We start from the raw sequence: 72089 nt of genomic DNA on the forward strand, positions 1-72089 counted from the left end.
TTGAGCCAAGGGTGTCCAAATTGCCTTGGGATGAAAAAAGAGCAAGTGAACATCCTAACTTCTGCATGCATTCCTACAAACCTGGTAAGATCTTAAAAACCTCAGTGTCATCTGAATATAGTATAGTGTGAAACACTACTAGGCTGCATGTATAGGTTATTTTCTTAAAGCTTCTGTTCACTCAACAGATATTGGTTAAGACCCTACTCTTTCCTAGGCACTCAAATTCAGTAGTTTATGAACAAAAATTTCTATCCTTATTTAACACTTAACTTCCTAGCATACAATGCTGTCCTCTTAGTTTACTTTAAAATTTACTTTAAAGACCATTGCACATGTATTTGCTTTTTTTCTTTAAGATTTTTTTGATGTGGACCATTTTTTAAATGTTTATTTAATTTGTTACAATATTTCTTCTTTTTTTATTTCTTGGTGTTTTGGTCACGAGGCATACAGGTTGTTAGCTACCTGACCAGGGATAAAACCCCCACTCCTTGTATTGGAAGTCAAAGTCTTAACCACTGGACCAACAGGGAAGTCCCTGCTATGTTTCTAATAATGGCTTAACAACTGGTATAAATAAAATTGCCGCCTCTTATTTATTCAGTTCCCTTCACATATATTTTAAGACCATTCTCATCTTTTGCCCTCAGAGGAAAGGTTGCAAAGATGGTCTTTGACGCTGTGAGTAAAAGTATCTGCAGGCAATGGAGTCACTAGACCCAAATGCTGAGTGCAGTTGTAATATTATAGATGCTGAAAATTATCCCCTAAGAGACTGAGCCCGCTTAGCCTCCTACCAAAAATGGGTAGATTGGACTAAAACCCACAACTTGTCAGCACTATATATCAACAGATTCCATCACAAAGATTGCTTTATTCAAAAATGGGTTAAAATGTTACCTAATTTGATATTTAATTTGAATGTATTTAACTGTGAATGAAATTAAGCATCTTTACCTATGTTTCATTGTATTTAGCAAGAAGAGTCTTTGTTAAAAATGGATTATTCTACTGTTTTTTTTTCTAAGATTAATAAATGAAATCTATTTAAACTTAAAATTATGCTTTTGTCTGGCATGTGAGTTGAAAATACACTTTACAAGTTGCACATATATAATCTGTTACTGACTGTTTGTTTGGAGGCTATAAAGGCACATAAGACAAATTGTTCAGTGATTTGCATATAGCTAGATATGAAAAAATGTTCTCTTTATTTTTGCCTCTTACTTATCGCTTTCTGGGATCATTTTATAAATTCCTAGTACTTAACCATAAATTTGAAATATTTTTAAAAAGTTCTGAATATGGCATATGTTCATTTTTTAATTTTTTCCTTCATTTTAGACATAGTGAATCCCTGAGTTCAAATTTAGCTTTGAACAATATAGTATAATTTAAAGACTAAAATTAAAAAAAAAAATAGGAGCTGAATTTAAGATTGCCAACATCTGGGGACTTTCCTGGTGATCAGTGGTTAAGATTTTGCCTTCCAAGGTAGGGGATGTGGGTTCGATTCCCGGTCAGGAGCTAAGATTACACAAGCCTTGCAGCCAGGAAAAACAAAACAAAAAACAGTAGCGATATTGTCATAAATTCAATGAAAACTTTAAAATACTGAAAGAAACCACATTAAAATTGAAAAATATTAAAATTGTAAACAACTAGAAAGGTTTAAGAAGTAAAAATTAAACTTTGGCAAGGCAACAGATTAAAATCAATTTAATGGTAGACTTGATCAACTGGCTGTGTACTCATTGCTAACATTTTATGCTTTTTTCTTTTCTCTCCTCTGGTCTACTATCATATGTGTCTACGTGTGTAATGCAGTGTGTGTATGTGCATATATTTTTATGTGTGCTTTGTTGTAGTTCAGTCGCTAAGTTATATCCAACTCTTTACGAATGCAGGTACTGCAGCACACCAAGCATCCCTGTCCTTCTCTATCTCCCAGAGTTTACTCAAACTCATGTTCTTTGAGTCCGTGATGCCATCCAAGTATCTCATCCTCTGTTTTCCTCTTCTCCTCCTGCTTTCAATCTTTCCCAGCATCAGGGTCTTTTCAATGGCTCAGTTCTTCTCATAAGGTGGCCAAAGTATTGGAGCTTCAATTTCAGCATCAGTCCTTCCAATGAATATCCAGGACTGATTTCCTTTAGGATTGACTTGTTTTATCTCTTTGCTGTCCAAGAGATTCTCAAGAATATTCAGGTTTTATTATGAAAGACATTCTGAAATGTTTAGATAATCATTATTCAAAGCAATGTTGAGTAGAAGAGTATTTTATCACCAGACATTTTGTTGAAGATGCGACAGAATACTGAGTAAATGAGGTAAACTTTTTCTATACTTCTGCAATAGGGAACAATAATATCAATATGTCCTTGATAGAAACTGAAGAAAACCTTCAGCTGAAAGAGTATTCACTCTTGTGAAATAACTCAAATTAATATTCATGACATCTGAAGAATTAATTTCTTTTTTATTATTTTCAATTTCTTATTATTTTCAGATGTATATAAGAAATAGGTTGATTGAGTATTATGAATTCCATTTAATTCAGATAAAACATTGCACTACAGATAAATGATTATGTATTGGAAGGTGGCAGTCCCATGATCAGTTCAGTTCAGTCACTCAGTCGTGTCCGACTCTCCGCGACCCCATGAATCACAGCATGCCAGGCCTCCCTGTCCATCACCAACTCCCGGAGTTCACTCAAACTCATGTCCACAGAGTCGGTGATGCCATCCAGCCATCTCATTCTTGGTCGTCCCCTTCTCCTCCCGCCCCCAAACTTTCCCAGCATCAGGTTCTTTTCAAATAAATCAGCTCTTCGCATCAGGTGACCAAATTATGGGAGTTTCAGCTTCAGCATCATTCCGTCCAAGGAATATTCAGGACTGATTTCCTTTAGGATAGACTGATTGGATCTCCTCGCAGTCCAAGGGACTCTCAAGAGTCTTCTCCAACACCACAGTTCAAAAGCATCAATTCTTCAGCTATCAGCTTTCTTCACAGTCCAACTCTCACATCCATACATGACCACTGGAAAAACCATAGCCTTGACTAGACGGACCTTTGTTGGCAAAGTAATGTCTCTGCTTTTTAATATGCTATCTAGGTTGGTCATAACTTTCCTTCCAAGAAGTAAGCATCTTTTAATTTCATGGCTGCTATCAGCATCCGCAGTGATTTTGGAGCCCAAAAAAATAGTCTGACACTGTTTCCACTGTTTCCCCATTTATTTCCCATGAAGTGATGGGACCAGATGCCATGATCTTTGTTTTCTGAATGTTGAGCTTCAAGCCAACCTTTTCACTCTCCTCTTTCATTTTCATCAAGAGGCTTTTGAGTTCCTCTTCACTTTCTGCCATAAGGGTAGTGTCATCTGCATATCTGAGGTTATTGATATTTCCCCCGGCAATCTTGATTCCAGCTTGTGCTTCTTCCAGCCCAGTGTTCCTCATGATGTACTCTGCACATAAGTTAAATAAGCAAGGTAACAGTATACAGCCTTGACGTACTCCTTTTCTTATTTAGAACCAGTCTGTTGTTCCATGTACAGTTCTAACTGTTGCTTCCTGACCTGCATATAGGTTTCTCAAGAGGCAGGTCAGATGGTCTGGTATTCCCATCTCTTTCAGGATGCTCCACAGTTTATTGTGATCCACACAGTCAAAGTCTTTGGCATAGTCAATGAAGCAGAAATAGATGTTTTTCTGGAACTCTCTTGCTTTCTCCATGATCCAGCGGATGTTGGCAATTTGATCTCTGGTGCCTCTGCCTTTTCTAAAATGAGCTTGAACATCTGGAAGTTCACAGTTCACGTATTGCTTAGAGAATTTTGAGCATGATTTTACTATCGTGTGAGATGAGTGCAATTGTGCGGTAGTTTGAGCATTCTTTGGCATTGCCTTTCTTTGGGATTGGAATGAAGACTGACTTTTCCAGTCCTGTGGCCACTGCTGAGTTTTCCAAATTTGCTGGCATATTGAGTGCAGCACTTTCATAGCATCATCTTTCAAGATTTGAAATAGCTTAACTGGAATTCCATCACCTCCACTAGCTTTGTTCGTAGTGATGCTTTCTAAGGCCCACTTGACTTCACATTCCAAGATGTCTGGCTCTAGGTCAGTGATCACATTATCGTGACTATCTTGGTCGTGAAGATCTTTTTTGTACTGTTCTTCTGTGTATTCTTGCCACCTCTTCTTAATATCTTCTGCTTCTGTTAGGTCCATACCATTTCTTTCCTTTATCGAGCCCATCTTTGCATGAAATGTTCCCTTGGAATCTCTAATTTTCTTGAAGAGATCTCTTGTTTTTTCTATTCTGTTGTTTTCCTCTATTTCTTTGCATTGATCACTGAGGAAGGCTTTCTTATCTCTCCTTGCTTTTCTTTGGATCTCTGCATTCAGATGCTTATATCTTTCCTTTTCTCCTTTGCTTTTCGCTTCTCTTCTTTTCACAGCTATATGTAAGGCCTCCTCAGACAGCCATTTTGCTTTTTTGCATTTCTTTTCCATGGGGATGGTCTTGGATACTGTGTACCTATTAGGGCTCTATAGTGCTAGTGGTAAAGAACCCACCTGCCAAAGCAGCAACAGACACTGATCAGTCCCTGGGTCAGGAAGATCCACTGGAGAAGGAAATGGCAATCCATTCCAGGATTCTTGCCTGGAGAATTCTGTGGACAGAGGGCCCTGGTGACTACAGTCCATGGGATCACAAAGAGTGGGACGTGACTAAAGTGACTTATCACGCATGTAGCATTCATGCCATTTCTTTCTTTTTTTCTCCTTTGAAGATACTTTCTCAGCAAAGCTTTGCCATCACCACATGAAACAATGCAGCAAAATAACAGTGTAATGATTTCATACTGTTAGGATTGACTCAAAATCCTAAGAAGCAGAGAATGGTATTTGCAATCTTCTTCATTTTCTATGTAGAAACGTTGATGGGTAATTTCCTTATTATTATGACTGTAAAATTCAGCCAGACACTTCGGAGTCCCATGTACTTCTTCCTATTTTGTCTTTGGTTGATATCTGCTTTTCAACTTCAGTAGCCCCGAGATTAATCATGGATGCCCTGTCTGCGAAGAAAAGTATATCTTACAATGAGTGCCTGACTCAGGTCTTTGTGCTACATTTATTTGGATGCATGGAGATCTTTGTCCTGGTCCTCATGGCCATGGATCAGTATGTGACCATCTGTAAGCCCTTGAATTACGCAACCATCATGAGCCAGCAAGCCTGCATCATCCTGATTGTTCTTGCATGGATAGGGTCTTTTACACATTCTATGGCTCAGATTATTCTGACCTTAAGATTGCCCTTCTGCAAATCCAATTTGATTGATCACTATTGCTGTGATATGCAGCCACTGTTGAAACTTGCCTGCATGTATATTTATGTGATGAACTTACTGGTGGCGATTAATAGTGGGGCACTTTATACAAGAAGTTTTATAATTCTGATGATCTTTTACATTGTTATCTTGCATTAGCTGTGGAACCACAGAGCAGGAGGAAGGAAAAAGGCCCTCTCCACTTGCACTTCCCATGTCATTGTAGCTGTCTTATCATTTGGTCTGTGTATGTTTATATACACTCGGCCCCCAACCACATTCCCCATGGACAAATGGTGGAAGTATTCTGCACAATTGAAATACCCTTCCTCAATCCACTCATCTACACACTGAGGGATGCAGAAGTGAAAAATGCCATGAGAAAGTTATGGCATGTCAGAATTAACTCAGAAAGCAAAAGATGAATTGTGGGTCTAGACTGATTGTTTATTGAGTCATGGTTTTAGCGAATCTGTATAAATTATCATATATGACAATGTTTGACTCTTTTGGGAATAGCATAAATAAAATCATAGTATGCTCTGCTTTATTTTTTTTTTTAATTCACAGGCAAAATCAATACCAAGGCTTCTCATTCTTACATGGACCAAAATTCCAATTCTAATCATGATCCCCTGTCAAAGTTTATTTTTCAGTCAGTTCAGTTCAGTTAAGTCACTCAGTTGTGTCTTAGCAACCCCATGGACTGCAGGACACCAGGCTTCCCTGTACATCACCAACAAAGTAAAAATAACATGGTTTTTTTAAAAAAATTCTCATGTATTTGTACTTTTTGGGACATTTCAAAATTTGGTGTCTAAAGTGGTGACTCAGAAGTTTCATGTGGTACATTAGGAGGCCCATGTGTATAAAAGAGAAGTGTCATAATTTTGTTACATGCTCATCTAGTCTAAATATCTCTCATGCCAGTATAAAAACAGGCACAGACACATACACTTACTATACAGGGTTTTGTGGTTATTTGTACTTCAGATGATTGAATGGATGAACAAATGTAAGAGATATAAATGAGAAGAAAATAAGCTTACATGAAGGTGAAAACATAAAGTTTAGATAATAGAATAAGATGTTATACAGGGAAGAAAAACTTAGAAGTTTTAATGTGGTTCAGAAGTTCAGTTTGGTTCAGAAGTACTTGCAGCCAAATTAAATAGGGGAAATGGTGTAATTTTAAGTGATTTTGAAAGATGCTATTAATCTAAACTGTATAATTTTGAATAGTCATCTGCCCTCAAAAGTGATTCACCTAAAGGAGCAACTCTCAATTCTAAGTACACTTTCATTTCTCTCAGGAAGAAGTAGAATTCCTGATATGTTTCCAGTGCTTTTTTTCTATCTCAGTTATGTCTCAAATATATTATAAAGTTGAATATGTCTTTCAAAAACGTACTAATAACAAATTCAGAACAAATAGCAATTCTTTGACATTTCCAGAGTAAATCTATCCTCGAGATTATTCTGCTGAGAAATATAAGAAGGAATGTTTCAAAACAGTTTCATATGTCTTCCTTATCTCTAATCTATAATAAATGCCTCTAATCCAGTTTATTTAAACATCTGTAATGTGAACTAAAACACAGGAAACATTAGGAATTGATGAAGTGGTCACGAACTGGTTTTATTCTAACTTTGAAATGGGGAGTAGAATATCATGATTAAGACCATTAGCTTTGGATTCAGTCTTGATGAATCCAAATCCTTATTCTATCACCTCATAAACCTGTAAGTTCAAGAAAGATAGATGGAATTCTAGGCTTCAGTGTTTGTCTATAAAATGGAAACTAAAATAATCTCTATGCTATTGGCTTGTGATAAGGGTTCAAGATTGCATACATAACAAAATCTAGTATGTGCTATTGTTATCATAAATGAATTTAAATATATTTACTAAAATTTATTTTTTTAATTATTGGCCACCAATATGTTTGCCAGCAATATTTTATTTTATTCAGCGAATACAAGTTACAGTTCTAATGGGAGGAAAATCAAACTGAAGATATCCATCAAGTATTGGTTTTGTGTGTGTATGTTGTTTTGACATTTTTAAATATATTGGTACGTTGTCAGTTTACAATGTTCTGTTGATTTCAGGTATATAGAAAAGTGAATCTGTTATACATGTACATATATCCACTCTTTTTCTTTAGATTCTTTTCCCCTATAGGCCATAACAGAGTATTGAGTAATTCTCTGTGCTATTCAACAGGTCTTTTTAGTTATCTAGTTTATATATGGTACTGTGTACATGTCAATCCCAAGCTCCCAAATTATCCCTGCCCCTTCCTTATTCCCTAGTAAACATAAATTTATTTTCTACATCCATGACTCTACTTCTGGTTTATAAATAAGTTCATTTATAACCTCTAGCCTCCAATAAAAAAATAAAATTTTAAAAATAAAATAAAAAATTAAAATCCCACATATAAGTGATATCATATGATATTTGTCTATGTTTGACTTACTTTAGTGAGTATGACAATCTATAGGTCAAGCCATGTTGATTCAAATAGCATTATTTTGTTCTTTTCATAACTGAGTAGGGCTTCCCTGGTGGCTCAGACAGTAAAGAATCTGTCTGTAATGTGGGAGACCTGGATTCGATCCCTGGGTTGGGAAGATCCCCTGGAGGAAGGCATGACAACCCACTCCAGAATTCTTGCCTGGAGAATGCCCTGGACAGTGGAGCCTGGTGGATTACAGTCAATGGGGTTAAAAAGAGTCAGACAGGACTGAGCAACTAAGCACAGCACAGCAGGGTTGAGTGACATTCCATTGTTTATTTGTACCACAACTTCTTTATGCATTCCTGTATCGATGGACATTTAGATTGCTTCCATGTCCTAACTATTATCAATAGTGCTGTAATGGATACTGTGGTGCATGTATCTTTTCAAATTGCTTTTTCCTAGATGTATGTACAAGTGTGGGATTCATGGGTCATAGGGTAGTTCTATTTTTAGCTTACATCATGAGAAACACTGGGCTGGAGGAAGCATAAGCTGAAATCAAGATTGCTGGGAAAAATATTAATAACCTCAGATATGCAGATGACACAACACTTATGGCAGGAAGTGAAGAAGAACTAAAGAGCCTCTTGATGAAATTGAAAGAGGAGAGTGAAAAAGTTGGCTTAAAGCTCAACATTTAGAAAACTAAGACCATGGCATCCGATCCCATCACTTCAAAACAAATAGATGAGGACACAGTGGAAACAGTGGCTGACTTTATTTTTGGGGTCTCCAAAATCACTGAAGATGGTGATTGCAGCCATGACATTAAAAGATGCTTACTCCTTGGAAGGAAAGTTATGACCAACCTAGATAGCATATTAAAAAGCAGAGACATTACTTTATCAACAAAGGTTCATCTAGTCAAGGCTATAGTTTTTCCAATAGTCATGTATGGATGTGAGAGTAGGACTATAAAGAAAGTCGAGCACCGAAGAATAGATGCTTTTGAACTGTTGTGTTGGAGAAGACTCTTGAGAGTCCCTTGGACTGCGAGGAGATCCAATCAGTCTATCCTAAAGGAAATCAGTCCTGAATATTCCTTGGACGGAATGATGCTGAAGCTGAAACTCCCATAATTTGGTCACCTGATGCGAAGAGCTGATTTATTTGAAAAGAACCTGATGCTGGGAAAGATTGAGGGCAGGAAGAGAAGGGGACAACAGAGGATGAGATAGTTGGATGGCATCACCAACTCAATAGACATGGATTTGGGTGGACTCTGGGAATTGGTGATGGACAGGGAGGCCTGCAGTGCTGTGGTTCATGGGGTCGCAAAGAGTCGGACACGACTGAGCAACTGAACTGAACTGAAGGAACTTCCATACTGTTCCCCATAGCTGCTAAATTTACCTTCCTGTCAACAGTGTTGGAGGGTTCCATTTTCTTCACACCCTCTTCAGCATTTAAACAGAGATCACACACACAAAAAAAGAATAGAAAGTACAGAGACAAACCCATGCACCTGGTCCCCTAACTCACCACAAAGTAAGCTGGAATATATGATGGAGAAAAAACAGCCTCTTCAATAAGTGGTGCTGGGAAAACTGGACAGTTATATATAAAACAATGAAATTTGAACACTTCCTAACACCGTACACAAAAATAAACTCAAAATGGAAAAAACTTAAATGTAAGGCCAGACACTATAAAATTCTCGGAGGAAAACATAAACAGAAAACTCTTTGATATAAATCACAGCAAGAGTTTATTGGATCCACCTCCTAAAGTAATGAAAATAAAAACAGAAATAAATGAATGAAACCTCATTAAATTTTAGTTTTTGCACCACAATGAAACCCATAAACAAAATGAAAAGGCAACCATTAGAATGAGAGAAAATAATTGCAAATTAATATATATATGTATATATTTGGGGTATAAATATTATATTTTTCATATAATTGTTAGAATTATTTATAGTTAATGAACATATATGTATATTATATAACTAACTAAATGTATGAATATTATTTATATGTGTGCAAATGTAAAAATATATATACAACATGTTTATGTCTCACGTGAAGAGTTGACTCATTGGAAAAGACCCTGATGCTGGGAGGGATTGGGGGAAGGAGGAGAAGGGGACGACAGAGGATGTGATGGCTGAATGGCATCAACGACTCAATGTACATGAATTTGAGTAAACTCCAGGAGTTGGTGATGGACAGGGAGGCCTGGCGTGCTGTGATTCATGGGTTCGCAAAGAGTCGGACACGACTGAGTGACTGAACTGAACTGCACTGAATTGATTCATGTATATGGACAAGGAAATGGATAGATAGACCATCAAGTCCCTAAATCAGTAAGTATTAATTAGTATAGTTATGCTGCCTTTCAATCATCATTGTCTTGGCCATCTCTCACAGCACTTAAGTGCATGATCTGAGATGTCAGTTAGATTCCGGTTACATGTTCTTCAATATTTCTGTTTTGGAATGCACTCCTTTCCTTTGTTTACCCACCCCTAAAATGAAGATAATATAAGTGCTTGCCTTTTTGTAATGCAACATCCGCTGGATTATGGAGAAAGCAAGAGAGTTCCAGAAAAACATCTATTTCTGCTTCATTGACTATGCCAAGGTCTTTGACTGTGTGGATCACAATAAACTGTGGAACATTCTGAAAGAGATGGGAATCCCAGACCACCTGACCTGCCTCTTGATAAACCTGTATGCAGGTCAGGAAGCAACAGTTAGAACTGGACATGGAACAACAGACTGGTTCCAAATAGAAAAAGGAGTACGTCAAGGTTGTATATTGTCACCCTGCTTATTTAACTTCTATGCAGAGTACATCATGAGGAACGCTGGGCTGGAAGAAGCACAAGCTGGAATCAAGATTGCTGGGAGAAATATCAATAACCTCAGATATGCAGATGACACCACCCTTATGGCAGAAAGTGAAGAGGAACTCAAAGGCCTATTGATGAAAGTGAAAGAGGAGAGTGAAAAGGTTGGCTTGAAGCTTAACATTCAGAAAACGAAAATCATGGCATCTGGTCCCATCACTTCTTGGGAAATAGATGGGGAAACAGTGGAAACAGTGTCAGACTTTATTTTTTGGGCTCCAAAATCACTGCGGATGCTGATTGCAGCCATGAAATTAAAAGACGCTTACTCCTTGGAAGGAAAGTTATGACCAGCCTATATAGCACATTAAAAAGCAGAGACATTACTTTGCCAATCAAGGTCCATCTAGTCAAGACTATGGTTTTTCCCATGGTCATGTATGGATGTGAGAGTTGGACTGTGAAGAAAGCTGATCGTGGAAGAATTGATGCTTTTGAACTGTGGTGCTGGAGAAGACTCTTGAGTATCCCTTGGACTGCAAGGAGATCCAACCAGTCCATTCTAGAGGAGATCAATCCTGGGTGTTCATTGGAAGGACTTACGCTAAAGCTGAAACTCCAATACTTTGGCCACCTCATGCGACGAGTTGACTCACTGGAAAAGACTCTGATGCTGCGAGCGATTGAGGGTAGGAGGAGACGGGGACGACAGAGAATGAGGTGGCTGGATGGCATCACCGACTCTGTGGACATGAGTTTGAGTGAACTCCGGGAGTTGGTAATTGACAGGGAGGCCTGGCGTGCTGTGGTTCATGGGGTCGCTAAGAGTCGGACACGACTGAGCGACTGAACTGAACTGAACTGAAAGATTATTGCTGAATATCACTGTTTTGTTTGTTTGCTTATTTTTTGTACATTTATTTTTAATTAGTTAATTTTTGCTGCATTGCAACTTTTTTGCTGTGTGTGAGCTTTCTCAGGTTGTGGCATGCTGGGATTAATCTTTGTGGCAGTGTGTGGGCTTCTCACTGTGAGGGCTTCTCCTGTTGAGGAGCACAGGCTCTAGGCACTCAGGCTTCACTGGTTGTGGTGTGTGGGCTCCATAGTGTGGCAAGCAGCCTTAGTTGCCCTTCAGCATGTGGAATCCTCCTGGACTGGGGTCAAATAGTGTCCCCTGCATTGACAGTCACATTCTTAACCACTGGAATACCAGAGGAGCTCCATCACTATATTTTTTAATTTCTTTAATGCATTTTACTAGGATGAAATCTTATGAATACATATACAATAATCAAGCTTGTGAAACTAAGCTCCAATTTGGTTTTAATAAAACATTAAATATTTAAGAGTAGTCCTAGACTGTTTTTGATCTATAACAGTAGGGCCACAGAAGAGTAATTTGATGATAAAAGGAGCTCTACGGTTGAATGAAGAAAGCCTCCCACCCATGCCACTCCCACTAGCAGTCCACACAGGCACTGATTCATGATAGCCGTATAGTGCAAGGGCTTGCAGATGCCACACAGGGTCATAGGCCATCACAGTAGTAGGATGACATTGGCACCTGCAAATATATGTTCCCCAAAAATCTGCACCATGCATTCATTGAAAGGGCTGATTTTGTTTTAATAGAGTGAGTATATGATCAGATTGGAGAAAATGACACAGGAGTAGCAGGCATCAACAAAAGATAGCTGGGCCAGGAAATAGTACATCAGTCAGTCAGTCAGTTCAGTTGCTCAGTCGTGACCAACTCTTTACGACCGCATGAATCACAGCACGCCAGGCCTCCCTGTCCATCACCAACTCCCGGAGTTCACTCAAACTCATGTCCATCGAGTCGGTGATGTCATCAAGCCACCTCATTCTCTGTCGTCCCCTTCTCCTGTCCCCAATCCCTCCCAGCATCAGAGTCTTTTCCAGTGAGTCAACTCGTCACAAAGTTGGCCAAAGTATTGGAGTTTCAGCTTTAGTTCTTCCAATGAACACCCAGGACTGATCTCCTTTAGAATGGACTGGTTGGATCTCCTCGCAGTCCAAGGGACTCTCAAGAGTCTTCCCCAGCACCACAGTTCAAAAGCATCAATTCTTCAGCGATCAGCCTTCTTCACAGTCCAACTCTCACATCCATACATGACCACGGGAAAAACCATAGCCTTGACTAGACGGACTTTGGTTGGCAAAGTAATGTCTCTGTTTTTTAATGTGCTATCTAGGTTGGTCATAACTTTCCTTCCAAGGAGCAAGCATCTTTTAATTTCATGGCTGCAATCAGCATCTGCACTGATTTTGGAGCTCCAAAAAATAAAGTATGACGCTGTTTCCACTGTTTCACCATCTATTTCCCATGAAGTGATGCGACCAGATGCCATGATCTTTATTTTCTGAATGTTCAGCTTCAAGCCAACTTGTTCACTCTCCTCTTTCACTTTCATCAAAAGGCTTTTGAGTTCCTCTTCACTTTCTGCCATAAGGGTGGTGTCATCTGCATATCTGAGGTTATTGATATATCTCCCGGCAATCTTGATTCCAGCTTGTGCTTCTTCCAGCCCAGCGTTCCTCATGATGTACTCTGCATAGAAGTTAAATAAGCAGGGTGACAATATACAACCTTGACGTATTCCTTTTCCTATTTGGAACCAGTCTGTTGTTCCATGTCCAGTTCTAACTGTTGCTTCCTGACCTGCATATAGGTTTCTCAACAGGCAGGTCAGATAGTCTGTTATTCCCATCTCTTTCAGAATTTTCCACAGTTTATTGTGTTCCACACAGTCAAAGGCTTTGGCATAGTCAGTGAAGCAGAAATAGATGCTTTTCTGGAACTCTCTTGCTTTCTCCATGATCCAGCGGATGTTGGCAATTTGATCTCTGCTGCCTCTGCCTTTTCTAAAACCTGCTTGAACATCTGGGAGTTCACAGTTCACGTATTGCTGAAGCCTGGCTTGGAGAATTTTGAGCATGACTTTACTAGCGTGTGAGATGAGTGCAATTGTGTGGTAGTTTGAGCGTTCTTTGGCATTGCCTTTCTTTAGAATTGGAATGAAGACTGATCTTTTCCAGTTCTGTGGCCACTGCTGAGTTTTCCAAATTTGCTGGCATATTGAGTGCAGCACTTTCACAGCATCATCTTTCAAGATTTGAAATAGCTCAATTGGAATTCCATCACCTCCACTAGCTTTGTTCGTGGCGATGCTCTCTAAGGCCCACTTGACTTCACATTCCAAGATATCTGGCTCCAGATGAGTGATCTGGCTATCGTGATTATCTTGGTCATGAAGATCTTTTTTGTACAGTTCTTCTGTGTATTCTTGCCACCTCTTCTTAATATCTTCTGCTTCTGTTAGGTCCATACCATTTCTCTCCTTTATCAAGCCCATCTTGCATGAAATGTTCCCTTGGAATCTCTAATTTTCTTGAAGAGATCTCTTGTTTTTCCTATTCTGTTGTTTTCCTCTATTTCTTTGCATTGATCGCTGAGGAAGGCTTTCTTACCTCTCCTTGCTATTCTTTGGAACTTTGCATTCTAATGCTTATATCTTTCCTTTTCTCCTTTGCTTTTTGCTTCTCTTCTTTTCACAGCTATTTGTAAGGCCTCCTCAGACAGCCATTTTGCTTTTTTGCATTTCTTTTCTATGGGGATGGTCTTGGTCCCTGTCTCCTGTACATTGTCACGAACCTCCATCCAGAGTTCATCAGGCACTCTATCTATCAGATCTAGTCCCTTACATCTATTTCTTACTTCCACTGTATAATCATAAGGGATTTGATTTAGGTCATATCTGAATGGTCTAGTGGTTTTCCCTACTTTCTTCAATTTAAGTCTGAATTTGGCAATAAGGAGTTCACGATCTGAGCCACAGTCAGCTCCTGGTCTTGTTTTTGCTAGCTGTATATAGTTTCTCCATCTTTGGCTGCAAAGAATATAATCAATCTGATTTCGGTGTTGACCATCTGGTGATGTCTATGTGTAGAGTCTTCTCTTGTTAAGCTTAACCTAATAAATAGCTGGTGGTGATAGTGACCATAGTGAGCACATTTCCTACCACAGAGACAACGTAGATGACTAAGAACACACCAAAAAATATTTTCTGTGTCTTTGGATTTTGTGAGAGCCCCAATAGAACAGATTCTGTCGTGTTGTTTCTATTATGCCTGTATCTCAGGTCATAATTAGTTACACCAATGCATGGCCCTGGCTTCTACTTGGATGGATAGGAAGAAGTACTTTAGGATTCTCTTGTGCTCAAGGCCATGTGTGTACTAACTTAGCTATGACCCCAGCAATTTTTCCATTATATGAGCCTCAGGGACAAAGAGGTCAGTATTTCACTGGTATTTAACAGCTATTGTTATGCCTTTGTGAGGATGGAAAGATATAATTGCCTATATGGAAATTTTTTCAGAATTCACATACAAGGCCTAGAATGACAGTAATCAAGCCACAAACTTACTGAATTCTAGAATCTCTGTGAGAAAGAAATGGCAACCAACTGCAGTACTCTTGCCTTGGAAATCCCACAGACAGAGGATTCTGGTGGGCTACAGGCCACAGGGTCACAAAGACTTTGACTTGACTGAGTGAGCAAACCAACAGCAACATTATAACAAAACTAAATTACAGAAATCATATGGCCATATCCAGTGGGGACTTGTGAAATAATTCAAACTCAATGCTGTATTTTATACACAGATGAATTTTATTTTATACAGATGAATCTTGCAATACAAAGCATTTACTAACCTACACAGAAAATCATATTTCTGAGTTATGTGATCCTAGTCTTGTTGATCTTTGGGAGACTTAGTTTGGTCTGGAAGCTCATGGTAGAAAATCACTCTCAAAAAGAGATTTATTCTACCTAAATTCAAGACATAGTATAAAATTACCAAAGAACAAGTTATGTGCTATTTAAACATATTAGAATGTTCATAAAAAATCTAAATGTATGAATTTTCCAACAAAGATATCAAAGAAATTCGGTGTGGAAATAATAGATCTTTCAACAAATGCTGGATCAATATGATATCCACATGCAAAAAAATGAACCTCAACAATACTTCACACTATACACTAATATTAATGCAAAATAAGTCAGGGAACTAGATGTAAAATCTAAAACCATAAAAATTCTAGATGAAGTATTTTTATAGTGAGGTTGTTGTTCAGTTGGTAAGTCTTGGTGGACTCTTTGACACCCCATGGACTGCAGCATGCTAGGCTCCCATGTCCTTAGTGGGACAAACTCCAGAGGTTTCCTCAGTTTCACCGCTATTGGGTCAGTGATGCTACCTAGCTATCTCGTTCTCTGCTGTCCCCGTCTCTTTTTGCCTTCAATCTTTCCCAGGATCAGGGTTTTTTCCAATGAGTTGTGTTCTCGCATTAGGTGGCCAACGTATTAGAGCTTCCCTGTCAGCCTTTCCAATGAATATTCAGGGTTGATTTCCTTTAGGATTGACTGGTTTGATCTCCTTGCTTTTCAAGGGACTTTAAAGAGTCTTCTCCAGCACCACAATTTGAAGGCAATGATTCTTTGACCTTCAGCTTGCTTTATGATCCAACTCCCATATCTGAACATGACTACTTTAAAACCAAAGCTTTGACTATATGGACTTTTTTTGGCAAAGTGATACTTCTGCTTTTTAATACATTGACTAGATTTGTCATAGCTTTCTTTCCAAGGAGTGAGTGTCTTTTATTTTCATGGCTATAGTCACCATCCACAATGATTTTGGAGCCCAAGAAAATAAAATCTGTCGCTGTTTCCATTGTTTACCCATCTATTTGCCATGAAGTGATGGGACCATATTTCACAAGTCCCCACTGGATATGGCCATATGATTTCTGTAATTTAGTTTTGTTATAATGTTGCTGTTGGTTTGCTCACTCAGTCAAGTCAAAGTCTTTGTGACCCTGTGGCCTGTAACCCACCAGAATCCTCTGTCTGTGGGATTTCCAAGGCAAGAGTACTGCAGTTGGTTGCCATTTCTTTCTCACAGAGATTCTAATTGTAGTTTTTTGAACAGTGAGTTTTAAGCCAGCTTTTCCACTCTCTTCTTTCACCTTCAAGAGTCTCTGTAACTCCTCTTCACTTTCTGCCATTAGAGTTGTATCATTTGCATATCTGAGCTTGTTGATATTTTCTCCCAGCAATTTTGATTCCAGTTTGTGATTTGTCCAGCCCAGATTTCTCATGATGTACTTGCATGTAAGTTGTACCAACATGCTGGCAGTATACAGATTTGACATATTCCTTTGCCAATTTTAAACCAGTCTGTTCTTCCATGTCCAATTCTAACTGTGGCTCCTTGACCTGTGTACAGATTTCTCAGAAGGCAGATAAGGTAGTCTGGAGGAGGGACTGGCTAATTACTCCAGTATTTTTGCTGTGAGAGCCCCATGAACAGTAGAAAAAGGCAAAGAGATCTAGAGGTTGATCAATATTTATTAGATATTCTATGAGAAGCACAAACCATAAAACTACCAAAACAAATGAAAGACTTTAAGAAATTAAAGAAAATTCACAGACTAGGGGAAAACTGTGTTTGTGTATAATGGATCAATCTTGCATAACATTTTGTATACAAATATCTCATACTTTGTATATGTATAATAAATATGACAAAACACATATGTCTGGAATACATAAAAATCATTAACAACTAAGTTAAAAATACTGACTCAGTGAACATGAATTTGAACTATGGGAGACAGTGAAGGACAGGGAAACTGGTGTGCTGCAGTCCAGGAGTCGCAAAGAGTCGAACATGACTTGGTGACTGAAAAAACAGATACTCAGAACTCGTATTTTTAAATCATGCAAATAACCTGAAAAGAAATTTCCCAATGAAAACATATACCCACAAAAATAGTTTCTAAAAATGCTCAAAATCATTAGTCATCAAGAAATGCAAGCAAAAATTTTAGTAACTTATCACTTCATAACTCTTAGCATAACTAAATAGAAAAATAATACATAGTGATCATTATGGAAAGAAAAGGTTTGATGGAGGCTTCCCTTCTTGTGCTTTAGGTATCTCTCCAGAACTTCAATGTGTTCTATGCTATCATACATGTTCCAGATATTAATCATCTGGATCCTATTAGAGTTTCTGTTTACTTCCATTACTCTTTGATGAACGGGGAACAAAAGGTTTTGATTTCAGGCACTTTGAAATGGTTTCCACTAATTTTATGCCCTCACTGCTCTAACTTTTAAGCAATCAGTCTTAGATTTCCAGAAAAGTTTAATATTGATAAGAAAACAGAAGCTTTCTCTTTGAGATGAGTCCACAGGTTAGCTATACATCACAGGTACACATGCTAAAAATATGCCACCCTTGCTATCACATGCCATTAAATTTTCTTTGAAATCCAGATTCATATACAGATTGTGGACTCACATGATTTGGTTGTTAGTGCAGGGAATACAATTTCCCACTCTAGAATGGATGTTTCTCAAGTATGTCTCTCCAGAATACCTGCTTCTAAGACAAAGCCATTCCATCAAAAGAAGTAATTAATTCCCGGGAGAGTAAAAGAAGCTACAAGACAAGGTCCTTGAATGTTTGTGGAAACCAGTTTAAATATCCATGCATTTTATGGACATTTTCATGTATTTTTTAATTGTTGTTGTTGTTTACCTCTCTAGAGCAAAGTTCGTCAAGGGTAAATAAGCCATTTGAAAGTGTTTTCACCATGCACTCAGCCTCTGCCTATGGAACCAGAACCATGTATAGAAGGTCATTTCTACATCGTGTTATGAGTGAATGCATTCTAAATTCAAGTCCAGGGTTTTCTGTAGAAAGCTTTAGAGATTTATGCTAGGAGGAAATAGTTAAACTCATAAAAAGACTTACTTATCTACTGTTGATTTGATACAAATTATCTGAACATTCTCTTTTAAGTGTTCCATATTTTTCATATCGAAAGTTACTTATCCCAAGAAGGAGTGAATTGGAAGACAGGATTATTTCTGAACACCCTGAAATATTACTAAGATGATCTAAAACCAGAAGGTAAGCCTTTCAGTAGTGCTGATGCTTATTAAAGATGGTTATACTACTGTTCTTAATTGTTGTTACTTTCCATATAAAGCAAACTTGATGTTCCAACATTTTAAAATAGAGTAATGGATCATTTCATCTTCAGGTTTTGTTCACAATATGGTTGGTAAATATCATTAACCTAACTTGACAGATGGAAAATTTTGAAGCTCATAGAGATAAAAAATTTAGAAGATACAGCTCTTTAATACCAGATACAGTCCTTTTGCCATGAGATACTTAAGATTGATCATGTGAATGAAAAGAATATCTAAATACTCTTCACACAGAAAAAAAAAAATAATGTGAATATTAAATTATATAAATCATCATCTGTTTAGACCAACAGGAATATGAAGAACTCCTCTTGGGATCAACCACAGTGTATAATATGGGTCTCTGTGACTTCTTTAAAAGTAAAATTAGAGGTGACCGTTCTTCAGTTTATTGCATGGTTAAATGTCTCTTTGCGTTGTTGCTCAAAATGTCTATTATTCCTACAATGAGGTGCACAGACAGTCAAAAATAGGAAGGTCCTTTGTGTGTCCTCCATGGTATGATGAATATGTTCCTATATGTTTCTTCTATCAATTTTCATAACTGCTTCTAAGGTGGACATCAATCTTCTCACTTGATTGTAGAGAAAACAAGATGCAAGGTGCCAGAAATATACTCCAGATCAAGAAGATGCAAGTGGAGAAGGACCTGATAATATGGCCTTTCTAATTCTCCAAACAACATGATTCACTGCTGTGCCACCATTTTCAACATTGTGTGGGAGAGTCTGCAGGACTATTCATTGCAGGGGAATTGAAGAAGGAGAAATTAAGGTGAGGAAAATAAGATGAAATGAAACATCAGTGAAAGCCGTGCCACACAGATATTAAAGAGTTCAATATATTATCCTGTGTGAGTATGGTGTGTGGGAATATATGTGTATTTCTGTGCTGATGAATTTGCCTCATAGATATGTTTCAGAAGTTATATTGAAGTAATTATAGTAATCACGATCTTATCAAAAGGAGTTTAGTAGTTAAATATTGTTTGTTGTAGTATAACAATCTAGACAATGGGTTAAGCATACAGAGAAAAAATCTAATAGTATTCGGATATTAAATATCTGCCTTACCTTGCACAAGATCTTTAACTTTTCTAGTTTTCTATTCCTTAATGTGTAAAATAAGTATAAAATGACAGTAGTGATCAGATCACAACTTTGAAATGAGAATTGCAACCAATTTCTGCAAAGAAAAATTAGAGCACTGAGAACACTGAGGAAGTGTTCAGGAAGTTTTAGCCAATATTAGTATTACTATTATTTACATCTAATGTGATTTCCTGAGATCGTTTTTCATCTGCAAGAGGAATGAAATAATAATACACGCACATGTTGCTACCATGCCATGCATATAACCATCAATCATTAAAAGCATAATCATTACCTATTATAAAGTCATTGAATTTAGGTGATATGCTTTATCAAATATATTGTGGTAGCTCCGGTATTCTGCCATTACTTTCCATTCAATATCTATTAAACTTTAGGTCAACAATTATAAATATCTGGTATCAGGGTTTCTTTTCTCTGGCTTCTATCTCCGTACAGAACCTCAACCAGCTTCATCAAGATCACACAAAGATCTTTACTAGAGTTAAAGCCAATATTCTCACTTTTTCAAACCTCTCTTTATCTTTACACTCATATTCTAAATTACATTTACAGGTTGGCCATTTCCTAAAAATAAAAGAGAAATTGCCCAGCTTTGAATACATAGCCTCTGCATGCATTTTCTACCTCTCTCTTCGGCTTAGCTGCCACTGTGTGTGAGATTTACTGCTTCACCTTAGGCTGTGAGTCATCTCACATGCACAGATAACGTCTAGCTTCTATCTGCATATTTTTCATGTCTGTACTTTAAAACGTCAACTTCCCCAGAAGAGAATTTGAATGATTATTGTCTTTTCTTGAATGATTACTGTCTTTTTTCCTATCTCAGATAAATCATAAGAATCAAAATCCATAGAATTTAGGCATTCATTATTACATTGGCAATATTAATTAATTCAAGGTTGAACTAATAAATTGTGACTCTTTGTCAGATAACATAATTAATCATAACCTGAGACACATGGATAACCGAAACAATGTGACAGAGTTTGTTCTACTGGGACTCTCACAGAATCCAAAGATGCAGAATATCATATTTGCTGTGTTTTTGGTCATCTACATTGTCTCTATGGTAGGAAACATTCTCACTATGGTCATCATCAAAGCCAGTCCACTGTTAAGGTCCCCCATGTACTATTTCCTGGCCCATCTCTCTTTTGTTGATGCCTGCTATTCCTGTGTCACTACTCCTAAACTGATCATAGATTCCCTCTATGAAAAGAAAACCAGTCCTTTCAATGAATGCATGATGCAGATCTTTGGGGAACATGTCTTTGCAGGTGCTGATGTCATCCTGCTCACTGTGATGGCCTATGACTGCTACGTGGCCATCTGTAAGCCCTTGCACTATACAACCATCATGAATTGGCAACTGTGTGGGCTGCTAGTGGGAGTGGCATGGATGGGAGGCTTTATTCATTCAACCATACAGCTCCTCTTCATCATCAGATTACCTTTCTGTGGCCCTAACATCATAGATCACTTTATGTGTGACTTAATATCTTTGCTAGATCTGGCCTGTACTGACACTCACCTTCTAGGACTTTTTGTTCCTGCCAACAGTGGTTTCCTCTGTCTGTTAAATTTGCTCCTCTTGATTGGCTCCTATGTGATCATTCTGCGTGCCCTGAGGACTCATAACTTGGAGGCCATATGCAAGGCCCTCTCTACCTGTGTCGCCCACATCGCAGCAGTCATCCTGTTCCTTGGGCCCTGCTTATTTGTGTACCTGAGACCAGCGGTTACTTTGCCCATTGATAAATTAGTAGCTGTATTCTACAGTATGATAACTCCCATGTTAAATCCCTTAATCTATACCTTGCGAAATGACCAGATGAAAAATGCCATTAGGAAACTATGTAGCAGAAAAGTGATTTCAGGTGATCAATAAGATGTCTGTGAAGCCCAAAGTTCAGTCAACTGATGCAAAAATATCATTGTTGGTGACCTCCAGCAAGAATACCTATGAGATACAGGAGAAAAAAAAAAAAACACCTTATAGTCATATATTCTGAAAGGGGAAAAGAAGAAATGGATGCAACAAAAGAGACAAAAAACCTAGCCTAGGACTGTTCTTTGAATATTTGAAACGTTCTACCAAATTAGAGCTGAGTTTTACTAGCTTCATCCATTTTATATGTATTCACAAGCTTTAATACCAATAAAATTAACTAAAGAAATTTAAAAATACAGTGAGAAGCATCCCTGGTGGTCCCGTGGTTAAGAATCCAATTGCCAATACAGGGGACATGGGTCCAGAAATATCCCCCAGGCCAATGGACATAAAAATCCATATGCCACCTCTACTGAGCCTTTGCTCTGGAGCCCACAAGCCACAACTACTGAAGCCCAAGCACCTGGAGCTCTTGCTCTGAAACAAGAGAGGCCAGTGAGAAGCCCGAGCACCACAATGAAGAATAGCCCCTACTCATTCGAATCAGAGAAAGCTGACACGAGACAACGAAGACCCAGTGCAGCTAAATTAGTTAATTAATTAACATAAAAAATAAAATATAGTGATAGCAGCAATCCTTATAACAGTACAAAGAGGTAGGCACTGCTATTATCCCCATTTTTCAGGTGAGAAAACAAACAGACAGAAGTACTTTTTAAAATATTTAAGAACAAGTAACCAGAATCTAACAGAAATCTCAGACGATGTTCTTAATTGCTGTGATAATATGGCCAGGCAATGATGACAGAAAAGTACATAATTATATCAGTTATCATTTATCAATATAGAGACTTTGCTGGAAAATCTATCTTTCTGTTCATATACATACCTATATACATACATACATGTGCGCACTGCTGTGCTGTCATGTCCAAATCTCTGTGACCCCATGGACTGAATAGCCCACCAGGCTCCTCTGTCCATGGGGTTCTCTAGGCAGGAATACTGTAGTGGGTTGGCCTTACCTCCTCCAGGATATATATATACACATGCATATATATATATTAATATTATTTATATATTACAGTCATATGAATTAGTATATATACTATTTTATATACATATATCAGTTGTATATCATCATATGCAAAGAATTATAATAATTTTTATTAATGACTCTGCTCATTTTAATACACTAGAGTTGATGGTGATTGGTATATGTTGACTGTAACCCTGGGATATTTAGATTTTTTAGGAAATAAAGGTAATATGTCATTTAACCTATAAGCGATAGGATATCACATCAATTCGAAACTTACTTTTAGCATCAGAATCATTGTGATTGTTCATGTCACCAACTTAGATTTATAAATCATCAGAAAGAGTGATGATTCAAATAAAAGAATATTTTAATATCAAGAAGTTCAATTTATTCAATAAATGGTCATACTCCATAAAGTAATTACATACTTGATAACAATAATTCTGTAGTAGCACAATGATGATTCAGTATTTGCATAAACACTGAATGAATAAATGCATGTTTGAATGAAAACAAAAGTCCACTAAAACACACAAAAAAAGTAACAATGTAGACTTGGAAATTTTTACTACTTTGCCTTTTTCAGAATCAGAGAACTCTGTTTCTGTTCTTGGAAACCACAATTTATTTTAATCCTGTTTAAACTAGGACATAACTGAAGTGACAGAGCATGTAACCTAGGAATAATTTTTCTTAAAAATTTGAAAATAAAGCTACCATTATAAGAACAAAGCCTCTATCTTTATATTCCATCTGCTCTTGGAAAGATTACATCATTTTAAAGATATTGGTGGTTTTCTGTTAATAAGTTTGCTTTCTGGTAACATTTTCTTGTGAGGAGTGTTTTTAAAAGTAGCTCTGCCAAAAAGAAAGAAAGAAAGATTTTCAGTCTAAATATATTCAAATCATCTTATTTATTCTTCATTCATTAAAAACGAATATTTTTCTATTCAGGAAATATACCCAGCACATTAAGAGTTGCTGTGATTCAGTTGTGAATAATGAGAAAGAGAAATGAAGCTTTCACAGTACTTTAATCCACTGAGAAATACCAAAAAGGGGAAGAAAATTATAAAGCAGTTGCATGGGGCATGTCAACCTACCCCTTTGAAACTGAAAATATTGTCTTCATTAGTCTGCTCATGTGCAGGAATCCCTCAGAAGAAATGGTTTAGCTATTATAGTCAACAAAAGGGTCCAAAATGCAGTACTTGGAATGCAATCTCAAAAACAACAGAATGATCTCTGTTCCTATCCAAGGCAAACCATTCAATTTTAAGTAATCCAAGTCTATGCCCCACCCAGTAATGCTGAAGAAGCTGAAGCTGAAAGGTTCTATGAAGACCTACAAGACCTTCTAGAGCTAACACCCAGAAAAGATGTCCTTTTCATTATAGGGGACTGGAATGCAAAAGAAGGAAATCAAGAAACACCTGGAGTAACAGGAAAATTTGGCCTCAGAGTACAGAATGAAGCAGGGCAAAGGCTAATAGAATTTTGCCAAGAGAATGCACTGGTCATTGCAAACACCCTCTTCCAACAACACAAGAGAAGACTCTACACATGGACATCACCAGATAGTCAACACCGAAATCAGATTGATTATATTCTTTGCAGCCAAAGATGGAGAAGCTCTATACAGTTAGCAAAAACAAGACCGGGAGCTGACTGTAGTTCAGATCAAGAAGTCCTTATAGCCAAATTCAGACTTAAATTGAAGAAAGTAGGGAAAACCACTAGACCATTCAGGTATGACCTAAATAAAATCCCTTATGACTATACAGTGGAAGTGAGAAATAGATTTAAGGGACTAGATCTGATAGAGTGCCTGATGATCTATGGATGGAGGTTCATGACATTTTACAGGAGACAGGGATCAAGACAGTCCCCATGGAAAAGAAATGCAAAAAAGCAAAATGGCTGTCTGGGAAGGCCTTACAAATAGCTGTGAAAAGAAGAGAAGCAAAAAGCAAAGGAGAAAAGGAAAGATATAAGCATCTGAATGCAGAGTTCCAAAGAATAGCAAGGAGAGATAAGAAAGCCTTCGTCATTGACCAATGTAAAGAAATAAAGGAAAATAATAGAATGGGAAAGACTAGAAATCTCTTCAAGAAAATTAGAGATACAAAGGGAACACTTCATGGAAAGATGGGCTTGATAAAGGACAGAAATGGTATGGACCTAACAGAAGCAGAGATACTAAAAGAGGTGGCAAGAGTACACAGAAGAACTGTACAAAAGTTATCATGACCCAGATAATCACAATGGTGTGATCACTCACCTAGAGCCAGATATCCTGGAATGCGAAGTCAAGTGTAGGAAGCATCACTACAAAGTTAGTTCAGGTATTGAAATTCCAATTAAGCTATTTCAAATCCTAAAAGATAATGCTGTGAAAGTGCTGCACTCAATACGCCAGCAAATTTGGAAAACTTAGCAGTGGCCACAGGACTGGAAAAAGTCAGTTTTCATTCCAGTCCCAAAAAAAGGCAACGCCAAAGAATGCTCAAACTACTGCACAATTGCACTCATCTCAAACGCTAGTAAAGTAATGCTTAAAATTCTCCAAGCCAAGCTTCAGCAATACTTGGACCATGAACTTCCAGATGTTCAAGCTGGTTTCAGAAAAGGCAGAGGAACCAGAGATCAAATTGCCAACATTCACTGGATCATCAAAAAAGCAAGAGAGCTCCAGAAAAATATCTATTTCTGCTTTATTGACTGTGCCAAAGCCTTTGACTGTGTAGATCACAATAAACTGTGGGAAATTCTGAAAGAGATTGAAATACCAGACCACTTGACCTGCCTCTTGAGAAATCTGTATACAGGTCAGGAAGCAACAGTTAGAACTGGACATGGAACAACAAACTGTTTCCAAATAGGAAAAGGAGTACATCACCCTGCTTATTTAACTTGTATGCAGAGTACATCATGAGAAATGCTGGGCTGGAGGAAGCACAAGCTGGAATCAAGATTACCAGGAGAAATATCAATAACCTCTGATATGCAGATGACACCACCCTTATGGCAGAAAGTGAAGAAGACCAAAAAGGGCCTCTTGATGAAAGTGAGAAGAGAGTGAAAAAGTTGGCTTAAAACTCAACATTCAGAAAAGTAAGATCATGGAATCCGGTCCCATCACTTCATGGCAAATAAATGGGGAAACAGTGGAAACAGTGGCTGACTTTATTTTTCTGGGCTCCAAAATCACTGCAGATGGTGACTGCAGCCATTAAAAGACGCTTGCTCCTTGGAGGAAATTTATGACCAACCTAGACAGCATATTAAAAAGCAGAGACATTATTTCCCAACAAAAGTCCATCTAGTCAAAGCTATCGTTTTCCAGTAGTCATGTATGGATGTGAGAATTGCTCTGTAAAGAATGCTGCGTGCTGAAGATTTGATGCTTTTTAACTGTGGTGTTGGATAAGACTCTTGAGAGCCCCTTGGACTTCAGGGAGATCCAACCAGTCCATCCTAAAGGAGATCAGTCCTGATTATTCGTAGGAAGGACAGATGTTGAAGCTGAAACTCCAATATGGCCACCTGATGCAAAGAACTGACTCATTTGAAAAGACCATGATGCCAGGAAAGATTGAAGACAGTAGGAGAGCAGGCAACAGCGGATGAGATGGTTGTATGGCATCATCAACTCGATGGACTTGAGTAGAGCAAACTGGGAGTTGGCAATGGACAGGGAAGCCTGGCTTGCATGGGTTCCATAGGGTCTGTGGGTCCATGGGGTCACAATGAGTCAGACACAACCGGGCAACTGAACTGAACTGATGATGTGTGTAGGTTACACAAGGAATACAATATGTTTAAAATTAGAAACACAGTCAATTATATTCACTAACTTAACAGAATGAAAGAGAAAATTACCATTTCAATAAATGCATACAAATGAAGGCATTACTATTTAGATTTATGAATTTAAAAAGTTACCAAATAAAGAATGAAAATTAACTTACTCAACCTGATAAAAGAGCATCTGTATAAACCTATTGCCATACTTAATGGTGCTTTTCCTCTAAGATTGGAAACAAGACTTTCCCATGAAATTCTGCTCTGGATTGTACTTTAGACTCCAGCCATTGCAACAAAGAAAAAATAAATAAAAGAGTTACAGGTGAGAAAATAAAGAGGCAACATTTTACATGCATATTTATGCCAGATATCGTTATATAGGTATAAACTGTTAAGGACTCGACAAAAAAATCAAATATGCTTAAGCTGCTAATTTAACATGTTTATAGGATACAATGTCAACACAAATATCAAATGAATTTCTATAAAAACAATTAACACTGAAATTAGAAACAATGCATTATGTAAAATACTATTAAACACAAAATTTGATGGATATATTTTAAAAATATATTTAAGATTTGTATATGAAAAACAGAAAATAATGTTGAAAAAATAAAAGTAAAGGTAGAATTATACTCTGTTGATAGATTAAGAGACTGAATATATTCACCTTATCAATTTTTTAATGTTGAAAAAATAAAAGTAAAGGTAGAATTATACTCTGTTGATAGATTAAGAGACTGAATATATTCACCTTATCAATTTTTCTACTTTTATGTAATTCTGGTAAATATATCACAGGATATTTAAGAAATGACAATCATATTTTAAAATGTATTAATATATAGAAATATACAATTTTACATGAACCTGTTATATAAAATCACTCAGGAAAAAGGCAAAACAAAACACAGAGGACTTATTCTACCCTAACTCAAGACTTACTATAAGATTCCCATAAACCATGCTGTGTAGTATTGAAATATAATAGAATATTCATAAATAAAAGTAAATGTAGGATTTTTTTAAAAAAATATCAAGGCCATTAAAGGCAGGAAGAACAGATTTTTCACAAATTCTGATTCTATTTGATATAACAAAACAACAAAAAAATGAACCTCAACCACTGCTTAACACTGTACATTGAAACTAACACAAAATGAGTCATAGATCTAGACATTAAAATCAAGCCTGCACATGTACACCCGGGGCGGATTCATGTCAATGTATGGCAAAACCAACCAATATATTAATGTAAGGTAATTTGCCTCCGATAAAATAAATTAAAAGAAAAAAAATAAAAATAAATAAATAAAATAAAATAAAATCAAGCCTGGACAAATTCTAAAAAGCATTTGAGCTTGAACTAGATCAAAAATTTAGACATGACACCATAGCACAAGCCATAAGAAAAACTAAAAACTTGAAATTTGTCAATAATTTAAATCTTCTGCTAGTCATAGATCATCTCTTTTAAATGAAACGGATATCCACAGGCTATGAGAGAAAGAATGTATGCACACATACATATAAATAACTGAAAGTGACCACTCAGTCGTGCCCAATTCCGTGACCCATGAACTATACAGTCCATGGAATTCTCCAGGCCAGAATACTGGAGTGGGTAGCTGTTCCCTTCTCCAGGGGATCTTCTCAACAAAGGGATTGGAATCCAGGTGTCCCAGATTGCAGGCTGATTCTTTACAACTGAGCCACAAGGGAAAACCACATATATATAATATATACATAATTATACACTGAATAGAACAGAGATCTCACAAATAAACCCACACACATAAGGAGGAAATAATATACATTAGAGAATAGACAGTCTCTTTAGCAATCAGTATTGGGAAATTTGGAAAGCCATGTGTAAATCAATGAAATGCTGGGGCCCTGGGTTCAAGCCCTGGTCAGGGAACTAGATCCCACATGACACAACTAAGACTCAATGCAGCCAAAAATATCAATGAAATTAGAACAAAATTTCACACTATATACAAAAATAAACTCAAAATGGCTAAAAAGTGAAATATGAGACATGTCACCATAAAACTCCTAGAAGAGAACATAAGCATAACATTCTCTGATATAAAGTGTGCCAATGTTTTCTTAGGTCAGACTCCCAATGTAAAAATAAATAAATAAATAAAATAAAAGCAAAAATAAACAAGTGGGATCTAACCAAACTTACAAACTTTTGTAAGCAAAAGAAACCATAAACAAAACAGACTCAAACCCAACAGAGAACCCAGAAATAAATTCACACACACATGGTCAATTAATCTTTGATAAAGGAGGCAAGAATATACAATGGAGAAAAGATATCATACCTGAAACTAATATAACATAGTTAATCAAGTATGCCCCAATATAAAAATAAAACTTTTTTTTTAAGGACAGTCAATTAAATAGTTCAGGGAAAACTGGGGAACTACATGGAAAAGAATAAAATTAGGACATTCTCTAGCATCATATACAAAAGTAATGCCAAAATGAATTGAAGACCTAAATGTAAGATCAGATACTTTAAAATTCTAGATGAAAACATAGGCAAAATGTTCTTTGACATCAATTATAGCAACATTTTTTTTTCATCTGTCTCCTATAGCAAAAGAAATAAAAGCAAAAATCTCAATACATCTTAGAATAGTTATATAAGCTTAGGTTTTACAAGTGCAGTGAAACTTAAATATCCATTAATTACCAGAGATGCAAAATGGATGATCAGACTGCAGTAAATACAGCATTTTTAAATTCTTATGAAACCTAAAACATTGGCTTTTGGAAAAGCTAGGATTAGGGAGGACAAAGAGAACAAACAGAAGACAGCTAACATTCACATATAGATTATACAGAGAGTAACTTGAGTGAACTCGGGGAGTTGGTGATGGACAGGGAGGCCTGGCGTGCTGTGATTCATGGGGTCGCGGAGAGTCGGACACGACTGAGCGACTGAACTGAACTGAACTGAACCGTCATAGAGTAGGCAGATCCATAAACTGCAATAGCAGGGTAAGAACAAGTTTATTCATTTTCAGGGATTAAAATTGATGGAACTGATTGTTGGGAAGTAGAGTATAGAAAGGAATGATAAAATAATAGATATCCATACACAATTTAAGGTAGAAACAATATATCATAAGCTAAGAATCTAACGAAAGGATCAGAAGAAATCAGGACAAAATGTACATTGGAACTTTTATTCAGTGTTAATATTTATTTTTAAAATATAAAGCCTTTATTTTTTCTTTTATGACACTTCAGTTTTGTAGGTTACATAGGCTCAGTGAAAATGTTTACCAATTCCTCTCTATGATACACAAGTCTATATTCTAAAAGTTTCCTCTGGATATACTTCAGACCACCTCTTACATTGATCTACTTGTCTATGCTTACAAAAAATAATCACAACTAGGCCACCGTAGATTTATAATAACCATTTAATTTAGGTAGTGTAAGTTCTTCAGATATTTTTTTAATAAGGTATTGTGGACTAGACTGTATCTCTTCTATTTCAATATAATAATTAGAATATTCTTTTGAATTTCTTTCATATACATGTATGTAAGTTCTGTTCTGATTTCTTGAAGGGGGTTTCTTTCAGAGTAATTGAAAGTAGATAGACAGATATTTTAAGTGAGATCTAGTCTTTTGATATATAAGCTGGAGCTCTCTATTATTTAGATCTTCTATACATTTTCTCAAAACATTTATCTGAATTAATGCACATTTACTACATATTTTGGGGGAAATTTATTCGTAAGTAATAAATATAGTTGATTCCACCACATATGGCATTTAAAATTATGTATTGTTGATTATTTATTTCTAGTATAAAAGTATTTTTATATTGATTTTATAAATTGAAATATTACCAAATTCAATTTTTGCCTTTCTATACTGTTAGACTCAATGAACATGAGTTTGAGCAAACTCTGGGATATAGTGAAGCACAGGGAAGCCTGTTGTGTACAGTCCATGGGGCCTTTGAGTCACAAAGAGTCAGCACAACTTAGTGACTGAATAGCAACAAGAAATGGACTTAAAAAAAAAATCACCCACCCAGACTAGAAAATAAAACAAACTGATCTTTATTCACAGATGTTATGACTCTGTTGAAAAATTTAAAGAATATGAAGATTTTGTAGGAAAACTACATAAGTGCATAGTATAGGAGAAATACTGAAATACTGAAGTCAAGAAATACTGAACTCAAGGAATGAATTCAGATGTAATCTTTTATGTTCTATTTTTGTCTAGCTTTTCTTAGAACAGATGTTATTTCTTTTTTAATTTATTTTAGAACTTTAATGAAATTTTATGTACAGTAAATTTGTTTATGAAGACTGGAAATTGGAAATTCAGTTTCTTAAAAACACATAGAGATACTGATTTGGTCTATTATTTGTTTTAGTGAATTTCATTATTTTATGTAATTCTTGGAATTTCTCATTTTATATGTTGCACTTATTGGTTTTAGTGTGTTCATAATATGCCCTTTTTGTCCTTATAAAATAAGTATTGCAATGGAGCCTCTATCTTTAAGAAATAAAATATTTTTATAATAAATTATCTAAATCACATGGTTATCAAAACCTGAAAATTTGAAAACAAAATAAATCTAATAATATTTATATATGATACTATAAACCTAGAGAATGAAATCAAAGACATAGTTAAAAATCCCTAAGTAGAAAGTAAGACAAAAGTCAAAAGTCTTTTTGTTGAAAGGATAATAAAAGCCAGAAACCCATTTACACTCATGGCTGATTCTGTCAATGTATGGCAAAAACCACTACAATATTGTAAAGTAAAAAAATAATTTAAAGAAATCAATCAAGGGAAGAGACATCAAACAATAAAGCTACCAATATGAGGGGCAAATTATTTTATATAGCTGTAAGTAGTGTAGATTTATAAATACATTTTGAAACGTTTTTTGACAATACCCACTAAAGTGACCATGGCTTATGATCTGACAATTTACTTCTAGGCAGTGATTTATAATACTATAAATTTGAATGACTTTTCCCAATATATCTTCAATTAATGGAGTAGATACAGAATTTATATAGTCTTAGAAGAAAGAATAATAAAATGAGCATATGTCTTTCAGAAATAGAGCACCTGATATTGTTCACAATAAATGTCAAAGAAGAGATGAAGAAATTAAGCTCAATTATGGAGAAATAAATTTCATTTGGCCTTAATGAGATTATATACCCATTTTAGAGTGAGCAACCAAACACTTTAAGGTAAAATGGGAAATCTAAAGAGACATAATTTCATCTGCAACGGACATTTTGTTTTAGGGAAGGCAATTTTTGCTGAGACTGATATATTATTTCTCAACATTTCATGTGACATAGTTTCATTATGGAAGTTACAATATTTTCAAAACCAAATAGCATACTGATAATGTCTCATAAGTCAGAAAAAGAAAATACCCTCCAAAAAATTATAGCTTAATTATTATTTGTGAACAAAGAATGTCTCGTGCTATTTAAATAAACAAAGGATATTGACAAGTCATCTGTCACCGCAGTGACCCAAAGGTGTACCCTAAGGGAATTCAGGATAGAGAAAAATAGGATACTGGTTGTGGATAATAAAGATGCATATCAGAGTGTGATTTCAATAAACCCAGACTCTTGCTCCTTTTTATACTTAGAAAACACTAAAGCTATTAACTTGTAATTGCTGTTGATTTTTTATTTAGACTATATTTTATTGCTGTTGTTGGGTGAGAATTACCAGACTCATCAAGGGGGAAAAAAAAAGAAAGAAGACTGAAAACAATAAAATTAGAAATGAAAATGGAGAAGTTACAACAGATATTGCAGAGATACAAAGGATGATAAGAGACTACCAAAAAATAATTATATGCCAATAAAGGAGACAACCTAGAAGAAATGTATGTATTCTTAGGAAAGTACAACCTTTTAAGACTGAACAAGCAAGAAACAGAAAACACAAATAGACCTATTATAAGCACTGAAATTGAAACTATAATTAAAAATCTTCCAACAAAAAAAGCCCACGGTTAGATGGCCTCACAGTCAAATTCTATCAATTATCTAGAGAAGAGCTAACGCATATCCTTCTCAAAATCTTACAAACAATTATGGAGGGAGGCACACTCACAAACTCATTCTATGAAGTCACCATTATCCTTATGCCAACAAAGATATCAGGAAAAAGAAGATTACAGTCCAATATCACTGTTAGATGTAGATGCAAAATTTTTCAACAAAATATTATTACTAGCAAACAGAATCCAACAATATATTAAAAGGAACACATACCATGGTTTTCTTGAACCAAGTTCTCTTGAACCAAGTTCCCTTGTACTGGACCAGTCTAGACAGCAAATTGATGACCTCAAACTCACCTTAAAATAATGCTCTAATAGAAAAGAAACATAGCCATCAGGATTAAAAATAGAGAATATCAGAAGTAGATAGCTATCGCAAAATTCTAGATCTGATCTATATGATTATATTAAATGTTTTCTTGTCTTCTTGAACTTATGTTCATGAATCTAAGGTTTCTGAATCTTGGTCACAACCATGTGTAAATTTTAGAAACCAATCGAATTGTTGGCTTTGCAGTCAATTACCTACTTCCAGTACTTCCAGTTTGCTTTGATGGTATTTTTTTTTTCTTTTCCAAGGCTCTGATTAGATGGTCTTTCAAAAATTTTGTTTTAGAAGAAAAAGTTATATTTTTGTCTAGTCCATTACTGCTATTAGTAAATGGTCAACCAGAGTACTTATTCTGACCCTAGCCATAAATAGGAGTTTTCCTTTAGTGTTGTTCAAGCTCAATAAGACTCATGAGCTAAATTTCAGGCAAAATTATAACTTCCCAATGATTACAAGTGTCCCTCTCTCAGTTATTGGAATTATTTATTTAACTAAGAGCTGGATATGGTCATTTATATTTAACCCCTCCACTCATGCTGGGAATATATGTATATACTAAATATAATCAGTGTAATAATACTCTTGAGAGTCACTTGGACTGCAAGGAGATTAAACCAGTCAATCCTAAAGGAAATCAACCCTGAATATTCATTGGAAGGACTGATGCTGAAGATGAACTCCAACACTTTGGCCCCCTGATGCAAAGAACTGACTCATTGGTGTTTTTCTTTCTGGCTTACTTCACTCTGTATAATAGGCTCCAGTTTCATCCACCTCATTAGAACTAATTCAAATGCATTCTTTTTAATGGCTGAGTAATACTCCATTGTGTATATGTACCAAAGCTTTCTTATCCATTCGTCTACAGATGGACATCTAGGTTGCTTCCATGTCCTGGCTATTATAAACCATGCTGCAATGAACATTGGAGTACATGTGAATGGCATTGAAACATGTATGTTGTCATATGTGAAATGAATCAGCAGTTCAGGGTCGATGCATGTTACAGGATACTCGGGGCTTGTGTGCGGGGATGACCCAGAGGGAGGATAAAGGGAGGAGGGAGGTGGGAGGGGGGTTAGGGAGGGGGAGCTCATGTACACCCAGGGTGAATTCATGTCAATGTATGGCAAAACCAACCAATATAATATTGTAAAATAATTAGCCTCTAATAAAAAATAATTAATGAAGATAAAATAAATAAATAAAATTAAAGTAGCCACTCTTCCAGAATCTCTCATTAGCGATTAGTTTTGCTCCATTCTGAATTTTATATAAATGGAATTATACAATATTTCCTTTTGAGTCTAGCTTTTTAAAAAAAAAAAAAGAACTGACTCATTGGAAAAGACCCTGATGCTGGGAACGATCGAAAGCAGGAAGAGAAGGGGACAATAGAGAATGAGATGATTGGATGGCATCATGGACTCAACAGACATTGCTGCTGCTGCTGCTGCTGCTGCTGCTGCTGCTAAGTCACTTCAGTGGTGTCCGACTCTTTGTGACCCCATAGACGGCAGCCCATCAGGCTCCCCCGTCCCTGGGATTCTCCAGGCAAGAACACTGGAGTGGGTTGCCATTTCCTTCTCCAATGTGGGAAAGTGAAGTCGCTCAGTCATGTCTGACTCATAGTGACCGCATGGACTGCAGCCTACCAGGCTCCTCCGTCCATGGGATTTTCTAGGCAAGAGTACTGGAGTGGCTTGCCGTTAGTTTGAGCTAATTCTGGGAGATAGTGAAGGACAGTTCAGTTCAGTTCAGTCGCTCAGTCGTGTCCGACTCTCCGCGACCCCATGAATCACAGCACGCCAGGCCTCCCTGTCCATCACCAACTCCCGGAGTTCACTCAAACCCATGTCCACAGAGTCGGTGATGCCATCCAGCCATCTCATTCTCCGTCGTCCCCTTCTCCTCCCGCCCCCAACCTTTCCCAGCATCAGAGTCTTTTCCAGTGAGTCAACTCGTCGCATGAGGTGGCCAAAGTATTGCAGTTTCAGCTTTAGCATCAGTCCCTCCAATGAACATCCAGGATTGATCTCCTCTAGAATGGACTGGTTGGATCTCCTTGCAGTATAAGGGACTCTCAAGAGTCTTCTCCAACACCACAGTTCAAAAGCATCGATTCTTCGACGGTCAGCCTTCTTCACAGTCCAACTCTCACATCCATACATGACCACGGGAAAAACCATTGCCTTGACTAGACGGACCTTGGTTGGCAAAGTAATGTCTCTGCTTTTTAATATACTATCAAGGTTGGTCATAAGTTTCCTTCCAAGGAGCAAGTGTCTTTTAATTTCATGGCTGCAATCAGCATCTGCAGTGATTTTGGAGCCCAAAAAAACAAAGTCTGACACTGTTTCCACTGTTTTTCCATCTATTTCCCATGAGGTGATGGGACCAGATGCCATGATCTTAGTTTTCTGAATGTTGAGCTTCAAGCCAACCTTTTCACTCTCCTCTTTCACTTTCATCAAGAGGCTTTTGAGTTCCTCTTCACTTTCTGCCATAAGGGTAGTGTCATCTGCATATCTGAGGTTATTGATATTTCTCCCAGCAATCTTGATTCCAGCTTGTGCTTCTTCCAGCCCAGCGTTCCTCATGATGTACTCTGCATATAAGTTAAATAAGCAAGGTGACAATATACAACCTTGACGTACACCTTTTCCTATTTGGAACCAGTCTGTTGTTCCATGTCCAGTTCTAACAGTTGCTTCCTGACCTGCATACAGGTTTCTCAAGAGGCAGGTCAGGTGGTCTGGGATTCCCATCTCTTTCAGAATGTTCCACAGTTTATTGTGATCGACACAGTCAAAGGCTTTGGCATAGTCAGTAAAGCAGAAATAGATGTTTTTCTGAAACTCTCTTGCTTTCTCCATGATCCAGCGGATGTTGGCAATTTGATCTCTGGTGCCTCTGCCTTTTCTAAAACCTGCTTGAACATCTGGGAGTTCACGGTTTACATACTGCTGAAGCCTGGCTTGGAGAATTTTGAGCATGACTTTACTAGTGTGTGAGATGAGTGCAATTGTGCGGTAGTTTGAGCATTCTTTGGCATTGCCTTTCTTTGGGATTGGAATGAAGACTGACCTCTTCCAGTCCTGTGGCCACTGCTGAGTTTTCCAAATCTGCTGGCATATTGAGTGCAGCACTTTCACAGCATCATCTTTCAAGACTTGAAATAGCTCAACTGGAATTCCATCACCTCCACTAGCTTTGTTCGTAGTGATGCTTTCTAAGGCCCACTTGACTTCACATTCCAAGATGTCTGGCTCTAGGTCAGTGATCACGTTATCGTGACTATCTTGGTCATGAAGATCTTTTTTGTACAGTTCTTCTGTGTATTCCTGCCAGTGGATGACAAAAAGTAGAACACTACTTAGTGAACTGGGTAATTAAGCTGCATACCTTGTGAAAAATTCTAATATATAGTGCCTCTGAAAGACAGTGATTGGTATGAGACAGACTGAGTTACACTAAAAGTAAAAGTCACTCAGTCATGTCCGACTCTTTTCGACCCCATGGACTAGTCCATGGAATTCTCCAGACCAAAATACTTGAGTGGGTAGCCTTACCCTTCTTCGGGGGATTGTCCCAACCCAGGGATCGAACCCAGGTCTTCCCCATTTCAGGCGAATTCCTCACCAGCTGAGCCACAAGGGAAGCCCATGAGTCATGCTTCTAGAAATATGATACTGGGTTGCACCTAAAGGAACTCAATGGTTTTGATGCACTGATATATGGCCCTGGCTTCTGCCAGGAAAGACAGGAAGATATACTTCAGGATTCCCTTGTGGTCATAGCATCTTGTGTACTAATTTAGTTACTACTCTAGGAAATTTGCCATCAGTATGAGACCAATGAACCAAGACACCTGTATTTCACTGGTATAATGACTTAACAGCTATTTTTGTACCTTCAGTGGGATTGGAAGATGCAATTATACATATAGAAAACTTAACAGAATTCACCCAGAAGGCCTTAAAAGACAGTAACCAGGCTATAAAAGTACTAAATTCTGGAGTCAAAATGATGAGGAAAACTACATTACAAAATCAAGTGGCCCTCAATAACCATAGAGCATTTCAAGGGGGCACCTGTGCTGTAATTCATATTGAATGCTGTTTTGCTTTTAATACCACATGAATCCTACAATATTAAGCACTTACTGACCCATACACAAAATCAAATTTCTTGTTCAAGTGATCCACTTTCTGGTCTTGCTGGTTTTTTAGAGACTTGTTTTAGTTCTGAAAGTGCATGTTGTAAATCTCTACTTATTTCTTTATTAGTGTTACTAGCTGTATTACTTATATCTTGTCTGTTTTGTAAGATTATTATCTCTTGCCTTATTCAGTGTGTAACCAGCCCTCTGGCAAAATTAATAATGGCAGCCATGAAATTAAAAGACGCTACCTACTTGGAAGGAAAGTTATGAACAACCTAGTTCAGTTCAGTTCAGTCGCTCAGTTGTGTCCGACTCTCCGCGACCCCAAAAATCACAGCACGCCAGGCCTCCCTGTCCTTCACCAACTCCCGGAATTCACTCAAACTCATGTCCATCCAGTCGGTGATGCCATCCAGCCATCTCATTCTCGGTCGTCCCCTTCTCCTGCCGCCCCCAACCTTTCCCAGCATCAGAGTCTTTTCCAGAGAGTCAACTCGTCGCATGAGGTGGCCAAAGCATTGCAGTTTCAGCTTTAGCATCAGTCCTTCCAATGAACACCCAGGATTGATCTCCTCTAGAATGGACTGGTTGGATCTCCTTGCAGTCCAAGGGACTCTCAAGAGTCTTCTCCAACACCACAGTTCAAAAGCATCAATTCTTCGGCGATCAGCTTTCTTCACAGTCCAATTCTCACACCCATACATGACCACAGGAAAAACCATAGCCTTGACTAGATGGACCTTTGTTGGTAAAGTAATGTCTCTGCTTTTTAATATACTATCAAGGTTGGTCATAACTTTCCTTCCAAGGAGTAAGCGTCTTTTAATTTCATGGCTGCAGACACCATCTGCAGTGAATTTGGAGCCCAAAAAAGTAAAGTCTGACACTGTTTCCACTGTTTTTCCATCTATTTCCCATGAAGTGATGGGACCAGATGCCATGATCTTTGTTTTCTGAATGTTCAGCTTCAAGCCAACCTTTTCACTTTGCTCTTTCACTTTCATCAAGAGGCTTTTTAGTTCCTCTTCACTTTCTGCCATAAGGGTAGTGTCATCTGAATATCTGAGGTTATTGATATTTCTCCCAGCAATCTTGATTCCATCTTGTGCTTCTTCCAGCCCAGCATTCCTTATGATGTACTATGCAAAGAAGTTAAATAAGCAAGGTGACAATATACAGCCTTGATGCACTCCTTTTCCTATTTGGAACCAGTCTGTTGTTCCATGTTCAGTTCTGACTGTTGCTTCCTGACCTGCATACAGATTTCTCAAGAGGCAGGTCAGGTGGTCTGGTAATCCCATCTCTTTCAGAATTTTCCACAGTTTATTGTGATCCACACAGTCAAAGTCTTTGCCATAGTCAATGAAGCAGAAATAGATGTTTTTCTGGAACTCTCTTGCTTTCTCCATGATCCAGCGGATGTTGGCAATTTGATCTCTGGTGCCTCTGCCTTTTCTAAAACCTGCTTGAACATCTGGGAGTTCACGGTTCACATATTGCTGAAGCCTGGCTTTGAGAATTTTGAGCATGACTTTACTAGCGTGTGAGATGAGTGCAATTGTGCGGTAGTTTGAGCATTCTTTGGCATTGCCTTTCTTTGGGATTGGCATGAAGACTGACCTTTTCCAGTCCTGTGGCCACTGCTGAGTTTTCCAAATTTGCTGGCATATTGAGTGCAGCACTTTCACAGCGTCATCTTTCAAGATTTGAAATAGCTCAACTGGAATTCCATCACCTCCACTAGCTTTGTTCGTAGTGATGCTTTCTAAGGCCCACTTGACTTCACATTCCAAGATGTCTGGCTCTAGGTCAGTAATGACCAACCTAGATAGCATATTAAAAAGCAGAGCCATTACTTTGCCAACAAAGGTCCGTCTAGTCAATGCTATGGTTTTTCCAGTGGTCATGTATGGATGTGAGAGTTGGACTGTGAAGAAAGCTGAACGCTGAAGAATTGATGCTTTGAAATGTGGTGTTGGAGAAGACTCTTGAGAGTCCCTTGGACTGCAAGGAGAACCAACCTAAAGGAGTCCATCATAAAGGAGATCATTCCTGGGTGTTCATTGGAAGGAGTGATGCTAAAGCTGAAACTCCAATACTTTGGCCATTTCTTGAGAAGAGTTGACTCACTGAAAAAGACTTTGATGCTGGGAGCGATTGGGGGCAGGAGAAGGCGATGACAGAGAATAAGATGGCTGGATGGCATCACCAACTAGATGGACATGAGTTTGAGTGAACTCCAAGAGTTGGTGATGGACAGGGAGGCCTGGCGTGCTGTGACTCATGGGGTCGCAAAGAGTTGGACACGACTGAGCTACTGAACTGAATGTAACTAAACTGAAATATCTTGAAGTGGTAGATAATATATATATATGTATATATCTTATATATATAGAAGATGGTAATAATGTAACTCTATATATGAGAAGAATCAGAAAGGAAAGTATTTCTTAGATAATAATAGACTAGTAAAATAGGCAATTCATAGAGTTTTAGATTATCAACAGTGCCTAATCCGAAAATGAGTACATTGAATGGTTTCTCAGCACAATCCTCTCCTGATACAAGGATGTGGCTTCCTAGTACCAGATAGAAAATTGATTATAAAATTCCTACCAAATGTTTATTTAAATTTATGATGAAGAAGAGGTACTGTGAACAAAGAATGTTGCCTCCCGTTTTGATAGAAAAAGCATCTTGTGGCTATGTCAGCCTTCAGATGCTGCAGTCATTACCTACATGGTGGACCATGAGGGAAATTCAGAGTGGAGAGAAATAGGAAACTCATCCTAGATAGATAAATACATATATTATATCATACAGATAGACAGGTAGAGAGGTGGATATATAGGCAAATGATATATTATGTATTAATACCATAATATTAATGCTAATATGTTAGAAAATAATGTTTAATATCAATTACTAAATATTACTTCTTATAGAGTTAGAAAAATGAGAAAATTGGAGAAAATTAAGCAGAAAGTAGGTAGAACATAGGAAATAATAAGGATAAGAAAAAATCAATGAAATAGTGAAAAATAATACCAAAATCAATAAAAGATAAATCTGATTATTTGAAAACATCAGTAAAACTGGTAAGCCCTTAACCAGATTAAAAAGTAGAAGTGGGAGTAGAAGGAGAAAAGGTGAAAGACAACAAAAGAGAATGAAAAGACATATTTTTAACTTCAAGAATGAAAACACAGAATTACAGATTCAGAGTCTACAGATATTAATAGAATGGTAAGAAATATCACGAACAAATAAAAGCCAGAATATTTGACAACGTAACAACCAGTTTACTGTAAAGTATTATTAAATATGTAATTAAAAATCCAAACTGTCCTATATTTTAAAAATTGAATTTTTACTTAACAGCATAGTCAAAAATAAGTCAAGGTACAAAAAATTCAACTTCTAAATTCCATAAAATATTTTTTAAAAAATAATGATATCTCTATACAAAGTTTAAAAAAAAAAGAGAGAACAGTAAACATATCATTTCATGCAAGCAGCATTTCTTAAGTGACAAATTTCATTACAAGAAAGAAAATGACAAATATCTATCAAAATATGTGAAATGATATTAAGCAACATGCTATTATATGAAACATGTATGCATGTTAGTTTATATCAGAAATAAAAGTCTTCAACATTCTAATTCATTAAAATAAAAGACTAAAGATGAAGACTTGTAATGCCATTTCAATAGATAGATACGAATTCATTCAGTTCAGTTCAGTCACTCAGTCATGTCCGATTCTTTGCAGCCCCATGGACTGCAGCACGCTAGGCTTCCCTGTCCATTGCTAACTCCTGGAGCTTGTTCAAACTCATGGACATTGAGTCCATGATACCATCCAACCATCTCATCCTCTGTCGTTCCCTTCTCCTCCCACCTTCAATCTTTCCCAGCATCAGGGTCTTTTCCAATGAGTCAGTTATTCTCATCAGGTGGGCAAAGTATTCGAGCTTCAGTCCTTCCAATGAATATTCAGGGCTAATTTCCTTGAGGATTGACTGGTCGGCTCTCCTTGCTGTCCAAGGGACTCTCAACAGTCTTCTCAACACCACAGTTCAAAAGCATCAACATTTTGGCACTCTGCTTTCTTTATATTCCAAATCTCACACCCATACACGACTACTGGAAAAACCATAGCTTTGAGTAGATAGAACTTTGTTGGCAAAGTAATGTCTCTGCTTTTTAATATGCTGTCTAGGTTGGTCATAGCTTTACTTCCAAGGACCAAGTGTCTTAATTTCATGACTCCAGTCACCATCTACAGTGACTTTGGAACTCAAAAACAAAAATAAAGTCTGTCAGTATTTCCATTGATTCCCCATTTATTTGCCATGAAGTGATGACACCACATGCCATGACCTTATTTTCTGAATGTTGAATTTTAAGCCAACTTTTTCACTCTCCTCTTTCACTTTCATCAAGAGGCTCTTTAGTTCTTCTTCTCTTTCTGCCATAAGGGTGGTATCATCTGCATATCTGAAGTTATTGATATTTCTCCCAGCAATCTTGATTCCAGCTTGTGCTTCATCAAGCCTGGCATTCTGCAGGATATCCTCTGTATATAAGTTAAATAAGCAGTGTGACAATATACAACCTTGTACTCCTTTCCCTACTTGGAATTAATACAAATTAATAAATTTCATTTCAGATTTATGAATAAAAGTATTTCAGAAAATGAAGACTAGAAAGGAATTTTCCCAGCCTGATAGAGAGTATCTGTATACATACTACAGCTGCCATCATACTTAATGGTGAATTGTCTCTAAGATTGTAAACGAACAAGTTAGGCCAGTCCAAATTTCTCTTCAGCAATGTAACATAAATTCTAGCTATTGCAAACGTAAGAAAATGAAATAGAAGACATAAAGGTGAGAAGAGGTAACAATTAAAAAATATATCAGTGGATAAAGGTATACATGTTCAGGACATTAAAAACAATCAAATGCACCTACTTAGTTAATTTAACAATGTCACAACATAAAATATCAACACAAAATATCAAAATTATTTCTGCAAAAACAGCAATTAGAGATTGAAATTGAAAACAAAATGCTACGTAAAATGCTAGTAAAAACAGGAAAGCTGAGGTATACATTTTTAAAACATATACAAGGCAGGCCAAAAAGTTGATTCTAATCTTTCCAGAAATTGCTGGAGAAATCTGACTGAGCATTTTGGTCAACCCAATATAATTGTATCATTTTGCTTTACACTTGAAGCTAACAGAAAATTATAAGCCAACTATACTTCAATAAAAATATAGGTAAAGGGGGAGATATGTCCACAGAATATTTTAAGAAATTGACAATCCGAGGAGGGAAGAAGATGGCAGAGGAATAGGACGGGGAGACCACTTTCTCCCCCACAAATTCATCCAAAGAACATTTGAACACTGAGTAAATTCCAAAAAACAAATTTTGAACGCCAGCAGAGGACATCAGGCACCCAGAAAAGCAGCCCATTGTCTTCAAAAGGAGGTAGGGAAAAACATAAAAGATAAAAAGAGACAAAAGAAGTAGGGACGGAGCTCCATCCCAGGAAGGGAGGCTTAAAAAAAAGAGAAGTTTCCAAACACTCTCACTGGCGAGTCTGTGGCAAGCCTTGGAACCTCAGAGGACAACATAACTGGGAGGAAAAATAAATAAATAAAACCCACAGATTACGCGCCCAACGGTAACTCCCAGCAGAGAAGCAGCCCAGACGCCCTCATCTGGGATTAGAAAGTTGGGGTTGGGCAGGAAGGAGCCAGCTGCATTGCTTAGAGGGAGAACTGTGCCTGAATGCCGTGAGGGCAATCAGAGAGAGCTAACTGGAGATAGTAAAGCAGACTGTGGGTTAGCTATCCTGTGAAAAGGCGAAAAGCCCTAACCTAAGGCTCTGCCAGACCTGCTCACAGAACAAAGGACTGAGCAGAGCTAGCTGGCTATCGACGGCCCATCCGCGACCGAGACAGGAAGGGGAAGGCAGCCAGAGCCAGAAGCGGGCAATCGTGGACCCAGAGAGGCATCCAATACCAAACTGAAAGCAGGCTCCGTTGTTAACCAAGATTTCTTGGGTTTCTGGCCGGTCCACATATGCCTGAGATGGTGTGCCGGTTGTACACTCAGAAAACTGAGCGGCATGGACCAGGGAGGTGACAACTAGCAGTGACCATGCTCGACAAACACCTGATCACCTGTGCTGCTCAAACCAGGGAAGGACACAAAACACAGGCCTGACCAAATCTGCTTCTTTGTGGAGTACCCGAGAAACTGAACTTGAGTGGCTTTGACCTGGAATGTGCATGCAACCCAGCGCTGACCTCAGACAGTTCCTGGCAAAGCGACCTAGAGCCTGTGCAGTGTAGACTGGGACAGCATACACGTCATGAGCGGGGACAAACCCAGTGTGGCCAAGACACTGCAAGCACTCCCCACAGGCACCAGAGATATTTGTCTGCAGCGTTCCTCCCTTCACACAGCACGACTGAACAACTGAGCCTTAAAGAGTGTCCACCACAGCCCCCTGATGTCAGAGCAGAAATTAGACACAGAAGAGACCAGAAAACAGAAGCTAAAACTGAGGGAACCACCTTGGAAGTAACAGATGGAGAAGTCTAGAGGCTGCTGCAAGAATAAGATTGAAAACCGGAAGCAGGAGGCTTAAGTCCAAATCCTGAGAACACCAGAGAACTCCTGACTCCAGGGAATATTAATCGATAGGAGCACATCAAATGTCTCCATACCTAATATGAATCCAAGCACCACCCAAGGGTCAACAAGCTCCAGAACAAGACATACTATGCAAATTCTCCAGCAACACAGGAAAATAGCCCTGAGCTTCAATATTCAGGCTGCCCAAAGTCACTTCAAACCCATTGACATCTCATAACTCATTACTGGACACTTCATTGCACTCCAGAGAGAAGAAATCCAGCTCCACCCACCAGAAAACTGACACAAGCTTCCCTAACCAGGGAACCTTGACAAGCCACCCGTCCAACCCCACCCACAGCGAAGAAACTCCACAATAAAAAGAACTCATCAAACTGCCAAAAGACGGAAAGACCACCCCAAACACAGCAATATAAGCAAGATGAAGAGGCAGAGAAATACCCAGCAAACAAATGAACAGGATAAATGCCCACCAACCCAAACAAAAGAGGAAGAGATAGGGAATCTACCTGATAAAGAATTCCAAATAATGATAGTGAAAATGATCCAAAATCTTAAAAACAAATTGTAGTTACCGATAAATAACCTGGAGACAAAGATCAAGATGATGTAAGAAAGGTTTAATAAGCATCTAAAAGAAATAAAAAAAGAGTCAATATACAATGAATAATGCAATAGATGAGATCAAAAACACTGTGGAGGGAACCAAGAGTATAATAACGGAGGCAGAAGATAGAATAAGTGAGTTAGAAGATAGAATGGTAGAATTAAATGAAACATAGAGGAAAAAAGAAAAACGAATTAAAAGAAATGAGGAAAATCTCAGAGACCACAGGGACAATGTTAAACGCCCCAACATCAGAATCATAGGAGTCGCAGAAGAAGAAGACAAGAAGAAATACCATGAGAAAATACTTGAGGAGATAATAGTTGAAATTTCGCTAAAATGAGGAAGGAAATAATCACCCAAGTCCAAGAAACCCAGAGAGTCCCAAACAGGAGAAACCCAAGGTGAACTACCCCAAGACACATAGTAATCAAATTAACAAGGATCAAACACAGAGAACAAATATTAAAAGCAGCAAGGGAAAAGCAACAAAAAACACACAAGGGGATCCTCATAAGGATAACAGTGGATCTTTCAATAGAAACACTTCAGGCCAGGAGGGAATGGCAGGGCATACTCAAAGTGTTGAAAGAAAATAACCTACAGCCCAGATTACTGTACGCAGCAAGAATCTCATTCAAATATGAAGGAGAAATAAAAAACTTTACAGAGAAGCAAAAGCTGAGAGAATTCAGCATCATCAAACCAGTTCTCCAACAAATGCTAAAGGACCTTCTCTAGACAGGAAACACAGAAAGAGTGTATAAACTCGAACTCAAAACAATAAAGTAAATGGCAACAGGATCATACCTATCAATAATTACCTTAAATGTAAATGGGTTGAATGCCCCAATAAAAAGACAAATACTGGCTGAATGGATACAAAAACAAGACCCCTATATATGTTGTCTACAAGAGACCCACTTCAAAACGAGGGACACATACAGACTGAAAGTGAAGGGCTGGAAAAATTTATCCCATGCAAATAGAGACCAAAAGAAAGCACGAGTACCAATACTCATATCAGATAAAATAGACTGTAAGACAAAGACTATAAAAAGAGACAAAGAAGCACACTACATAATGATCAAAGTATCAATCCAAGAAGAAGATACAACAATTATAAATATTTATGCACCCAACATAGGAGCACCGCAATATGTAAGACAATTACTAACAAGTATGAAAGGGCAATGGCAAGCCACTCAAGTACTCTTACCTAGAAAATTCCATGGATGGAGGAGCCTGGTAGGCAGCAGTCCATGGGGTTGCTAAGAGTCGGACATGACTGAGCGACTTCACTTTCATTTTCACTTTCACACATTGGAGAAGGAAATGGCAACCCACTCCAGTGTTCTTGCCTGGAGAACCCCAGGGATGCGGGAGCCTGGTGGGCTGCCATCTATGCGGTCGCACAGAGTCAGACACGACTGAAGCGACTCAGCAGCAGCAGCATAAAAGGGGAAATTAACAACAATGCAATAATAGTGGGAGATTTTAATACCCCACTTACATCTATGGATAGATCAACTAAAAAGAAAATTAATAAGGAAACACAAACTTTAAATGATACAATAGACCAGTTAGACCTAATAGATATCTATAGGATATTTCACCACAAAGCAATGAATTTCACCTTTTTCTCAAGCGCACATGCAACATTTTCCAGGATAGATCACATCCTGAGCCATAAACCTAGCCTTGGTAAATTCAAAAAAATTGAAATCATTCCAAGCATCTTTTCTGACCACAATGCAGTAAGATTAGATCTCAATTACGGGAGAAAAACCATTAAAAATGCCAACATATGAAGGCTGAACAACATGCTGCTGAATAATGAACAAATCATCAGTTCAGTTCAGTTCAGTTCAGTCGCTCAGTCGTGTCCGACTCTCCGCGACCCCATGAATCAAAGCACGCCAGGCCTCCCTGTCCATCACCAACTCCCGGAGTACACTCAAACTCATGTCCACAGAGTCGGTGATGCCATCCAGCCATCTCATTCTCCGTCGTCCCCTTCTCCTCCCGCCCCCAACCTTTCCCAGCATCAGAGTCTTTTCCAGTGAGTCAACTCGTCTCATGAGGTGGCCAAAGTATTGGAGTTTCAGCTTTAGCATCAGTCCCTCCAATGAACATCCAGGATTGATCTCCTTTAGAATGGACTGGTTGGATCTCCTTGCAGTATAAGGGACTCTCAAGAGTCTTCTCCAACACCACAGTTCAAAAGCATCGATTCTTCGGCGATCAGCTTTCTTCACAGTCCAACTCTCACATCCATACATGACCACGGGAAAAACCATTGCCTTGACTAGACGGACCTTGGTCGGCAAAGTAATGTCTCTGCTTTTTAATATACTATCAAGGTTGGTCATAACTTTCCTTCCAAGGAGCAAGCGTCTTTAAATTTCATGGCTGCAATCAGCATCTGCAGTGATTTTGGAGCCCAAAAAAACAAAATCTGACACTGTTTCCATTGTTTTTCCATCTATTTCCCATGAAGTGATGGGACCAGATGCCATGATCTTTGAAGAAATCAAAAGAGAAATCAAGATATGCATAGAAATGAATGAAAATGAAAACACAAAACCTCTGGGACACTGTAAAAGCAGTGCTAAGGGGGAAGTTCATAGCAATACAGGCACACCTCAAGAAACAAGAAAAAAGTCAACTAAATAACCTAACTCTACATCTAAAGAAACTAAAAAAGGAAGAAACGAAGAACCCCAGGGTCAGTAGAAGGAAAGAAATCGTAAAAATTAGGACAGAGATAAGTGAAAAAGAGACAAAAGAGACCATAGCAAAAATCAACAAAGCCAAAAGCTGGTTCTTTGAGAAGGTAAATAAAATTCACAAACCACTAGTCAGACTCATCAAGAAACAAAGGGAGAAGAACCAAATCAATAAAATTAGAAATGAAAATGGAGAGATCACAACTGACAACCCAGAAATACAAAGGATTATTAGAGAATACTATCAGCAATTATATGGCAATAAAATGAATAACCTGGAAGAAATGGACAAATTCCTAGAAAAGTACACCTTTCCAAAACTGAACCAGGAAGAAATAGAAAATCTGAACAGACCCATCACAAGCATGGAACTGGAGGCTGTAATCAGAAATCTTCCAGCAAACAAAAGCCCAGGTCCAGACGGCTTCACAGCTGAATTCTACCAAAAATTTCAAGAAGAGCTAACACCTATTCTACTCAAACTCTTCCAGAAAATTGCTGAGGAAGGGAAACTGCCAAACTCATTCTATGAGGCCACCATCACCCTAATCCCAAAACCTGGTAAAGACCCCACAAAAAAAGAAAACTACAGGCCAATATCACTGATGAACATAGATGCAAAAATCCTTAACAAAATTCTAGAAATCAGAATCCAACACCACATTAAGAAGATCATACATCATGACCAAGTGGACTTTATCCCAGGAATGCAAGGATTCTTCAATATCCGCAAATCAATCAACATAATACACGACATTAACAAACTGAAAAATAAAAATCATATGATTATCTCAATAGATGCAGAGAAAGCCTTTGACAAAATTCAAAATCCATTTATGATAAAAACCCTCCAGAAAGTGGGACTAGAAGGGACATATCTCAACATAATAAAAGCTATATATGAAAAACCCATAGCAAACATTATCCTTAACGGTGAAAAACTGAAAGCATTTCCCCTAAAGTCAGGAACAAAACAAGGATGCCCACTCTCACCACTACTATTCAACATGGTTCTGGAAGTTTTGGCTACAGCAATCAGAGCAGAAAAAGACATAAAAGGAATACAAATTGGAAAAGAAGAAGTAAAACTTTCACTGTTCGCTGATGACATGATCCTCTACACAGAAAACCCTAAAGACTCTACCAGAAAACTACTAGAGCTAATCAATGAATACAGTAAAGTTGCAGGATATAAAATCAACACACAGAAATCCCTTGCATTCCTATACACTAATAATGAGAAAATAGAGAACTTAAGAAAACGATAACACTCACTGTTGCAACGAAAAGAATTAAATGCTTAGGAATATATCTACCTAAGGAAACAAAAGACTTGTACATAGAAAACTATAAAACACTAGTGAAAGTAATCAAAGAGGACACTAATAGATGGAGAAATATACCGTGTTCGTGGATTGGAAGAATAAATATTGTGAAAATGAGTATACTACTCAAAGTAATTTATACATTCAATGCAATCCCTATCAAGCTACCAACGATATTTTTCACAGAACTAGAACAAATAATCTGACAATTTGTGTGGAAATACAAAAAACCTCGAATAGCCAAAGCAATCTTGAGGAAGAAAAATGGAACTGGGGGAATCAACGTGCCAGACTTCAGGCTCTACTACAAAGGCACAGTCATCAAGACAGTATGGTACTGGCATAAAGACAGAAATATAGATCAATGGAACAAAATAGAAAGCCCAGAGATAAATCCACGCACCTATGGACACCTTATCTTCGACAAAGTAGGCACGAATATAAAATGGAGAAAAGACAGTCTCTTTAACAAGTGGTGCTGGGAAAACTGGTCAGTCACTTGTAAAAGAAATGAACTAGAACACTCCTTAACACCATACACCAAAATAAACTAAAAGTGGATTAGAGAGCTAAATGTAAGACCAGAAACTATAAAACTCCTAGAGGAGAACATAGGCAAAACACTCTCTGACTTAAGTCACAGCAGGATCCTCCCAGACCTACCTCCCACAATATTGGAAATAAAAGCAAACATAAACAAATGGGACCTAATTAAAATCAAAAGCTTTTGCACAGCAGAGGAAACTATAAGCAAGGTGCAAAGACATCCTTCAGAATGGGAGAAAATAATAGCAAATGAAGCAACTGATAAAGGATTAATCTCCAAAATATCAAGCAGTTCCTGCAGCTCAATTCCAGAAAAATAATCGACCCAATCAAACAATGGGCCAAAGAACTAAACAGACATTTCTCCAAAGAAGACATAAAGATGGCTAACAAACACATGAAAAAATGCTCAACATCCCTCATAATCAGAGAAATGCAAATCAAAACCACAATGAGATACCATTTCACACCAGTCAGAATGGCTGCTATCCAAAAGTCTGCTGCTGCTGCTAAGTCACTTCAGTCGTGTCCGACTCTGTGTGACCCCATAGACGGAAGCCCACCAGGCTCCCCCGTCCCTGGGATTCTCCAGGCAAGAACACTGGAGTGGGTTGCCATTTCCTTCTCCAATGTGTGAAAGTGGAAAGTGAAAAGTGAAAGTGAAGTCGCTCAGTCGTGTCCGACCCTTAGCGACCCCACGGACTGCAGCCTACCAGGCTCCTCCATCCATGGGGTTTTCTAGGCAATAGTACTGGAGTGGCTTGTCAAAAGTCTACATGCAATAAATGCTGGAGAGGGTGTGGAGAGAAGGGAACCCTCTTACACTGTTGGTGGGAATGCCAACTAGTACAACCATTATGGAGAACAGTGTGGAGATTCCTCAAAAAACTGGAAATAGAACTGCCATATGATCCAGCAATCGCACTCCTGGGCATACACACCGAGGAAAACAGAATTGAAAGAGACACATGTACTCCAATGTTCATTGCAGCACTGTTTATAATAACCAGGACATGGAAGCAACCTAGATGCTCAGCCGCAGACGAATGGATAAGAAAGCTTTGGTACATATACACAATGAAGTATTACTCAGCAATTATAAAGAATACATTTGAATCAGTTTTAATGAGGTTGATGAAACTGGAGCCTATTATACAGAGTGAAATAAGCCAGAAAGAAAAACACCAATACAGTATACTAGCACATATACATGGAATTTAGAAAGCTGATAACGATAACCCTGTACAGGAGATAGCAAAAGAGACACAGATGTATAGAACAGTCTTTTGGACTCTGTGGGAGAGGGAGAGGGTGGGATGATTTGGGAGAATGGCATTGAAACATGTATATTATCATATGTGAAATGAATCGCCAGTCCAGGTTTGATGCATGATACAGGATGCTCGGGGCTGGTGCACAAGCATGACCCAGAGGGAGGATATGGGGAGGAGGGAGGTGGGAGGGGGGTTCAGGATGGGGAACACATGTACACCTGGGGCAGATTTATGTCAATGTATGGCAAAACCAGTACAATAATGTAACGTAATTAGCCTCCAATTAAAATAAATAAATTTAAAAAAACAAATCAAAAAAAAAAAAAAGAAACTGACAATCCTATTTTTAAATTTATATAGAAAGATATTATTTTTAAAAATCTGAAATAGAAAATCATTCTCCAAAAAAGAAATTATTCTACCTAAATTTAAAACACTATAAAATTCCCACCAACCAAGCTGTGTGATATTGAAACAGAATGTTTATTAACAGATCTAAATGTATAAATTTTCTAACAAAGCTATTGAACTAACTCAATGCAAATATATATATTTTTTCAAACAATATTGGATTAATTGGATATTCATATACAAAGAAAAATGAATTTCAATCACTACTTCACACTATACACAAAAATTCATGGAAAATGAGTCAGAGAACTTGTGAAATCTAAACATAAAAATTTTAGAAGAAATGTTTTTTATCTTGAGGTAAAATAGTATTTATGAGGTACACTACAATAAACATGAACTGTAAAACAAATAAAAGAAGAGGAAGTCAGTTGTTTTCCTGTTCATCAGATGCCATACCTTTTAAAGAATAAAAGGAAAACCAGAGACCAGGTGAAAAAAAAAAGTTTGCATATATATTCAATTATATTTGAATATATATATATTTGCATAACACTTATATACAAATATTTTATATGTATATTACAAATGACAAAATGCATTTAACCACACTATATAAAAAATCACTTATAGCAAGAAATAAGAACCCAGAATTCAATTTTTAAATTGCCTGAAGAACTTGAAAAGAAATCCCTCCTCCAAAAAGAAGATACACTCAGAGCAGCTTTTTTAAAAATGACCCAGAGGGAGGATAAAGGGAGGAGGGAGGTGGGAGGGGGGTTCAGGAGGGGGAACTTATGTAAACCCGGGGCGAATTCATGTCAATGTATGGCAAAACCAACCAATATAATATTGTAAAATAATTTGCCTCCAATAAAAAATAAATTAATTACCAAAAATAAAAAATAAAAAAAAATAAAAATGCTCAACATCATTGGCCACTGAGTTCAATTCAATTCAATTCAGTCGCTCAGTCGTGTCCAACTCTTTCCGACCTGATGAATCACAGCACGCAGCGCCTCCCTGTCCATCACCAACTCCTGGAGTTCACTCAAACTCATGTCCATCGAGTCGGTGATGCCATCCAACCATCTCATTCTCCCCGTCTCCTCCCACCCCTAATCCCTCCTAGCATCAGACTCTTTTCCAGTGATTCAACTCGTCGCATGAGGTGGCCAAAGTATTGGAGTTTCAGCTTTAGCATCAGTGCTTCCAATGAACACCCAGGATTGATCTCCTTTAGAATGGTCTGGTTGGATCTCCTTGCAGTCCAAGGGACTCTCAAGAGTCTTCTCCAGCACCACAGTTCAAAAGCATCAATTCTTCGGCGATCATCTTTCTTCACAGTCCAAATCTCACATCCATACATGACCCGGGAAAAACCATAGCCTTGACTAGATGGACCTTTGTTGGCAAAGCAATGTCTCTGCTTTTTAATATGCTATCTAGGTTGGTCATAACTTTCCTTCCAAGGAGTAAGCGTCTTTTAATTTCATGGCTGCAATCAGCATCCGCAGTGACTTTGAAGCCCCCAAAAATAAAGTCTGACACTATTTCCACTGTTTTTCCATCTATTTCCCATGAAGTGATGGGACCAGATTCCATGATCTTCGTTTTCTGAATGTTGAGCTTCAAGCCAACCTTTTCACTCTCCTCTTTCACTTTCATCAAGAGGCTTTTGAGTTCCTCTTCACTTTCTGCCATAAGGGTGTTGTCATCTACATATCTGAGGTTATTGATATTTCTCCCAGCAATCTTGATTCCATCTTGTGCTTCTTCCAGCCCAGCATTCCTCATGATGTACTCTGCATATAAGTTAAATAAACAGGGTGACAATATACAACCTTGAGGTACTCCTTTACTATTTGGAACCAGTCTGTTGTTCCATGTCCAGTTCTAACTGTTGCTTCCTGACCTGCATACAGGTTTCTCAAGAGGCAAGTCAGGTGATCTGGTATTCCCATCTCTTTCAGAATGTTCCACAGTTTATTGTGATCCACACAGTCAAGGGCTTTGGCATAGTCAATGAAGCAGAAATAGATGTTTTTCTGGAACTCTCTTGCTTTCCCCATGGTCCAGCGGATGTTGGCAATTTGATCTCTGCTGCCTCTGCCTTTTCTAAAACCTGCTTGAACATCTGGAACTTCACGGTTCACATATTGTTGAAGCCTGGGTTGGAGAATTTTGAGCATGAGTTTACTAGCGTGTGAGATGAGTGCAATTGTGCGGTACTTGGAGCATTCTTTGGCATTGCCTTTATTTGAGATTGGAATGAAGACTGACCTTTTCCAGTCCTGTGGCCACTGCTGAGTTTTCCAAATTTGCTGGCATATTGAGTGCAGCACTTTCACAGCATCATCTTTCAGGATTTGAAATAGCTCAATTGGAATTCCATCACCTCCACTAGCTTTGGCCACTAGAATAACTAAAAAAAGTAATAAAAAGTGACCATAATATGGAAAAATACTTTTAGTTTGATTTATGACTCCCTTCTTATGCTTTAGATATCTCTCCAAATCTTTATTTACTATTGCCTAGCGTTCAATGCTGACCACCATATGGATCCCAGAGATCAATTATCTGGATTCTATTAGACTTTCTGTTACTTCCATTGCCTCATAAGAATGAAAGGGAAATTTAAAAGGTTTTTATTTCAGGCACTTTGAAATGGCTTCCAATAATATTATTCCCTCTCTGATCTAACTCTCAAGAAATCAGTATTAGGTTTTAAGAAAAGATTTAATATTTATAAGAAAATAGAAGTTCTCTTTCCAACATGAGTGCATATTTTATGTCACAGGTCCCTATGCTGGAATTAAGCCATCTTTTCCAGCCACGTCTCATTAAGTTTTCCTAGAAACCCATGTTCAGAAAGAGAAACGGTACCCGCACATTTTGGTTGCAAGTGCAGGGAATACTGACTCTTTTCAACTGACTTATTTGAAGAGACTTTGATGCTAGGAAAGATTGAAGGTGGGAGGAGAAGGGGACGACAGTGGATGAGATGATTGGATGGACATGATTGGATGGACATGAGTTTGTGTAAACTCCGGGAGTTGGCGATGGACAGGGAGAACTGGCATGCTGCAGTCCATGGGGTTGCAAAGAGTGGGACACGACTGAGTGACTGAACTGAACTGAACTGCAGGGAATACAATTCCCCACTCAAGAATGATGTTTCTCAGGTCTGTCTCTCCAGAATATCTGTTTCCAAGGCAAAACCTTTCTATCAAAAGAGATAATTAATTCCTGGGAGAGAAGACAGTGACTACAAGAAAAATCCTTGGACATTTGTGGAAACTGCTTTAAATATCCTTGCATCACAGGTGAAAATGTCTTTTTTGTTATTTGCATTCTCCAGAGCAAGGTTAATTGAGGTTGGAGTGACCCTTTTGAATGTGTTCCCACCACACATTCTGCCTTCTGCCTATGGGACCAGAGCCATCTACAGTTGATCATTTCTCCATAGTGTTCTGAGTGAATCCATTCTAAATTCAACTTCCAGGCTTTCTGTGAAAAATTTTTGAGGCTGTAGACTAGAAGGAAATACTTAGATTCATTAAAAGACATATCAATTGTGAGACTGAATATTCTGTTTTGAATGCATCATATTTTTCATTTTGAAAGTTACTTAGCCCAAGAGGAGGTCGATTTGAAGACAGGATTATTTCTGAACACCCTCAAATATCATTAAATAATTTAAAATCAGAAGGTAATCTTTTCAATAGAGCTGATGCTTGTTAAAGATTGTTACTTACCATATAGAGTAATCATCATATTTCAACTCTATTTAAATAGAGTAATAGAGCATTTCATCTTCACCCCTTTCTTCAAAAGGTAATTAATTGGTAAGTATCATTAATCTAAATTGCAGATGAAAACTTTGAGGCTCACAGAGACAAAGAAATTTATAAGATCCAGCTCACTAATACCAGATACTCTTCATTTGCCATGAGATACTCATTTAATAATTAAGACTGCTCATGACAAGGCAAACAAAATTTAAAATCACTTTACACACAAAAAAGTATAATGTGAATATTAATTCATAACCTGTTTATTTCAAACACAAACATGAAGAACTCTTCCTGGGATAAACCACTGTGCCTAATATGGGTCTCTGTGGTTTCTTTAAAAGTAAAGTTGAAGATGAGTCTTCCTAAGTTTAAAGCATGGTTAAATGTTTGTCTGTATTATTGCTCAAAATGTCGATTTTCTCCTATTCCTGAGTGCACAGGACAAAAAAAAAAAAAAAAAAGTCAAAGTCCTTTGTGTGTCCTGAACTGTGTGATGGATATGTTCGTAAATATTTCCTCAATTACTTCTCATAACAGCCTGTTAGGTGGTCATTAATGTTCTCACTTGATTTTAGAGGAAACAAAATGTAAGGTGCCAAGAAATATACCCCAGATCATGAAGTTGCAAGTGGGGAAAAACAAGATTCTTACCTTGTCTTTCTAATTCTCAAACCAATTTGTTTTACCACTGGCACTGTCATTGTCCATACTTCTCAAGAGAGTTTGTGGGATTATGTTTTTGATTGGAACTGGAGAGAGAAGAGAATTGGATTGAAGAGAAGAGGATAAAGTAGACCTTCAATGAAAGAAGTACCACATGTCTATCAATATTACAGGCTTACCTCATAGCTCCGTCAGTAAAGAAGCTGCCTTCAATGCAGGAGACCCAGATTGGATTCCTGGGTCGGGAAAATCTCCTGAGAAGGAAATGGCAACCCACTCCAGTAATCTTGTCTGGAGAATCTCCTGGGCAGAGAAGCCTGGCAGGTTACAGTCCACGGGGTCGCAAGAGTTGGACACGACCTAATGAATAAAACACCACCATCAATAAGTTATACTGTGTGTGCATTTAATGTTTGTGTGTGTATGTGTATTTGTGTCTGATGATCAATTTCCTTCATATATACTTGCTTCTGATGTTGAATTGAAATAATTATAGTTATTATGATCATATCAAAAGGAGTTTAGTAAGCATTGTTTATTATGACAATGTAGAGCATGGGTTAAAGATGTGGAGGAAAAAACCCAATCATGCTTCTGTTATTTATTATCTGGTTGATCTTTTACAGGATTCTTAAGTTCTCTATGCTTCATATTTCTTAATGTGTGAAATAAGCATAAAATGTGGGTAGCAATCATCTCATAAGTTTGTGATAAGAATTAAAAAACAAATGCCTACAAAATACCTGAGAGTAAAGTAAGTGTTCAAGAAGTTTATGGTAATAAGATTTTTATTATTACTGTCATTATTATTAACATGATTTTCTGAGACTGTTTCTCATCTGCAAAACTAATGAAATGATAACATCTACACAGGTTGCTACCATGCCATGCATATAGAAATCAACCATTAAAAGCATGCAATTAGCTATTAAAAATATGTTGGATTTAAGTGATGCGTGCTTGCTCAGTTCTGAATGAGTTCAGACTCTTTGTGACGCTATAGACAGTAGTCCACCAAGCTCCTCTGTCCAAGGGATTCTCCAGGCAAGAATACTAGAGTGGGTTGTCATGCCCTGCTCCAGGGGGTTCTCCCTGACTCTGGGATCAAACCCATCTAGATGCATCTCCTGCATTGTCGGCAGAATATTTATCACTGAACCACAGGAGAAGCCCAGATTTGGGTGATATGCTTTACTAATGTATTGCAGTAGCTCCTGAATCCTTTCATTATTTTGCCAATTACAACTCATCTATTGCCAGGGGTTCTTTTCTCTGGCTTCTATCTCCAAACTTAACGTAAAGCCACTTCATTCAAGACATACAAACACCTTTACTAGACTTATACCCAAGAATCCCTCTTTTTGAGTCCCTCTCTATCTTACACTCATATTCTCAATTACTTGTGCTGGCTTCTCATTTTCTAACAGTAAAAGCTAAATTCCTTAGCTTTGAATTCACAGGCTTTGCATGCGTTTTCTATCCCTCTTTTCAGTCCTTGTTGCCACTGTACATGAAATCTACTGAATCACATTAGGTTTTGAGCTATCTTGCATGATTAAGGACCTAGAGATCATCTCCTGCTTCTGTCTGCATAGGGGTTTGCATGTCTATATATTAAAAATCACCTTCACCCAGGAAAGAATTTGAATAATCTTCAAAAGATCAGAACGTTTTTTTCTATCTAAAAAAATATTATTAAAATTCAGAACTCAATAGAATCTGGGCATTTATTATTTCTTACATTGACACTCTTAATTCAAGGTTGAGCTAATAAATTGTGACTTTTTTCAGGTAACATAATTAATAATAACATAAGATACATGGATAATACAAACAACGTGACGGAGTTTATTCTACTGGGACTTTCACAAAATCCAAAGATGCAGAAAATCATATTTGTTGTCTTTTTGGTTGTCTACATCGTCTCTATGGTAGGAAATGTGCTCACAATGGTCACCATCATCACCAGCCCATTACTGGGGTACCCCATGTACTATTTCCTGGCTCATCTCTCATTCATTGATGCCTGCTATTCCTGTGTCAATACCCCTAAAGTGATCATAGATTCCTTCTATGAAAAGAAAACCAGCCCTTTCAACGAATGCATGACCCAAGTCTTTGGGGAACATATATTTGCAGGTGCTGATGTCATCCTGCTCACTGTGATGGCCTATGACCGTTATGTGGCCATCTGTAAGCCCTTGCACTATACGACCATCATGAATCGGCAGCTGTGTGGACTGCTAGTGGGTGTGGCATGGGTAGGGGGCATTATTCATTCAACCATACAGATTCTCTTCATCATCAGTTTACCCTTCTGTGGCCCTAATATCATAGATCACTTTATGTGTGATCTGAACCCTTTGCTAGATCTTGCCTGTACTGACACTCACATTCTAGGATTCTTTGTTCCTGCCAACACTGGTTTAATCTGTCTTTCAAACTTTCTCCTCTTGATCGGCTCCTATGTGATCATTCTGCGCTCCCTAAGGGCCCATAGCTTAGAGGCTAGACGTAAGGCCCTCTCCACCTGTGTCTCCCACATCACAGCAGTTATCCTGTTCCTTGTGCCCTGCTTATTTGTGTACCTGAGACCAACAGTTACTTTACCTGTTGATAAAGCAGTTTCTGTATTCTACACTATGATAACTCCCATGTTAAATCCTTTAATCTATACTTTGAGAAATGACCAGATGAAAAATGCCATTAGGAGACTATGTAGTAAGAAAGCGATTTCAGGTGATGCATAAAATGAGCATGGAACCCAGCATTCATTCAACTTATGTAAAATCCAAAGGACCTCAGCCAAGAATACCTATGATATAAAAATAAAACTTCAAATGATTGATTGTGCAAGAAGAGGAGAAGAATGGAGGCAACAAAAGAGAGGAAAAACATAACCTTGGACTACTATTTGCATATTTGAAAAGCTCTGCTAAATTAGAGTCTAGTTTTACTGGCTCCATCATTGTATAAGGATTCATAAGCTTTCACCATCATAACACAAAATAAAATACATGTTAAGATACAGTGATACTCAGCAGTAAGCTTTTTAACAATACGGAAAGGTTGGCACTACTATTATCCCAATTTTGCATGTCAGAAAACAAGCAGTAAAGAGTTTGTTGCCAAACAGTAACATTGAGGAACAAGTAACTAGAAAGCAACTGACCTCTCTAACCATGTTATTAATGGCCGTGATATATATAGCCAGGAGATGATGATAAAAGTGTAGCAAAATTATATGCTACTATTTTTTAATGTAGGGATTGTTCTGAACTATTTATGTATCTTTCTGTCCATATACATACAAATGTACATACATATGTGTATATATATTTATACATATGCAATATATATTAGCAATATTATATACTAAATTAGTTATATATTAGTATTAATATATATACTACTTTTGTCCATATATGTTTAATTATATATAATTAAATTCTAGTGATTTTCATTAAGGCTTCCCTGATAGCTCAGTTTGTAAAGAATCCTCCTGAAATGCAGGAGACACCAGTTAAATTCCTGGGTTGGGAAGATCCCCTGGAGAAGGGAAACGCTATCCACTCCAGCATGAAATCAGTTATATTATATTAATACATATGCTACCTATGTGCATATGTTTAATTATATATAATTAAATTCTAGTGATTTGAATTAATAACCTGCTGATTTTTATACATCATGTTTTTGTGCATGCTCAATCACTTCAGTTGTGTCTGATTCTGCACCCTATGGACTGTAGCCTACTAGCCTCTTCTGTCCATGGGATTCTCCAGGCAAGAATATATTGGAGTGGGTTGCTGTGCCCTCTTCCAGAGGATCTTCCAGACACATGGATCGAACCCAAATCTCATGTTTCCTGCCTTGGCATGCAGGTTCTTTACACTAGTGCCACCTGGAAAGCCTTTTATGCATCATAGTCACTGAGAATAAGTTGACTGTAATACTGTGTATGTAATTACCATAGGAATATAAAAATAATGAACTATTTAAACACTAAGGGGTAAATAACGAATGTAACACCATTTACAAGCTTCCTTAACCATTAAAAATCATTCTAAAAGTTCACATCACCAACTTAGGCTCATAAACCAACAGAAAGAGTGATGTTTCAAATAAAAGAATGTTTTAATGTCAGGTAGGATGTTCAATGTATTAAGCACATGGTCATATTCCATTAAGCACTTGCCTACATGATAATAAATTCTGCAAATAGCACAAGGTCTGGTTAATGATAAATATAAGCATAAATGAAAATGTTCACTAAAATACAGAAAAACTATGAGTGAAGACTTGGAAATTTTTTCTAGCTTATCTTTTACAGAATTAAAGACAATTTTTTTTAACTTTTGGAAACCACAATTTGTTTTATTCCTGCTTATACTAGGAATTTAAAAAAAAATGAAAGTATATCATCATATGAGCAAATCTTTCACCTTGATAGTTTCCCTCTTTTTAGGAACACTTCATCATCCTATGAACACTTTTTTTTTTTTTTTCTTTAGGAAGTTTACTTTTGAAAGGTTGCTGCTGAGCCATGAAAGACTCTGGGATTCTTGACATCCAGAGGAGAGAAATTCAATCCAGGGCCAGTGACAAGGCTTGATTGCTCAGAGCTTTTGTGTAATAAAGATTTACTGAAATATAAAAGAGATAAAGCTTCTGACATAGACATCAGAAGGGGAGAAAAGCATGCCCCCCCTTCCAAACTTTCAGTTCAGTTCAGTTCAGTCTCTCAGTCGTGTCCAACTCTTTGCGACCCCATGAACTGCAGCACACCAGGCCTCTCTGTCCATCACCAACTCCCAAGTCCACCAAACGAATGTCCATTGAGTCAGTAATGCCATCCAACCATCTTATCCTCTGTCATCCCCTTCTCCTCCTGCCCTCAATCCTTCCCAGCATCAGGGTCTTTTCAAATGAGTCAACTCTTCACATCATGTAGCCAAAGTATTGGAGTTTCAGCTTGAACATCAGTCCTTCCAATGAACATCCGAGGTTGATCTCCTCTAGGATGGACTGGTTGGATCTCCTTGCAGTCCAAGGGACTCTCAAGAGTCTTCTCCAACACCACAGTTCAAAAGCATCAATTCTTCACTGCTCAGCTTTCTTTATAATTGTACATAAAAACAATGGAGATGTAGACAGCTTATACATGTACATAAAAATGATGAAGGTATAGACAGTTTATGCATGTACATAAAGATGATGGAGATGTATTGTGATCCACACAGTCAAAGGCTTTGGCATAGTCAATAAAGCAGAAATAGATATTTTTCTGGAACTCTCTTGCTCTTTTGATGATCCAGCGAATGTTGGCAATTTGATCTCTGGTGCCTCTGCCTTTTCTAAAACCAGCTTGAACATCTGGAAGTTCACAGTTCACGTATTGCTGAAGAGCGGCTTGGAGAATTTTGAGCATGACTTTACTAGCGTGTGAAATGAGTGCAACTGTGCTGTAGTTTGAGCATTCTTTGGTATTGACTTTCTTTGAGATTGGAGTGAAAACTGATCTTTTCCAGCCCTGGTAGCAGTATGTTAGCAGTCAGAAAGCTGTTAATTAGAGAAAGATGTATCAAACCTCAGAGTGGCACCAGGCCCCTCACCCACAGTATGCACTTTGAGATAACATTGGAACCAGGTGAGTCATCACAGGCCATAAAATGATGGACATAAATTTTCAGTAAAGGCAAGTTTCCAAGTAAATATATAGTCTCATTAACATAGATTAGGAGAATAATGCAATAGTAAAACATACAGATTTATTGAACCCTTATCTGTTCTGAGTCTTAAGCTGAACCAACTTGAAGACAGAGTATAGAGTAAACACATAGTTCATTAACATAGCTAATGAAAAACATGTCCAAAAGAAAAAGGTGTTGGTTAGCTCAAGGTTTGAGAGAATTTAAGTTCAGGTGGAGTTATGTGTCACTATGACAACACAGAATGTTAAGAGAAACCTCCTTTTAATTTTGTATCAGTTCAGCTGCTCAGTCATCTCTCTCTTTGCAACCCCATGAATCACAGCATGCCAGGCCTCCCTGTCCATCACCAACTCCCAGAGTTCACTCAAACTCGTGTCCAACGAGTCGGTGATGCCATCCAGCCATCTCATCCTCTGTTGTCCCCTTCTCCTCCTGCCACCAATCCCTCCCAGCATCAGAGTATTTTCCAGTGAGTCAACTCTTCGCATGAGGTGGCCAAAGTATTGCAGTTTCAGATTTAGCATCAGTCCTTCCAATGAACACCCAGGACTGATCTCCTTTAGGATGGACTGGTTGGATCTCCTTTCAGTCCAAGGGACTCTCAAGAATCTTCTCCAACACCACAGTTCAAAAGCATCAAATCTTCGGCGATCAGCTTTCTTCACAGTCCAAATCTCACATTCATACATGACCACGGGAAAAACCATAGCCTTAACTAGACGGACCTTTGTTGGCAAAGTAATATCTCTGCTTTTTAATATGTTATCTAGGTTGGTCATAAATTTCCTTCCAAGGAGTAAGCGTCTTTTAATTTCATGGCTGCAATCGGCATCTGCAGTGATTTTGGAGCCAAAAAAAAATAGTCTGACACTGCTTCCACTGTTTCCGTATCTATTTCCCATGAAGTGATGGGACCAGCTGCCATAATCTTAGTTTTCTGGATGTTGAGCTTCAAGCCAACCTTTTCACTCTCCTCTTTCATTTTCATCAAGAGGCTTTTGAGTTCCTCTTCACTTTCTGCCATAAGGGAGGTGTCATCTGCATATCTGAGGTTATTGATATTTCTCCCAGCAATCTTGATTCCAGCTTGTGCTTCTTCCAGCCCAGCATTCCTCATGATGTAATCTGCATATAAGTTAAATAAGCAAGGTGACAATATACAACCTTGATGTACTGCTTTTTCTATGTGGAACCAATTTGTTTTTCCATGTCCAGTTCTAACTGTTGCTTCCTGACCTGCATACAAGTTTCTCAAGAGGCAGATCAGATGGTCTGTTATTCCCATCTCTTTCAGAATTTTCCACAGTTTATTGTGGTCCACACAGTCAAAGGTGTTGGCATAGTCAATGAAGCAAACACAGATGTTTCTCTGGAACTCTCTTGCTTTCTCCATGATCCAGCGGAAGTTGGCAATTTGATCTCTGGTGCCTCTGCCTTTTCTGAAACCAGCTTGAACATCTGGAAGTTCACGGTTCATGTATTGCTGAAGTCTGGCTTGGAGAATTTTGAGCCTGACTTTACTAGCGTGTGAGATGACTGCAATTGTGCAGTAGTTTGAGCATTCTTTGGCATTGCCTTTCTTTGGGATTGGAATGAAGACTGACCTCTTCCAGTCCTGTGGCCACTGCTGAGTTTTCCAAATTTGCTGGCATATATTGAGTGCAGCACTTTCGCAGCATCACCTTTCAGGATTTGAAATACCTTAACTGGAATTCCATCATCTCCACTAGCTTTGTTCGTAGGGATGCATTCTAAGGCCCACTTGACTTCACATTCCAAGATGTCTGGCTCTAGGGCAGTGATCACACAATCGTGATTATCTTGGTCATGAAGATCTTTTTTGTACAGTTCTTCTGTGTATTCTTGCCACCTCTTCTTAATATCTTCTGCTTCTGTTAGGTCCACGCCATTTCTGTCTGTTATCGAGCCCATCTTGCATGAAATGTTCCCTTAGTATCTCTAATTTTCTTGAAGAGATCTCTTTTCTTTCCTATTCTGTTGTTTTCCTCTATTTCTTTGCATTGATCGCTGAGGAAGGCTTTCTTATCTCTCCTTGCTATTCTTTGGAACTCTGCATTCAGATGCTTATATCTTTCCTTTTCTCCTTTGCTTTTCACTTCTCTTCTTTTCACAGCTATTTGCAAGGCCTCCTTAGACAGCCATTTTGCTGTTTTGCATTTCTTTTCCATGGGGATGGTCTTTATCCCTGCCTCCTGTACAATGTCACGAACCTCCGTCCAGAGTTCATCCGGCACTCTATCAGATCTAGTCCCTTAATTCTATTTCTCACTTCCACTGTATAATCATAAGGGGCTTGATTTAGGTCTTATCTGAGTGGTCTAGTGGTTTTCCCTACTTTCTTCAATTTCAGTATGAATTTGGCAATAAGGAGTTCATGATCTGAGCCACAGTCAGCTCCTGGTCTTGTTTTTGCTAACTGTATAGAGCTTCTCCATCTTTGGTTGCAAAGAATATAATCAATCTGATTTCAATGTTGACCATCTGGTGATGTCCACGTGTAGAGTCTTCTCTTGTGTTGTTGAAAGAGGATGTTTGCAATGATCAGTGCGTTTTCTTGGCAAAACTTTGTTAGCCTTTGCCCTGCTTCATTCCATGCTCCAAGGCCAAATTTGCCTGTTACCCCAGGTGTTTCTTGACTTCCTACTTTTTCATTCCAGTCCCCTATAATGAAAAGGACATCTTTTTTGGGTGTTCATTCTAAAAGGTCTTGTAGGTCTTCATAGACAAGGAGAACAATCTGACACTTGTAGTTTGTTTCCTCCTAGCACTTAAGAGAGAGATAAAAAACCTTTGACACTTGCAGCATATTTCCTCAATTTGAAGACCTCTAGCCTTTCTGCCTGTTACCCTCTCACTGTCATGTAACATATAGCTTTTATGAAAATCAGTTTGAAAGGTATGTAGCTCTGTCTCACAAAAGGCAATTTTATTCTAAATACAATCCATTCTTCTTGTGTGTTCTTCTTTCATTAAATAACAAACATTTTTGAACCAAAGAAATGTAAAAGATACATTGATAGTTGCTGAGGCTTTAGTGATGAATAAAGAGAAATCCAAAAGATGTGTTCTGACCCACTGAGATCTGATAGACAGAGTGCTTGAAGTACTATGGACAGAGGTTCATGACGCTATAGAGGAGGCAGGGATCAAGACCATCTCCAAGAAAAAGAAATGCAAAAAGGCAAAATGGTTGTCTTGGGAGGCCTTACAAATAGCTGAGAAAAGAAGAGAAGAGAAAAGCAAAGGAGAAAAGGAAAGATATATCCATTTGAATGCAGAGTTCCAAAAAATAGCAAGGACAGATAAGAATGCCTTCCTCAGTGATTAATGTAAAGAAATAATGGAAAGCAATAGAATGGGAAAGACTAGATATCTCTTCCAGAAAATTAGATATACCAAGGGAACATTTCATGCAAAGATGAGCTCAATAAAGGACAGAAATGGTATGGACCTAACAGAAGCAGAAGATATGGCAAGAATATAAAGAAGAATTGTACAAAAAATATCATCATGACCCAGATAATCACAGTGGTGTGATCACTCACCTAGAGTCAGACATCTTGGAATGAGAAGCCAAGTGGGCTTTAAGAATCAACACTATGTATATGTACCAGAGCTTTCTTATCCATTCACCTGTAGATGGACATCTAGATTGTTTCCATGTCCTGGCTATTATAAACAGTGCTGTGATAAACACTGGAGTACATGTGTCTCTTTCAATTCTGTTTTCCTCGGTGTGTACACCCAGGAATGAGATTGCTGGGTCGTATGGCAGCTCTATTTCCAGTTTTTTAAGGAATCTCCACACTGTTCTCCATAGTGGTTGTACTAGTTTGCATTCCCACCAACAGTGTAAGAGGGTTTCCTTTTCTCAGTTCTAATGAGGTGGATGAAAAGAGTCTATATACAGAGTGAAGTAAGCCAGAAAAAAAAACACCAATACAATATATTAATGCATATATATGGAATTTAGAAAGATGACAATGGTAACCCTATATATGAGACAACAAAAGAGACACAGATGTATAGAACAGTCTTTTGGACTCTGTTTGAGAAGGCGAGGGTGGGATGATTTGGGAGAATGGCATTGAAACATGTATGTTATCATAGGTGAAACGAATCGCCAGTCCACGTTTGATGCATGATACAGGATTCTCGGGGATGGTGCACTGGGATGAACCATAGGGATGGGATGGGGAGGGAGATGAGGGGGAGTTCAAGATGGGGAACACATGTATACCCAGGGCAGATTCATGTCAATGTATGGCAAAACCAATACAATAATGTAAAGTAATTAGCCTCCAATTAAATAAATTTAAAAATAAAAAAAAAAGAATCAACACTATGGACAAAGCAAGTGGAGGTGAAGGAATTCCAGTTGAACTATTTCAAATCCTAAAAGATGATGCTGTGAAAGCGTTGCACTCAATATGCCAGCTAATTTGGAAAACTCAACTGTGGCCATAGGACTAGAAAAGATCAGTTAACATTCCAATCCCAAAGAAAGGTAATGCCAAAGAATGCTCAAACTCCTGTGCAATTACACTCATCAAACATCAAACCAGGCTTCAACAGAACATGAACTGTGAACTTCCAGATGTTCAAACTGGATTTAGAAAAGACATAGGAACATCTATCTGCTGTATCATTGAAAAAGCAAAAGAGTTCCAGAAAAAAACATCTATTTCTGCTTTATTGACTATGACAAAACCTTTGACTGTGTGGATCACCACAAAATGTGGAAAATCCTTAAAGAGATGGGAATACCTGACTACCTGAACTACCTCTTGAGATATCTCTATGCAGGAAACACAGTTAGAACTGGCCGTGGAACAACAGACTTGTTCAAAATAGGAAAAGAAATACAGCAAGGCTGTATATTGCCACCCTGCTTATTTAACTTATATGCAGAGTACATCATGAAGAATGCTGGGCTGGAAGAAGCACAAGCTGGAATCAAGATTGCCAGGAGAAATATCAATAACCTCAGATATGCGGATGACATCACCCTTATGGCAGAAAGAGAAGAAGAATGAAAAAAAGCCTTCTAATGAAAGTGAAAGAGGAGAGTGAAAAAGCTGGCTTAAAGCTCAACATTCAGAAAACAAGATCATGGCATGTGGTCCCATCACTTCCTGGCAAATGCATGGAGAAACAATTACAGACTTTATTTTCTTGGGCTCCAAAAATCACTGCAGATGGTGACTGCAGGCATGAAATTAAAAGACACTCTTTGGAAGAAAAGTTAGAACCAACCTAGACAGTATATTAAAAAGCCAAGACATTTCCTTTCCAACAAATTTCCGTTTAGTCAGGTTTTTCCAGTAGTCATGTATGGATGCAACAGTTGGACTATAAAAAAGTTGAGCACAGAAGAATTAATGCTTTTGAACTGTGGTGTTGGAGAAGACTCTTGAGTGTTCCTTGGACTGCAACGAGATCTACCCAGTCTATCTTAAAGGATATTAATCCTGAATATTCATTGGAAGGACTGATGCTGAAGCTAAAACTCCAATACTTGGGCCACCTGATGCGAAGAACTGATTCGTTGAAAAAGATACTTATGCTGGGAATGATTGAAGGCAGGAGGAGAGGGTGATGACAGAGGATGATATGGTTGGATGACATCACTGACTCAATGGACAGGATTTGAGTACCTCTGGGAATTGGTGATGGACAGGGAGACCTGGCGTGCCACAGTCCATGGAGTCACAAATGTTTGGACATGACTGAGCGACTGAACTGAACTGAATTGATCCACTGAGAGACACTCAGAGTAGAAAATTATAACACAATTGTATAGGGCAGGTGAAACTATCCCTTTTAAGGTTAAAATGACATCTTATATCTGTCCCCTCTTATAACCAAAGAAGTCACACAATGTCCAATGGGCCTCATTGGGATTTGGAGACAGTATAATTTTCATTTTAGTAATTTTCTTTGGTGCACTCATCAGCTGACTCACAAAGCTGCCAGCTTTGAGTGGGACCCAGAAAAAGGAAAGGTTTTACAAGAGGGTCATTCCATCTGTAAGCTTCTCTGCCATTCTGGACAAATGATCCAGTAGATCCATGGTACTTGATGTGTCAGTGGCAGACGGGGATGCTGGAGTCTTTGGCAGGCCTGCACGTGTGAACTGCAGTGCAGGCACTTAGGACTTTGCAGCAATGTGTTGCCATTCTTTTTAGATTCTTTTTTGAGAGATAACTCTTGGCCTGCTAGCAGACCTTAATAGGAATTGAACATTTAACCAAGACTCACTAAGTACTAGGCAATCTGAGCTGTCCATCATTAATTTGATGGTATCTGACCCATCAAAGCCATAATGCTGGTTGTGCACAGAAGTACTCCATCCTCACGTAGTAGTTCTACACATGTGATCTGGTCCAAATAGCACCTGAAGGAAATTTCCATGAAAAAGTAAAAAACTGTTTATTGTCCCCACTCTCATTACTCTGACTTCTCTCTCCCTGCCTGGACTTATGGATTCATTAACTATGATTAATTGATAAAGAAGCCTTGGGACTTGTATATGGAGAATCCTACAGTGCTAAGCAGGCATAACATAAAAGTGGGAAGCTGTAGGACTATAGCTTCATTATGAAAAGTCCCTGAAGTTCAGGAAGGATGATAATCTTACCAATGGGTACAAGTTCAGGCAGTTCACCTAGTTGCTCACTTTGCTTGAAAGTAGATACATCCAAATGTGTAATGCATACTGAATCATTGGTTTTGACCAACTATTTGGCTGTATGCTCAGGGACCTGGAAGAAACATGGTTGAGAGGTTAGTGAAAACAAATTTGGTCAAAACCCAGAAACTCTTGGTCAAAATCCAGTCATTTATAACCACTTAGATGGAACATGGGTACCACTTTGATGAGAAATAATCTCAGGAAAATGAACAGATCAGGAATTAGAGGAGTACAGTGTACCAGAGACAACACTTTGCCGACAAATTTCTGTATAGTCAAAGCTATGGTTTTTCTACTAGTCATATAAGAATGTGAGAATTGCACATTGCATAAATTGCACAATTGCATAAAGAAGGCTGCGTGTCAAAGTACCGATGCTTTCAAATTGTGGTGCTGGAGAAGAATCTCGAGAGTTCTATGGACTGCAAGGTGATCAAACCAGTCAGTCCTAAAGGAAATCAACCCTGAATATTCATTGAAAGTTCTGATGCTGAAGTTGACCAATACTTTGGACACCTGATCTGAAGAGCTAACTTATTGGAAAAGACCCTGATGATGGGAAAGATTGAGAGCAGGAAAAGAAGGGGCTGATAGAGAATGAGATGGTTAGATAGTATCACTGACTCAATGGACATGAGATTGAGCAAACTCCAGGAGGTAGTGAAGGACAGGGAAACCTGGCGTGTTGTAGTCCATGGGGTCATAAAGATTCAGACACAACTGAGTGACAGTACAACAACCAAAACAAGAAACAAACAAACAAAGAATATGCCAGAAGCCTATTTGCAATGGGCCCAAGGATTTTGTAGTGAAATCTTTCAAGATGGATTCTGAGTTTAATTAAATTATAAGTAGGTTACTTGGAAGAATTGGAGGGAGAACCTGAAGAAAGCATTAATGCATGGGGAATAAGAAGTAGCTTGAAAAAGAACTTCTTGTAAGAAAAGAAGGCACTTTCAAGAAAGTCTGAATACAGTAACGAATTATTTTTAGTTGGAAGAAAAACAACTTTAAGTAAAATATATTGTGTTCTGCCCACACTTAGGATTTAGGAGTGACTGTGGAAAAGTTGAACCATTATACACGCTACCTCCCAAACTTATCATATAAATTATTATCTGGAGGGGGAAGTTCAGAACTACACAAAGTTGTTGAGAATAAAAAAATAATCAGGAATAAAGCAACTAGGGAGCATAAAATGGTAATGTTACTTGGGAATTCAATAAGAAAGAACTTGGTCATGTGAAGGAAGGCATAACCTGCAGAACTTGAGAACATTCATTAAAAAAAGAGCCAGGACACTATGCAAGGCAAACAGAGCCCTCAAACTTCCTTCCTTCTTTCGAAGAAAAATATGAAGTTAGGGAATATGCTTGTTACCAGGCAAAGAGTTCCAGGCAAACCTATAATTACTTTCAGAGAAAAAAAATCACCAACATCTCCATCTCCCTTTATCTTTCAAGAGTTGCCTTTTACACTGAAAGCTATAAAAGATTATTTTAAGGAAATGAAAGACCTATAAATAGAAACATATCTCACATGGATGGATTAAACAATTAGCATAATTAAGATGACAATACTACAGGAAATGAATTGCAGGTTCAGTGCAATTCCTATCAAGACACTAATAGTCTTTTTTGGCAGAAAGAAAAAGCCAATTTTAACATTTGTAAGACACTCCAAGGAACCCCATAGAGCTAAGCAGTCTTGAAAAATAAAGAAAAAAATAAGAGGACTCACACTTCTCTATCTGAAATTATTAACTGCTACATTTAAAAGAGTACTAGAATGAGAAGATAGAGATCAGAATAATTGAAGGCCAAGAAGTAAACACATACATCTATTGTCAACTGTGATTTCACAAGATTGTCAATACCACTCAATGGGAATTGACCAGTCTCCTCAAGAAGTATCACTGAGAAACTGGTATCAAAATACAAAAAAAAAAAAGAAAGAAAGAATGTGGCACTCTACCTCACACTATATGTGTTAATTAACTAAAAATATATCAGGGACCAAATGTACAACTAAAAAATCTTAGTGGAAAAAGTATGGAGAAATTGTCATGATGTTGGATTAATCGATGGTTTCTTAAAAATGGCAACAAGACCACAAGCAGCAAAACTAAAATAAAAGAATTAAATCCCATCAAAATTAAAAATTCTTGTGCATCAAAGGACACAATCAGGAAAGTGGACAATATTGATGGTGGGAATATAAAATACAGATAAGTAGGGAGAACACAGTTGATATTTCTCAAAAGTAAAATATAGAATTGCCACATGACCCAGCAATTCCTCACCTAGATAAATACTCAAGAGAATTACAAAGATCAATCCAAATAAGTGTGGAAATGTTCATAGTAGCACTATTCACAATGGCTATAACAATCCACATTTCTAATAATTGATGAATAAATAATGAAAATGTGGTATATCCATGTAATAGACTATTATTCAATTATAAAAAATATGAAGTACTAATACATGCTGTAACATAAAGTTCGACAACATGCTAACTGAAAGAACAAGGAGAGCGTACATTGTTTGGTTTGTGTATATGAAATGTCCAGAATAAGCAAATTCAAAGAAATGGAAAACTGATTAGTTGTTTCTGGTTCCTGGGGTGAGAAACAAATGGTAATGCAGTAATTGATTGACAAGAGGTGACAAAAATATTCAGCAGTTAGAAAGCTATAATGTTTGCACAACACTGTTAATGTATCAAAAGTCAATGCATTGTACATTTTTAAACAATTTCAAGGAAGAATTTTATATGAGTTAAACCTCATTTTTAAAAAATCACAAATAAAATATTTAGCATAAATGAATAAACTATCTGAAATTCTGAAAATCAGTAAACTCCATGCAGGAAAAAATTATATGTATATATATGGGGCTTCCCACGTGGCTCAGCAGTAAAAAATCCTCCTGCCAATGCAGGAGACTCGAGAGACAGATTCAATCCCTGATTCAGGAGGATCCCTTGGATTAAGAAATGGCAACCAACTCTGGATCATCCCACCGGCAGAGGAGCCTGGCATAAACAAGTCCATGGGGTCGCAAAGAATTGAACATGACTGAGTGACTGAGTGAGCACACACACAAACAGATATATACACACACATATATCAAACATACGAAAAATATTATCGGATATATATAATATTCAGTAAATAATACATATTGCATGTGATATAGTCATCTAATACACATGTATGTTAGAAAATAAAGTCCAAAATCAATTATCAAAGGTTTTAACTTATAGAGAAAAATTAAATAGGAAAATTAAACTGAAATTAAGTAGAAGAAAGAAAACAATGAGAAAATAAGCAGAGAAAATGAAAATTAAAAAAAATAATGAAACAAAAAAGTTCTTGTTTACAGCCTTAACAAGAATAATGAAGGGAAGTGGGAGTGGGAGGAATAAAAGAAGAGAGAGACCAAAAGAGAAGACACATTTTCCATATCAAGAAAGAAAACACATATGGCATTAGAGATTCAGATTCTACAGACATTAGCCAGATGATAAGAAATATCATGAACATATTTGAGCCAGGAGATTTAACAATTTATAAACCAACTCTTTGCAAAAATACTGCAGAATCCAATTGAAGAAGAAATTTAAAAAAAAAAAAAACACCTGAATTGCCCAACATTTGTACACTGTTGATGAGAATGTAAATTCATGCAGCCAGTGTGGAAAACATTAGAGAGATTTCTCAAAAGACTAAAAATGGAACTACCACGTGGTTTAGCAATTCTGTCCCTAAGTACATGAACCTTAAAAGAACAAAACACTAAAACAAAATGATGCAAACACTCCAAATCCAAATGGTCATAACATCACTATATATGATTGTCAAGAAATGGAAAACCACTTAAGTGTCCATACATACACACACACAAATACATACATACACACATACATAAATATATGTTTATATTTATATAAATACACACAACAGAGTATGGGTCAGCCCTAAACAAGGGGGAAAAAATTGCCATTTGCAAGAACATGGATATATTTGGAAGACATTATGCTCAGTGAATGTCTGACAGAGAATGATAAATGATGTATGATAACACAGAAGTGGAATCTAAGAAATAAAACAAACTAATGAATATAACAACAATAAAGTAGCAGACTCACAGGAAACAAGCTAGCGGTTATCAGTGGGGGATAAATATAGAAGTGAGGGTGTGGATTGTACAAACTATTGGATGTAAAATAGGTTCAGTGAAGAATTGTACAGCATGAGGAACATAGCCAATAATTTTTTTTTTTTTAATTACTCCAAATTGTTTTATTAAGGCAAGTTTTCCCTGGAGAAGGAAATGGCAACCCACTCCAGTATTCTTGCCAGTATTCTTGCCTGGAAAAGTCCATGGACAGAGGAGCCTGGCGGGCTGCAGTCCATGGGGTTACATGACTAAGCATGTGTGCATGACGGTAGAGGGAGATGG

The 72089-nt window shown here is 37.7% G+C and overlaps 2 protein-coding genes and 1 pseudogene across 2 annotated transcripts; all 3 read left to right on the forward strand.

The window, feature by feature from the left end:
* Positions 1 to 4850: 4850 nt before the first annotated feature.
* Positions 4851 to 5777, forward strand: LOC129553523 (olfactory receptor 4C11-like; annotated as a pseudogene).
* A 15048-nt stretch (positions 5778 to 20825) lies between these two features.
* LOC129553525 (olfactory receptor 4C13-like) lies at positions 20826 to 21776 on the forward strand. Its single transcript, XM_055422356.2, has one exon. It carries the CDS (start codon positions 20847 to 20849, stop codon positions 21774 to 21776), a length of 930 nt encoding a protein of 309 aa, XP_055278331.1. The 5' UTR covers positions 20826 to 20846.
* A 35193-nt stretch (positions 21777 to 56969) lies between these two features.
* Positions 56970 to 57944, forward strand: LOC129553526 (olfactory receptor 4C46-like). The gene has a single exon (XM_055422357.2). The coding sequence runs from the start codon at positions 57015 to 57017 to the stop codon at positions 57942 to 57944; it is 930 nt and encodes a 309-aa protein (XP_055278332.1). The 5' UTR covers positions 56970 to 57014.
* The last annotated feature ends 14145 nt before the right edge of the window (positions 57945 to 72089 follow it).

The sequence above is a fragment of the Moschus berezovskii genome, chromosome 14 (genome assembly GCF_049115385.1).
Source record: "Moschus berezovskii isolate FMDL1 chromosome 14, NW_MosBer_1.0, whole genome shotgun sequence".
In the NCBI taxonomy this organism is placed as follows: Eukaryota; Metazoa; Chordata; class Mammalia; order Artiodactyla; family Moschidae; genus Moschus; species Moschus berezovskii.

Excerpts from the sequence above, each read along its gene's own strand:
- LOC129553525 (XM_055422356.2), top strand. The coding sequence starts at position 20,847 with ATGGATAACCGAAACAATGTGACAGAGTTTGTTCTACTGGGACTCTCA.
- LOC129553526 (XM_055422357.2), top strand. The coding sequence starts at position 57,015 with ATGGATAATACAAACAACGTGACGGAGTTTATTCTACTGGGACTTTCA.